The sequence below is a fragment of the Asterias rubens genome, chromosome 2, assembly GCF_902459465.1.
Source record: "Asterias rubens chromosome 2, eAstRub1.3, whole genome shotgun sequence".
Classification (NCBI taxonomy): Eukaryota; Metazoa; Echinodermata; class Asteroidea; order Forcipulatida; family Asteriidae; genus Asterias; species Asterias rubens.
Window position 1 is genome coordinate 14,395,863 of NC_047063.1, and position 51,285 is coordinate 14,447,147.

Sequence of the window (51,285 nt, forward strand, 5' to 3'; positions counted from 1 at the left end):
ATATAACAAACCTGTGAAAATTTGAGCTCGATTGGTCGTCGGAGTTGCGAGATAACTATGAAAGAAGAAACACCCTTGTCACACAAAGTTGTGTGCTTTCACAGATGCTTGATTTTGAGACCTCAAATTTATATACTATCAACCTACTATCAACCTCTCCCCATTACTCATTACCAAGTGAGGTTTCATGCTGATAATTATTTTGAGTAACTATCATTAGTGTCCACTACCTTAAAAGTTAAATTGTGGTCATGTCTCTTCAATTCCAATCAAGTGTACCGTCACTCGAAAGATATTCTACAAACAAATTCCCTGTGAATGATGGCTCTACTGCTCGTCCTATGGAGGTTTAGATCGTCCTTCTTGTGCTGCACTAGTGCATGCTTCTATAGAGGGGAGCCCCAGGTTGGAAGAAATGAAGTGCAACGCACCTTTTGTCCAAGTTCCCCCCTCAAAATGTCGGGGAGAGTAGCAAGTGAGATGTGCCTGCAAAGCCAGTGTAGCTTGGAGTCAACTCAGCCGGCCAACCTACATAACATAGCTTGACATCCATCCACTCAATCCACATAACCTGGAGCTCAGTCAGTAGGCCTGACTTGTAGTGTTATCTTCTGCTGGTTGTCCAGCACCTCGCGAAGCTTGTTCTCTGTCATGGTTAGTCTCTGCTCAAGGATGTTGACCGTCTGCAAACAACAAGATTTAATGTTATCAGCCAGTAAAAATGAAAGCATCCTGCTGTTGTTATTGTTGTTGCTGAGGCCTTCAATGTCTTGGGAGTACAAACATTCTTAGATAATGAGACCTTGCTGCAGAGTTCCAGATTAGGGAAGAGAGTGAGAAGACAAACCCCTTCCCGGACACTCTAAAGGCCACGTCACACCAGGCAATTTACAGGCAACAACTTCCAGACAATCTCCAAGAATAAATTGTTGCAGAACCCACATCTTAAACATGGGATTCAAACTGCTTCTAGCTACCGGGCAATCTCGGTGGTCTAGTTGGTATGACACTGCTCTAGAATGGCAAAGGTCGTGGGTTCGGTGCTAACACACATAGGTGTATATGGGTAACACCAAAATGAATAATCTCAAAGAGGAAAAATTATTCCCATGTTTATTTCCACAACATTTTCTTGGGGACAGAAAGTGAAATTGTGTAGGAGAAAACGCACACACCACGTTGTACTACCTGTTACCGAGTGTTCCTTTTGCATGCAGTGCAGTTGGTTGCCCCCAAGTTGCTTGCAAATTATGCTCTGTGTTTACAAGACCTTTACTGTTTCTCTGAATTACTCAGATTTAACAAACCTGTGCCCAATTTCATAGAGCTGCTTAATCAGTAAATACTGCTTAACAATTGCTAAGCAGTAATGAGCAGGATAACAGTCACAAGTGGTGTTAAACATGTCAGTTTGGCTGGTAACCTTCTGGGAAGAATAATTTGTCTGTGCTTAGGATCTTGATGTGCTTAAAGACACTGGTCACCTTTGGTAATTGGTGTATCTCAATGCACAAAATAACAAATTTTAACTCAATTGGTCGTTGAAGTTGCGAGTAGAGGGACGAAAAAATACCCTTGTCACACAAAGTTGTGTGCTTTCAGATACTTAATTTTGAGGTCTCTAAATCAAATTTAAATATTTTAATTGAAAATTACTTCTTTCTCGAAAACTACGCTACTTCAGAGGGAGCCATTTCTAACAATATTTGCTTGTTCCCAAATAAGTTTTTATGCCTACAATTATTTTGAGTACCTACCAATAGTGTCCATTGTCCACTGCCTTTAAAAGAGAAGTGCCTCCTCGCCCGAATTTTATTTTGTATGTGTTTCTCCCTAAAATGTTAACCTAGTTTCAGCACTGACTTCATGACTAAGCGACTTTTGAGCTACCAGCCAACTTATGTAATGAGATCCTATAGCCAAGGATAGTATTCAGTTACAATAATCAGTCATATTACGTATTGACAAACTTTGTGGTTGGTGTTTATAGAAAGTTGTAATCTTGTCAACTTCAATATTTCACAATAATGGAAATTTTTCGATGACGAACCCAATAACGATACGTGTGTGAAATAATAAAAACCACGCAGTTAATACACGCAAACATGATTTGATTAGTTTGGAGGCATATTTGCAACCCTAAACCAACGTCACTGTGGTAAGGAAATGGCGCACCACAGTCCTGCAGTCTGTGGTAATTCAAGACACAAACATTTTTTAATTGGATAAAATGAGTGTTTGCAGCTTGTTGGTAGCAAATACTTTTTTTCACAACATCACTCTATCTGGAGCTTCTAGAGAAAAGTTTTAAATATAGATCAATGTAGTTTGATTTCAAACACCGGGGACTTTATTGATAAATAGTATTTGAAAAAAGCTTTCCTTTGGAGCCAATGTACCAACTAAACCTTGTTTTCTGTGGTTTAATTTCGCTCGTCCCCAGCGCCTTGCTTTAACCAAAGGCGCTGGGATGGGCAAACGTATCACGCACTGTCATTGGTTTAATAATGCGCAGTCCCATCATGCATCACACTCACACTGCACCATATTTCTATGCACTGTACGCAGAACAAGAATCTGAACAAGAATCTGTGCAGACGATTAGCCCATCCCAGCGGTCCTGGATAGACTGGCCGCTTGGGCCAAGCGAATGGTTAAACCTGCTAGGCTCGATTTTCACCAAAACAATTTGATATATTTCAAAAATGCGATCACATTTTGAAATGAAATGTTAATAGAGTAGTTTTATTGTATACATCTTCATTATATATAAACAGCCAAACAGTTCCTACAACCAAAGGTATACTTTGCCTTTAAGGCAGAATGATTTGAGCATTGAAGTTTGAAATGCTGGAGGAACCAGGAGGAGCCTAGTCGAACCTCCCAACGCATCACAGCTAATGAGGAAAGACATTTATAACTGTCCATTAATAGAGACAGAAACATTAAAAACCGACTTCCCGGGTTTATCTTTTTAAGTTCTTCTCAACATATCCTGCAAGTTAGCGGATCATTAGCGTGACATTAGTCACTGGAAGGAAGTAGAATCTTGCTTGCCACTTGACTGACAACTACTTCTACTCACCGCTATAAAAACACCGCACAAAACCCGAGCTTAATTAAGAACACACGCCGAGAATGAGCACGGAATTCCATTTGAAATCAAGAGGAATTCGGTAATTAAAAGTTACCGATACATCAATTAACGTAAGCGGATGGAAGTAATGACCAGCCAAGGCTGGGAAATCTTGTGGAAGCGACGGCTTAGAGAGGGACAGCAGAATGATTTAGTCATTGATGGGAGGGACAGATGGAGGAGACTGGGGGGGGGGGTCTAGGGAGAGGAAGGGTGGTCCGACGGATGGAGAGAGTAAATAACATGAAGAAGAACCGTGAACAAAATGCGTAGGCGAGGCCCTTAAATGGTTGAGATTGATTGAAAAACGGATAAATGCAAGCAGGGGACAAATTATGATAATTGCCCAGCTTAGGAGGGGGAAATGCCTTATATGGGTTTGATTGGTTTTAAAGACATTCATACTGTAGGTGAGAATCCACCCCCATCGCTTTCCACCACCGAGATGAACCACGCTCTATTTGATTGAGAGAGGGATGAGTAGGAGTAAAAGGTGACATTGTATGCAAAGTGGAGGGATGAAAAGCTCTCTTTAAGACTGGTCAGTCAGAGTGCACCAACACTTTGCATAGAAGTGAGGGGTCCAAAGGGACCACACCCTGTTTAGGTGTGACTAATTAATAGGAGAGGGGTGTGATAGAGTAAAGAGCCTACACTTTATACATTTCATAGGTGAGTACTTGAAAGGAACCATATACTCTTTTGGTGGGACCAATAGAGAGGAAGGGATGTGTAAGAGTAGAGGGGAGAGTTGTGTTATTGGGAGTCTGAATGCCGAGAGATCACTGAAATAGGTAGACAGAGTAAAGCCCTTTTCACACAAGGAAATTAAGCAGGGGGTCCTTAAGAACACATTGTTGTTTAATCCACATTGTGTGACAGGTATCTCTGCTTAAGAGTGTTGAAGAAGTGAGAAGGATAAAAACAAGGTTGAGGGACGAAAAAGAAATGTAGCACATCACAGACACTATCTATAAAATAAAGAAACTAGACCACCCAGTTGTTTAAACCCCAGACAACATATACCCATTGAGCAATAAACTAAAGACATGTAGCACATCACAGACGCTATCTATAAAAATGAAGAAACTAGACCATCCAGTTGTTTAAACCCCAGACAACATACACCCATTGAGCAATAAACTAAAGACATGTAGCACATCACAGACGCTATCTATAAAAATGAAGAAACTAGACCATCCAGTTGTTTGAACCCCAGACAACATACACCCATTGAGCAATAAACTAGATTATTGCTCCTGATACACCAAGCCTCCTTTGGGGATGTCTTAAAAGTGGGAGAATTCCACCCAGAAATTAAGCATCTTCCAGAATCAGAAAGAATACATAACCAACGAATTGTTGCTCATGCTATACTACAGGAACACATCTTCAGCACCTGCCATCACTGCGCACATTTTTTTTTTGCACGATGTACTTAAGTACACAAATTCCTCAGGAGAGGCTGAATGCATTACTGATTACTGGGCGTGCAAACTACCCACTCAGATTTACACATTGTCCTGGAGGCAGTCGGCGCTAATCTCACCGGCTGTTTTAAAAGCCAGCTGGAACCCTGGGACGAGCGTAATCCAAGCGTGCAAGCAAGATGACTTTCTGACATTTGCGAGAAAAGAGGACTAGCATCACCGTTGGCGATTGGATAGATTGAAGATGCAACCAAGACGAAGAAGACTTGAAGAGAAAGAGAGAAGAGAAAAAAAAGCCAGCCAACCCTGGTGCATGTGCAAATACTGGTTGATCCGGCCTACACTAATGACGTACTACAGCAACCACTGACAGAGGAATGAATCCCAACCATAATTGGACTGGGTCTAGGGTTCCTTCAGGCCTTGTGCAAAAAAGCTCTCATTAGCTGCAAGGAAATGCGTGTGAAAAGGCTGAGTGTGTGCACTAAAAGATGGCAATAATAGATGGAGAAAAAAAGGCCGGCCGCCTCCTTGTTTTTCATCAGGTGCTGCTGCCGGCCTTGACTGTATTAATTAGCAGTGTCCTGCAGTCAAGATCTGGATGACCATCTTTGGCGTAATTCACACTTGCCTGCTTCTATCAAGAGTGATGAGTTACGGGTATCACTATCAGTGGCTCCCAGAAGAGGGTTAAGAAGTGTGTGTGTGGTTGGATGGCAATCTAGCACTGTATGACAAACTGGAACATGTGTGTCCTAATTCAGAGTCTATTGGTTTGAAGTGGCTGAATTTTTAATAATATTTTTTTTTTACTATTAATAAAAAAGGGTCCTGGGTTCGAATCCCAACCGAGTAATATGCCTGTGACAGGACTTGGGAAAGTACCGAGTATACAGAGCTAACACACATCGGGTTATGGGTAAAAACCCAAAAAATATATTCTTATCCCTGATGCAAATTTAACATCTATTATACTATTAATAAGGTACACTAACCAAACATTTAATGGCTCTGTGAATGACAGGTGAATATCGGTTGAGAGCACAGGACTTTAGCTTCGGTGTTTCTGATCAGCAGAGGGTGGGTTCAAGCCCCGGTTGTGACACTTGTGTCCTTAAGCAAGATGCTTTACCACAATTGCTATGGATGGGATATGAAACTGTGCTAGAATAGGTACATGTAGTGCCCATAAATACCCAAGAACACTTAAGAGTTAGGGGTTATCCCCCTTGTGTTTCTGGATCAAGGATCCTTGTTTACAGGTTTCCTCAGTCTAATCTTCCGAGATGCAAAGTTTACTTATGATGCATTCCTCGGTTTCATTACCAATAACTTATTGCTTGTACGAACTCTCAAGATAAGTTGTTGTCTTAAAAGAATGCAATGTGGTAGAAAACTTCTCATCATCACACTAGGTATTGTACAATTGCCAAGCTGAGCTAAAGCACACTATGAATGTGCCTGAAATCCCTGACACCAAAAACCATAATCAATGATGACCTATTAAGTTTATTTAATTTTCATAGTACACATACGTAAACATGTTCAGTACCTTTTTTTTCATGAAGAAGTTTACAAGTAAACAATTCTTGTTTGTTTACAGTAGTTCAAGTAAGTATTGCGAAAGCGTAAAGCCATAAATGGTCAATAACAAGTTTTGGTGATGTATTTGAGCTTAACCTTTAATATGCATCTATAGTTACATCACTGTTTCGCAGAACAAGAAAACAGCAAAACTGACAAGCCATTGTTTTGCTTTTATGAAACATTCACTCGTTTGTTGTATAGTTGTATGACATGTGTATGAAAACATCCGTGACATTACTCTTCCAAAACCGACCAATATTTTACACTTTTTTGAAATTGCAATGAGCTTCACAGAATAGTTGCCCGTATTTCAATGTAACGTCCTTTTACAGATTAGACTTTATGGAATTTTGCATGTGTTTTTGTTCGTTAAATTGTATGGCTAATTGATGGGTCTCGTTCAATATTTGTTAAACTACTTCCTCATTTTGTTCACAAGTTTATATCCATTTTTCCTGGTAAAAATTACAGAGACAAAACAAAACACTCTGTCGAACCGGTTGCAGTCCTGACCAAAAAGGACAAAGGATATTCCTTACATTTGTGCACCACTCAACCATAGAAGCTTACAAAAAGACACAATGCTCCCTTGTTTTGCCTAACAAAAGTGCTAGTGCGCACAGCCTTTTTCAACTTACATTATTTCATGAGGAGGGTCTATTACATGTATGTTGAAATCCTTTGACTTGAAACTTATTAATTTAACCCCTTTAAGTTTTTGCTAAAATTTTGAATTCTCTTTGATAAAATAAACGGATTTTATACAGTAAAGAGTTTACACTTGAAAGGGCACAGCAATTCCTGTCTCGAAAGGATCTAGTATTAATGAAAATTATCTTGGAACTTTGTGTAAAGGGCACCACAACAAAAGCACAGGGCACCACAGCAATTGCCATGGATTAATTTGAGGCCAGGGAAAACATTCTTCAATTATCAGAAACACTGTAACGCTACATTTACAACGTTTTAATGAGAATGTAGTGACATTTTCCCTTGGATCAACAGAGTGAGTATAGGATAAGGCTAAATGGTGGGCAGTGTATAATGAGGTAGAAATATGGTCTTTTGATGCACATTTTTCCCACTTGAAAAATCAAGGCCTCAAAATAACCCCATGGCACCGACAACAATTGCCATTGTGTTGTGCCCTGTCCTTTCACTGTGGTGCCCTTTGCAAAGTTCAAATACAAATTCACATTTCTTCATAGAAGTGCCCCTTACCGGAGGAAAATTGCTGGGCCCCTTCAAGAACGAAATTAAAGGCATGAAAATTATATAAACATTTGTTCTAATTTACTCTCAGTGCATTAACCTACAATGTATTTTCATGGACTTTTTTAAGCATTTAGGTTTGACATGTATGGCTGAATGCCACAACTTTTTGAAAGTATTTTTCACATCTGTTCTTCAGCGTGTCGCAGCGAAGTGGTTTAGTGCATTAGCCTCAATTTCTATTGGCTAAGTCATGAGGGTGCGGGTTAGAATCCCGGTCATGACAATTGTGTCCGTGAGCAAGGCACTTAACTATAATTGCTTCTCTTCACCCCGAGGTAAATGGGTTCAGGGCAAAGATGGACTGAATTAGCTTGGTGGGCTACATATATACTTGGCAGCAGAGGCTGTATACTCACTAGGGCATTGAGATGCTCCAGTGACCAGGAGTAATAAAGCACAATGATAATTTCTTGGGAGTTGCATTATAATAAGAGCTGATATTTATAGCATTATGAATTTTCCTTTTAAGCATCAAATGCAGGGAAGTGATAGCCTGTTGAAAAACCCCCCACAAAAAACACTCAACTCTGAGCGCAAAGCGCAAAAGCCCTACACTGCCACCTGGGGCGTTATTATAAGGTTATATCTCCATTTCTTTTAGAATGGGGATGGGGGAGGGGGGGATAGACAATTAAAAACAAAATTTCTTTTGAAAAAAGAGAGGAAAAGAAATTCTGTTTTCAAACGGAGGAGTCACATCCCTGATCCAATGAGCATTGCAACCGTTTAAATGGCTAAGACCGTGTACGAACTAGCGGCTACAGCTACGGCTACAGCTAGATTACCGCGACACCATGCATTGAGGTATAGGACGTCCTTAGCAGCACCCTTAGGAACAGCTGAAGCCGTAGCTGTAGACGCCAATCGTGATACAGCCTTATATTCCCCACATAGCCAATAAGTGGTATCATTGATCACTCATTCACAGACTACATGTTACATTTTTACCCCATCCATCACTTAAAGGCAGCGGACACTATCGGTAATTGTCAAAGACCAGTCTTCTCACTTGGTGTATCTCAACATATACATAAAATAACAAACCTGTGAAAATTTGAGCTCAATTGGTCGTCGAAGTTGCAAGATAATAAAGAAAGAAAAGACAACCTTGTCACACGAAGTTATGTGCCTTTAGATGCAAGTTGATTTCGAGACCTCATCTAAATTGAGGTCTCGAAATCAAATTCGTGGAAAATTACTTCTTTCTCGGAAACTACGTTTACGATAATAATTATTTTGAGTAATTACCAATAGTGACCAGTGCCTTTAATCGTTCTTTATCCTCTTTGTCAGAATGAAAGAATTCAGAAGGATTGAGGGCTATCAGTCCAAATCACAATTACTTATCACTAGGCCAGGCATTCCAAACTTATTCAAGTCCAACCATGTTAGTGTGGAGTGACTTAGGAGAGGAGGATAATGGAGGATTGAGGTCACCTGTAGGCAAGTGGGGCTAGGGAGTAAGGGTCAATCAAATATGTGTGCAAAATTCTTGTAAATGGAAAAATAAAACTAACGATAGCAATTAAAAAAGGTTAATTGTTTCTACAAGTTCTCTACGGACTACTTACACGTTACCAAATATGTTTGCATTACCAATTAGTTAAATAAAGTATGCAATATCCTTCAGCATGCCCTATAACACTATGGTTCATTGTATTTATACACTTCTCAATGACTCCGGGTATTAACCATTGTTGAAGGGTATGAATGTCTTTGAAACGGAAAGGAATAAATGTTTGATGAAGCGTTCATTATTTACACAGGGCTAAGTTTGTGCCGAAACTCGAATGCGCTACATTTTTCATGGAATTACTAATGAGATACCTTGTTTTCTCAAAAAGATCAACAATTTTCATGAGCATATTTTTTGTTTTTGCCCTTACTGTAAGATGTGTTTTAAACACTGTACATGTACGCTGTGAAAAAAAGCCACATGCACCAAATCGTTGCAGTACCAACTGTTAAAATATAGGATTCAAATTCAAGGTGATTGCGCTGATTATGTTGGGTGAATTTGCAGTATTTTTTTACCAAGTGGTAGCATTATCTAAACCAAATTTACTCGATGCAAATTTTTTTCCCCCTTTGTTCTTATTGCTATTATTATTTACTTGGCCATTGATACAAGAAAACAACATACTGGCAGTAACAGGGAAAATGATACAACCATCACCTTTAAATAGCTTTAACACATAAGGAAATGCTTTCGAGGCAATGAACGCAGGAATAAATAAGTCAGTATATTATACAAGTACATAACTGGACGACTACCACATGTTTCAGTTGTTGCCGTTACGACATGCATCACTAGTTTAATACCATGTTCAATGTGGACCACTGGAGCATAAAACATTCTACAGAAACCTAACCATTACACTTATCCATTGTCGACTGAACACACTTGAATGCACCACTACATTGAGAATGCCACCAATACTGTGGTGGCACCACCAGCATTCTCCCTTTACCATGTTTACAGTGGTCCGCTGGCCAAATAAGGCAAGTTATCTTATGAGTTTGAGCTCTGGTACCACAACTGTACATCAAATGCTGTCACAAAGTGTCTTCATCTGAGCCCAAATAGTAACTAAACAGTTCTGCTTTCTAGACTAAGGTTAACAACAACAATATCACGTCACATGTACCTTTCATGATTGTTATACCTCGGTAACATATTGTGAAGTTTGATTGGTTGAGAACCAATCACATGATGTGCAACAAAAAACGCATGTACCATGGCTGCACAGGGAGGACGGCGGGTATCATGAGTATTGTTAACCGGTGTACACTACCTTGATCGTTCCCAGCGTTTGTCGATTTCCAGCGCTTTTTACAAAACGGCCACGGGTTCGAGCGAAAAGTGAGGAATTGTTTCTTATTTGAACAACTGTTCGTCTGCTTCTTAAAGATGCTATGTCAGATTTTTGGCCGATTTGACCCAAAAATATTTTGATGGGGGTCGAGAAAGTTACTAGCTTTCATTTGAGCCATTGCTCGAAAAAGTCTGCCAATTATTAGTAGCAGTGAAATAAAGTGCTCAAAATTAGTTTTTGTCAGGATCCCGACAATATATCACATGACCAATTCTTATGTGTTTTATAAGAAACGTTTTAAATTTTGGTCATGGTTCCTGACCATTAAAAGTAAAAGTTAAACTTTTTTTTCGTTAGGTGGGTGATACTCTTTGAAACACCATTCACTCAAAGAAAATCTATTTTTTAATGTTTTGGGCAAAAAATCTGACATAGCATCGTAATAATGTTTGAGGATGACAACAGAACTTTGAGAAGAGGAATAATAATGTTACCAAGGTTAACAAAACAATTGTTGCACGCTGTGACTGGGGTCCATGGGTTTTGTACACCCTTTGGGGGAAAATGGCACCCAAAGCGAAGCAAAACCCACTGGTACAAAACGCCATGGATCCCGTCACAGCTTGCAACAATTGTATACTGGTGTCCTGCTTATTGTTGCTTAGCAGGAAACTTGTAAGCATCATTGTCTGCTTGAGCAATGAGCAGGTCCTACTAGGCCAAGGCAATTGGCCCATTGACTCAATTTACCTGAGGTCACCATCCCAAATAATCTTGATTGCATCATTATAGGAGTCAATGTCCCTGTGTATGATGCCATTTTTAGGTGATGCTGTGTTTACATGTACACGTTAAACAGTAATTTTTACATGCAACTTGACTCCCAAAACGGCCAGCGCGGCAAAAAAAATATATATAGATGCAAGAGGTCCATCATCTGGTAGCATTTCTAGCTGCCTGTGAATTGAAGGCCAAACACATGCCTGGAATAACACGCAGGCCACAGGAGGCCATGGTCTTGGCCTTGGTGCCCCTTCGAAAATATCCCATTGACTGTAAGATTTTCCAATGGAAGTACCCTTTGCAAAATTAAAAATGGTTATGCCCTGTCAAGAAATGAAATACCAGGCCTGCAACAGCTGAGAGAGAAGCTATCGACAAATCTCCAGGATACATACAGGCTACCTCTTAGACAACCAATCTACCCAAACATGATTCCAGACCTTCTCCAGGAGAGCTTACAAGGCATAGACAGCACAACCATGTAATACTTACGTACAGGCTACCTCTTAGACAACCAATCTACCCAAACATGTTTCCAGACCTTCTCCTTCCTGCACCACTGATCTATTCATTTTGTTTTGCATTGCCAGACTATTTTGTCCGGTGGCAACTCAAGCGATTCCAGTGACATTAATTTTGTTTTGAGCGCAGCCCTGACTCATTTTAAACCCAGCAGAAAGCCACCCAACATTAAAACTCACCTGGGTCAGAACATCCAGCTGCCCAACAAAATTCTCCAAGGTCTTGGAAAGGGCAGGCGGCATCTCTTTGACTTCTAAAGGCGCAGTGCTGGGATAGTGCGCCCTCAGGGTGGGGCCATCATCCAGGTCTCGTCTTGCAATGTCCGCCGAGGTCATATCAAGTCCCTGGAACCCTCTGGATGAGCTCACTGAGCCATTGACCAGAGCATTATGCTGCAAGGTAACAAAATAATAAAAAAATAAACCACTTTAGGATTTAGACATCAGGGGTTTCAAGGTTCTTAGAAAATAGAACAAAAGTTTGTGAATTTTTCAGTAAAAAGAAAGAAAGAATGTTTTTATAAAACTCCTACATATAGCTTTCACAATACAGTATAACATGAAATCAATGTAAAAAGGCTCATGAAGACTTTTTAGCCTAGTTCACATGAAAGCCGGCCAACACCAAGAAGGGAATTCTGCTCGGGCTAAAAGTGAAGATTCCCTGCGAGGATGAACAAAGTTGAATGCATTTCTAGGACGAGGTGTGAACTGCAACCTTGTTCTACATTAAGTACATTCGTGTTTGCATCAAACAAAATAAGTATGACAGATTTTGTAGTGCACTAAAAATATCACATTAAAACAACTTTAAGAGCTACTGCACTTCACGAAGCTGCAACAACGGGCAATCATTCAAATTTTGTTTTATTACTACTTCTTTTTAACAAGCATGACATGAAATGTGGTTACTGTGTTCTGGCCGCACTTTAGCATATCAGACGTAAGTACTGTTGTCTGGGTCATTGGGATGATCGAATCCTGGTCAAGACACTACATCAACTATCTTTTTTTTGTAATTGTAACTTCATACTCATAATGATCAAAAGTTCATTAAATGAAAAATGCCTAGATATAAATGGAAAAATATACCCAAAACAACAAATATGTTATAGTACTTAGAAAATGGAACAAAAACAATTACTAAAGAAGCTAGTTCCCCCCCCCCCCCCCCAAGTGGGTGAGCACAGAAAGTGTTTTCAAATACCGCCCTGAAGGAGTTAAGCAGCATTATGATACTGGGTCCAGGTCTTATGATACACGCAACAAACATATATGTTTGTTGCTTGTATCATAAGACCTGGACCCAGTATCATAATGCTGCTTAACTCCTTCAGGGCGGTATTTGAAAACACTTTCTGTGCTCACCGACTTGGGGGGGGGGGGTGGGGGGAACTAGCTTCTTGGTCTTTAGGGTTTCAAATTCCAATTATGAGGGGACATTTGTGGTTTCATAAAACCTGAGATCCGAAAGGACTTCATCCAATTAAATGTTAACAATGAACCCCCACAAAAAGCCATACTTTGGTCTGAGTGGTCAATCATCTTTTACTTACAAGTATTAGATGTAAGGTATAGACCGCAAGGGCACACAACAAATCTGCCCACAACTGTGCTATAGAGTGGGTCTACGGAGTGTCAAAACCTATACTAGCCTTCTTGAGGACCCTTGTGACATTATGCCACGGCAAGCTCCACTTTCAGGGGTCACTTTTTACTGAACATCAAAGTGGAATAGTACATGGACACAAACAACGCCTGCAGGGTAATCTAACACACCTTACAATGCCTTAAGGGCTACAACCATTTGAACTGTGGCATATAAACATTTGTAGCAAGTTGCTTATTGATCATAAATATCAAAATCAGCATATGAAAATATCAAAAGGTGGCGTACAGCGAAAGGCCACAGAACAACACACTAGTGGGCAGTGGCACATGTTTAGTGGCTCATAGCATACGCCGTCCACATGTGCAGGCAATGAGAATCAGAGTTATTATTCACACATATTGCTTTGGGCTGCAAGTGATGATAGCATAATAATACCGAAAGGCTTTATCAGTGGCACTCCAATACACTTGTATTGCTACAGTACTGACCACAAGGGGCTTCAAAGTCAGCCTAAAGATGTATTTCTGTTGACCTAACAGGGGTCCTTGGCATCGTGAGTGAAAGACCAGGGGATCTGAACTCAGTGTTATGTGAAGGTCAATTCGGACAATCAATCCCCTTTGCATTGACCCTTCCATCATGGTGTGTATGGTAAAGACTTCACCCACTGCCCACACATTGCATCACTGAGTCCACGCTGAAGTGGTTTATCACCTTCGGGTTATGTTCAGAGTTTCTTTTCAGATGCAAGGAGGTCACCCTCGGGAGTGGAATACGGCAATGAGCAGCTCCCACGCTCTGCTGCCATACATTTACAATATATCAACACTTTCTACAATGAATTGAAGAATACTTTCCTTACTAAACTAAACTCGTGTGAGACTTTGCTGCTCTCTTCCTTTGTGTGGGAGTATTAAAGTTACACTGTGAAGGGCCTGCTACAATCACATCCAGGGCGTTCACAGTGTTATGTGGGAGACAAGATGAGATTTGATGTTCATGTAAAAAAATAATTTAATCAAATTCTTGCAGGCCTAAATTCCCCCGTTTTTACCCAGAACCTCCCAGATATTACAATTCAGGGGATTTGCAGACTCTGTTCATCACCAGAAATATGAAACTACAAAATTGGACACAACATGGACTATTTCTTTCTCTCTTACACTAGATGCCTGCTTTACTTTGATAAGTTCCGGAGAAACCAAACACCCGGGGAGGCGGGAAAACTTCTAAAATGACAAAATCTTTTAAAATGATTTGTAGTACAGAGGGGTACAGCTTTAAAGGCCACAAAGCAACACGCTCATGGGTAGTGGCACATGTCTACTTGCTCATATCATATGATATCGCTACACATTTTTAAAACAAATTTAACACACGCATGCCAATTTCAACACTGAAAATGGTTCCTTTTATGGGACAAACTTTCTTGGATTATTTGCCTTTTCTAAAATATAAATTACATTTTGGGAAAAGGCTGCACCCGAGGTACATCCTCCGGAAACGTTTTCTCCCCTAAATTATTTCATCTACATCCTGAACACTACCAAAAAAAACAACTCTGGAGGGAAACCCTTGCTAAGTTTTTTTTTTGCACAATGTCCATGACTAGGCAATCTACGTTTGACGGAACTGTCAAACACTACTTAGCAGATGACTGATATTGGCATTTAACGCTTTCAGGGGTTAACAAATAGGATGTGGTCGTGTAGCTCGGTATCAAGTAAACTGCCCCATGACATCTGATGAAGACTGGTTACCGGTGTATTTCCCTCACGCATCTACCAAATGTGACACACGCAATCCCTGGTGCTACGCAATCAAGGAAACCAGTTTTAAATTGACTGGTTCCTCCCAATCCACCAGAGACTACTCGTTTCCATTCAGAGCTCATTTCCTCGGACGAGTAGGCTCATGTTCACCTTAGGGGCTAAGGGGTGGCACTTCCGTCTATTTCCAGACCTTACACGGGTAAAGCTAGAGGGGGGTCCTCGTTGCAATTATGTTACAAAGACGCGAGATAAAAGGAGTTTTCGCCCAGCGAGTTTTGTCAAATTAGATTATAGTGTTGACTCATGGGAACTGGGATAGGCTCAAAAGGACACGCATAAACCTATATTTAAATCCCTGCAAATGGAATACTTCCCCTGTCAAATGATCTCACTCACACACAAAAAGGCTTTCTGGTTGTTGGGAATCAGATAATTTATATTAAGCATGAGATTTCAAACCGATTGAGACTTAGGGAGACCTATACCAAATTCCTAAAAAGGATGCATGGCTGTGAGCCAGGTTGCACAAAGTCAGCGATTCAGAACTGAGCAGAGTAGATGAGCCAATCTATAATCCAAGAGGGCCAAGCTATGACCCACTAACCTACAACAAATCCAAGCATCTTGCCAACTTGTTACAAACCACAATAATGACAGTTTCCAAACCCCTCAAACACTCGGGGCCTATGACTTTATCATAAAAAGTCACTTGATATAGATTGGTCTTACTACAGTAATGATGCACAACAACAGATGAGGGTCGTGCATTTTAGGGCCTTGTCACTTGAGGCAACTTTTGTAGGCAATTTGAGGGCAACCAGCCTCAGTGCAAGCTACAGGACCCCTTTGGTAGCACATGAGTAATTTTAAAAACATTGTCTTGCAATACCAAAGAATAATATGTGAACATTGAAATGTGAATGGATTCTCTTCTTGGAGATTATCTGGAACTGTCCTCTAAATTGCCTTGTGTGACATGACCCTAAGGTACATGCCCTACGCTTTTGGAATAATCTCCCTTACATCAAATCCGTTCTGCCTGGTCACAAGAAATGTTCAAGAAACATCCTAAAACTTTCCTATAAGGTTTATCGCGATTCAGAACCGCAATGCGTTGTGGGATGGCATATGGGGCAGTTTGCTATGCGATTTACGTTGTCATGCACGACTAGCGCACGCATCGCCTATATCTTTGTGTGGGTTCATCAGCGCCCTCTCTTGATATTTTGCTATTCGCGATAAACCTTATTCAATGGATGGTTGATTGCTCAGGACCAACTCTTCCCTTCCATGGCAAAACAGCCGAACTCAACATTTTTTTGAGAAAAGCAACTAGAGAGATGAGCTGTTTTGCCATAAAAACCCAGGACGAAGTGTAAAAAGAAGCTGAGATATGATACCTTACATTCACATCAAATACATAACATGCCTTTGAAACTTTGAAATTGAAAAATGAAACATCCTCAATTTACCAAGAAACTTATATAAAAAACGACATAATATTTTGAGTTTGCCATGGAAGGGCCAATTTGTTCTATCCAATGTTTGTTGTGCGTTTAACAAGTTTCCGCGTAACGTACTGTTCTCTTGTAAAGCGCTGATCCCCTGGACCTGACGTCTTGATAACTTTACATAAATGTTTGATTGCATCTCGTGCAATTCCTTTGGGGTTTCCTCTAAATAGAAAGGAAATTGTTAATTTAGCCTCCTGTTTACTTCCTGTTTTTACTGTTTATAATTACGTCCTGTTTGGAAACACCTGAGCTAGTATTGAACACTAATCACTTATTTATGAAGACATACCTGCCCAGCTCCAAAACATTTTACCTTGAGCTAATCCCTAATTAAATCCATGCTCCTGCTATTGGTACTGGGGGCGTTAAGGTAGTAAGAAGGTAAATTTAAGGAGGGTAAATTTAAACTTTATTTTTGTACAATGAGGTATAAACAAGGCAGGAAAACGCTGTGCCAAATTTAGGTGAAAAGAAGGTCTCAATACAAAATATTTAAAAAATAATTTGAAGCGTTTTGTGAATTTTAAATTCTTACATACATTTTTTTTTAAATGTGCTTGAAACCTTGAAATGCTTGAATGCTTGGAAACTTGACATTTTTCATGAAGTGTTTGATTGATTTGGGGAACTTTGGTTTCACACATACATTATTTTTGCATGGGCATAATCCTAGTTTGGTTTCATCGCATGATTATCCATATTTAACCACAAAATAAGTCAAGTCACGCAGATTATAAATATTCATCAGTGGATCAATCAATCAAACTGTTGCTTTCATTAGAAAGCTTGTGGGTAAGAGATTCTATATGCGGAACGACAAAATACTAAAAGTTAACTTTGCAGTAAGCCAGGTAAAGAGCCTGATGGAAGCCAGGTTAAAGGATTTGGGTACCTTTTTAAAATGTCCATAGATTTACATTAAAGTTACAGGGTTTGAAGATAATGATAGTGGAAAGCTTCCCTTCAAATATTACTAACTAAGGTTGGGTAGTTTTTGAGAAATTAGTAAAACAATGTCATGAAAATACGTTTGTAAAATTATTAAAATAATTTTCGTCTCATGAGACGAAAATTATTATCATGACATTGTTTTACTAATTTCTCAAAAACTACAGCACCTCAGCACGTAATATTTTCAGGGAAGCTTTCTACTATCATTATCTTCAAACTGTGTAAGTCTAGTGTAAATCTGTGGACGTTGTGTTTTTCGTCCTACAAAATTTACATAGACCCTTTAAGCAGTAATAAATTTCAATCAGCAATTATAAACCAACAAAGAAGCCTCCTTCTAATGGCAACTGTGTATTGTTTGTATTGTAATTAACCTTTAAAACCACGTAATTGCGTCAGCTTCTAATGGCAGAAAACTTTTGTGTGATACATTTTATGAACATCAGCAGTGAACTGAATGTCTGTCATAAAAATTCAAACAATATGAATGTCTAGAACCCAAAACAACATGTTCAGGTTGTAACTAAAAATGGACAATAAACAAAAACTTCATCTATTACAGGATACACTAATCACTTACGAGAAATTGACAAAGTATATTTTTATATGTACACATATTTTGTCAGAAAATAAAGAGGGGGAGGGTGAGTGGGGGCGGGATGATTTTGTAACTTTGAAAAGAAACTTATGCCAAAAACACAAGACCACACCGGTATTGACCCCTTGCACGCACGTCACACGCGGCGACTGTGCCACGCTCACCATTTTGAGGGTCAATAGGTTTTAGTGTAACGACGCGTCACCTAAAATGTGCACTTCACTGATTAGTGCACAGTGACATTGCCCACCAATATGACGCATCCAAGATTATTCTGATGACGACGTCACGTGAATTTAGTCAATAGTATAATGGAAACAGGATGAAACAGTTTTTTAATCTGATTCTATACCTGGAACAGTTGGTGCAGAATTAGTAAATATATTTCAAACCCCCTTAAAGGCAGTGGACACTATTGGTAATTGTCAAAGTAGCCTTAGCAGTTGGTGTATCTCAACATATTCATAAAATAACAAACCCGTGAAAATTTGAGCTCAATCGGTCATCGAACTTGCGAGATAATAATGAAAGAAAAACACCCTTGTCACACAAAGTTGTGTGCGTTTAGATGGTTGATTTCGAGACCTGAAGTTCTTAAACTGAGGTCTCGAAATCAAATTTGTGGAAAATTACTTCTTTCTCGAAAACTATGGCACTTCAGAGGGAGCCGTTTCTCACAATGTTTTATACCATCAACCTCTCCCCATTTTATGCTAATAATTATTTTGAGTAATTACCGATAATGTCCACACATGAATAAAAGTGCAAAATGATCCCCTTGATTGTGTTTTGGGTCATACTCTCCTTGATTTCTTTGTAGATTTTACTGTGGAGCCTGTGGCACACTGTACTACTTACTTTTTGTTCCGTGAATAAAGCTGGTCCAAGGTTGGTGACATTGGGCGTTGGGGCAGCCATGTTCTTGGGCTCACTGTTCACATTAATGTCCTGTGCTCCTGATCTTGCGCCGTGTCTGTGGTGTGGAGATCGGGGATGAATATCGTGGATGTGCGGGGGCGCACTACTCTGAGAACGTACTCGGTGGGATTGAAGCACCTCGTTGTAGTCGATCTGATCAAAGTTTGTCTTCCAGACCATCACCTGGAACATACCAAATGGAATGACCAATGGTAATCCTACAGCTTAATACTTGTGTTCACTTATGGTTGCCAGCAGGTTGCGTTACAGCACCTTGCAACCTCTCATAATTTAAAATAGCATAGCTGCCATAAAATATTAAGTGGAGTAAAATGTTTAGTACGGCACCAATTTGGAGACAATATCCACAAAACTGCAGGGTATGTAGCTCAAAATGTTTACTGGACCAACAATATTTTATGTACACACTATATTGAGAAGACCTATCTTCTGAAGAACATTTATCAGACAAAACACAAGACTGCCGATTTTGTCTGGTCTGTTATTTCAAGCCCTGTTATAAGTGCTACATACTTAATGTGTTTTATTGATACAATTCTTAATACATGTAGTTAAAGTTATTTGAAACTTGTACCTGCTCGTCAGCTCCACCTGATGAAAAGTGCTCCCCTGTTCTGGAGAATGCAACAGCAGTGGCCGGACCCTGAAATGACAACAAGAAAACAGACACCCACTTCATCAAATCTATCTATAAAGCTACATTGATGCATCCATCAAATCTTATTCATACCGAGATCAGTAACCATTCACAGAGAAACTAGCTTTAGGACGAACGGACACATGGTAGATATTACAACAAGGTTAGTTTGCTGAACATGCATTCAGCCTCACACTTAAAGGAGCGTTACAGAATTGGTAAGAAACAAAAGTCGTGAAGATCACAGATTTACATCAAACTTACACGGTCTAAGATGATGATAGCAGAAAACATCCCTTGAAATATTTCTGTCTGAAATTTCATATTTGATGAGAAATAAATAATCTAGTTTATCGCACAGTGAGCAATTTATTCATTTTTGTTTTGGCATTGATGTACTGCAAAATTTGTAAAATTGTTTTCACTATTTTCTCGTGACCCAGATGGCCAATCGATCTTGAACTTCTACAGGTTTGTCAGTTTATGTATATGGTGGATTACATCAAGTGCTTACACTGCCAGCAACTTTTTTGCTAGCAAAACCAATTCTGTAATGTTCCTTAAATGAAACAACTCTGTTTTCCTATCACTGATGAAGGGTAGATCTAAGAGGAACTTAAAAAATGATGGAACATTTCAAAGGAAACAGGTCTGGACCGTGCAGTACATTTTGCCTTTGTTGCTAAATAATGGTAAACCAAGATTATGCACCTTCATGAATGACACTCCTGTTGCTGAGTTATCAATTTAGGTGGAGTAAGTTAAGAATGCTTTGATGAGATGAAGCAACTCATATACAACACCTTGAAAGGGTTTGAGGTGAGGTGGTGCATATTGCCGCCAGACCATGCCAGAAACACAAAGGTGAACCCCTTCTCTTTACTATTTCTTAAAAAAAAAAAAAAAATGTAATGCAAGTTCGCCCCAAACAAGGCTAAAAGCTACTCTAGGTAAGGGGCTACGAGAAGAAAATGATTTAACATGGAATTAACTCAGAAGAGCTGGAGGCAGGAATTGATATTCTCCTAAAACAGTTACTATTGGGTGATTTACGGGTATTACAAATCACACAGGCCCAAGGGCTTTACGTCCCATCTGAAGGACCAAGGGGGACACAATGTCAAGAACAGGATTCTAACCCACACTCTGCTGACCAGATACATCACAGCTTGATTAATGAAACTAAAAGCCTTCAAAGGTAAAATCCAAGACTGGTGGGAAAGTATCTACTGTGTTACAAATTTCAAGATTGTATGGCAACAAACACATGGGCCACAATAAACAACTGCCCCATGCATTTAAAATAACACAAAGGCAGAGTAGACCTTGGCCCTGGGTGCAATATCAAATACCTCTGGGCCCTACATAGTCTTTAAAGGGAAGGTACACGTTTGGTAATTGTCAAAGACCAGTCTTCTCACTTGGTGTATCCCAACATAAGCATAAAATAACAAGCCTGTGAAAATTTGAGCTAAATTGGTCATCGAAGTTGCGAGAAAATGATGAAAGAAAAAACACCCTTGTTGGAGGAATTTGTGTGCTTTCAGATATGAATAAAAGACTTCTGGCTAGAAGTAGAAGTCTTTTATTAGTTTAGTGAGAAACTACCTCTTTCTAAAAATCTTTGCTACTTCAGAGGGAGCCATTTCTCACAATGTTTTATACTATCAACAGCTCTCCAATGCTCATTACCAAGTCAGTTTTTAAGTTAATATTTGTTTTGAGTAATTACCAAAGTGTACCTTCCCTTTAAAACCTAACATCTTCAGTTCAGTTCAGTTCAGTTCAGTTTTATTTCCACTCAATCATTTCAGATGACAAGATATAACATAGAGTAGTAAAGATACACAATAGATTAAGTGGTGGAGGACTCCCAAAAGCAAGCTTGTAGGGTGGAGTCCCCCAGGGATGTGAGTAAATACAAACGTAGTTTGTTTTCAGAACAATGCCTGGGAAATTTAAAGCAGAGAAAAAGTAAAAAAAGTGGTAAAAGCTGTATCAAAAATAATATATAACAAAAGCAGTTAACTATAGTAATATATACTTAAGGGAAAATAATACTATTCAATCATGGTAATTATCTAAGAGAACACATTTGAGTTTTCTCTTGAACATGTAGGTACCCTTGCATTTTTTTAAAGAGTCATCAAGGGAATTCCAGTACTTCGGGCCTTGGAAAGAGACACAATTCATATTTGGGAAACAATTTTGATTCAAGTATAAGCCAAACATTGTACATGAAATCAGGCCAAGTTATGGTGTGGATACAGGATGTGATCCTTTGATTAATTCAATTAGATCACAAGGTGGCAGCAGACAACCAAGACCAAATTTCAAAGAGCTGCTTATTCAGACACTCTTGATTGAAATATTTTCTGCGGAGTGAAAATGAGCAGAAAACCAGTCACAGATGGTGACATGTGACATGGTAATTTGGCTGGCAATCTTATTCTGTTTAAAAGCAAAATTTAGTTGTGCTATTTAAGACACTGGACACTATTGGTGATTGTCAAAGACCAGTCTTCTCACTTGGTGTATCTCAACATATGCATAAAATACGAACCTGTGAAAATTTGAGCTCAATTGGTCGTCGAAATTGTGAGATAACTATAAAATCGGGACCCAAAATCTAACTCTGAGGTCTCAAAATCAAATTCGTGGAAAATTACTTCTTTCTCAAAAACTACGTCACTGCAGAGGGAGCTGTTTCTCACAATGTTTTACACTATCAACCTCTCCTATCAACCTCTCCCAATTGCACATTACCAAGTAAGTCAGCTGCCTTTAAGCTACATGCTATTCTTAAGCAGAACTATGAGATTGGGTTTAATTCCACTGTTCATGTAGTTGATTTCTGAGCATGCCCACATGTCCAAGAGCAATGGATCTTATACCTAGTAAGTCTGCTGCCACCTATAGTCCAAGGGCTACAGTGATTTACTCAGCCTAAGGGAATTTATAGAATCAACTGTGTAAATTATCAGCTGATCTCAACGACACTCGGCATCCCTTTATTATTTTTTGTTTATGCAAATTTAATTCTATTTTATTTATTATGACCAACATGAAGTTGCACTCATATTATGCATCATAAAAAAAAATTTAAAAAATGCACCGATCAGAAAACAAGAAACATATTACATGTAAGTACAACTTCAACCCAATTATAGCTACAGCAGCAGGTTGGTATTCATTTTGTTTACCATTTTTAGAACTGTCTCCAGTGTTGTGGTTTTTTCCCTTCTTGCTTAGAGACACATTTTAGTAACATGTTTCTTAGCTTTACTGTTATCTCAATTAATGAAAAGGCAGAAGCTTCCAAGACATAACAAATTGGGGACATTGTTATCATGACAACGAACAAACCACTTGGAAGACTTTCATTATTAAGAAGTTGGAGTGAAAGCGCTGAAAATTTCTGTTGAAAACATTCCGCTCATCTAGCTGTTTACAGGCAGTGGATACTATTGATAATTACTCAAAATAATTATCATAAAACCTTTCTTGATTGCGAGTAATGGGGAGAGGTTGATAGTATAAAACATTGTGAGAAACAGCTACCTCTGAAGTGACGTAGTTTTCGAGAAAGAAGTAATTCTCACCGAATTTGACTTAGAGCCCTCAGATTTAGAATTTGAGGTCTCGAAATCAAGCATCTGAAAGCACACAACTTCGTGTGACCATGGTGCGACAAGGGTGTTTTTTTCTTTCATATTATCTCGCAACTTCGGCCAATTGAGCTCAAATTTTTACAGGTTTGTTATTTTATGCATATGTTGAGATACACCAACTGTGAAGACTAGTTTGTGACAATTACCAATAGTGTCCAGTGTCTTTAAGGGGAGCAGTTTACAGCTATTCTCTCAGTTCTTAAAATAAAGGAATGCCCAAGTGTTATGATTTACCTGATGGCCATGTAAGGTGTAGAACAACCTCCCTTCTAACAAGTCTAGAATCTTTAACGTTGAATCATTGGAAGCTGTGATGAGGTAGTTACCACTGGGATGGAAGGAAAGACTGTTCACTGCTGCAGTATGGGCTAAAAAACAAAATAAAACAAACAGTCAACAACAGAAACAGGCAAGTTTCAAAAAGGGTATAATCTTGGTTTATCTACAAAACAATTTCAACATCCAAAACAGTAAAGCCTGGTTCGTACTTACTTCCTGCGAATGCTTCATGCAAAGCGGATTTCCTTGCATCACAATTGGAAAGGGAGCGCGTATCGATTTTTGCATCACAAAAAAATATTTGTACTATGACCGATGGCAACATCTACATGGACTGTCCAAACACTTAATCACTGGACTTTCTTAACAACAATTCTTGAAAGTCGCTGAAAACAATAACAATGACCCTGGGTGGGGAGGGTTATTTGTAATTAAACAGTTATCCACACACACTGCCGGGCTAGATCCATCTATCTATGTTCTTTAAGGCAATTCAATCAAGTATGCAACTTTTGTAATTGTACAATGGATAAATGACCAAGCACACAAGGAATCTTAAAATAAGACGAAAAGATGTAATAACAAATAGTTTTTGCAACACTCGCAGCCATTCACCTTGGTAGTGCTGTAGCAGTTTGTTCATTCGGATGTCCCATACTTTAACAGTGCTGTCAGTCCCTGCAGCAGCTACGCATGTACCACTGGGATGGAATGCTACATCATGGACAAAGCTGTAGTATCAAAGCAAAATAAACAGTGCAGTTATCAATCAACAAACCACTGGTTGTTTCAGGCTACTGCAAAGTAGATGTACATCAAATCAGACCTAGGGCCTTTAAAAGTTTAAATCCCATCTGAGTTCTGACAGTGGCCTCATTTTGATTTGATCATCAAAGAGTCTCGGATCCAAAACTTACCCTCCATGCTCAAAGAACGTGTGGATACAGTCTTTACTCGTGCGGTCCCAGATCTTGACTGTCTTGTCATCACTACCCGAGACGATAAGACGACCGTCGGGCGACCACTTAGCACAACGGACCCAGTTCATGTGCTGGTTGAGGGAAAACTGGAATCGTTGCCGATGAACCGCCCACACCTATCAAAAAGAGACATGACACCAAACTAATGTTTAGTAATCTCCCTAGATAAGTTGCTCTGTAAAGGAGCAATGGTGAAAACAACTCAACGCTTCATTCAATATGCTATGATCGTTTTTAGGAGAAACACTGTTTCAAAGTCACAATGCATCGAAATTACACGGTTTTCCCTTTTACGTCATGAGCTAACACGGCACGCCATTTTGTGGAGTCAAATTCACAAAAATGGTCGACCAAGTTGGTTCGAAAATAAAAGGAAAATTTCGAGGCATAATTGTGTGGATCATTATATTCTACTTTAAAAACATCTTTCCAACCATATGCATTTCATCACAAACAGTTTTTAAAGACTTTTTATAGACCAACTTGCCATATCCAAGGCAGACCCTTAAAGCATTGACCCAATTCACCTGACGTCATCGTCAGAATAAATTTGGATGCCTAATTTTGGTGTTCAAAGTCACTGTGCGTTATTCAGTGAAGTGCGCATTTTAGGCAATGCTGCGTTTACACAAAAACCTATTGACCACCGAAAAGGTGAGCGTGGCACAGTCGCCGCGTGTGATATGCGTGCAAGGGGTCAATAGTAAATTGAAAAAGATTAAAAGTATTTTAATAGTTTAAAATTCTTGTTTTCAAAGTGTCCTTGCCTACATACCTTGACTGTTTTGTCATCTGAGGATGTCAAAAGGTACTGTCCATCGTTTGAAAATTCAACACTTCGAACAGTCGCTGTGTGTGCCTTGAAAACGGTAGACTCCCCTTTACTGTATAAGATGGAGACAATAGTTTAGAAAGAAAATAACAACATGCTATGTCTATCCTCATTTGAGGACAAGGATAGAAGTCAGACTTATTAACTGTCGGAAGTGTCGTGGCCGAGCGATTAAGAGCACCGAATTCAAACGTTGGTGTTTCTGATCAGCAGAGTGTGGGTTCGAGTCCCCAGCTGTGACACTTGTGCAAGACTCTTAACCATTGCTTTGTCCTTCGGATGGGACATAAAGCCGTTGGTCCCATTGCATGTAAAAGAACCCAATGCACTTATCGAAAAGAGAAGGAGTTCGCCCCGGTGTTCCTGGCTGTAGACCAATGAGCAGGATTTCTTTATTTGTGGAAAAAATACTGTCTGATTTTCTTCACCAGGCCGTCATAAAAAGTCTGAACTCAGCCAAAAGTCTGAACGATATCATCCCTGTTATATACTCAGAGTACCTTGTTTGGTAGATAAGTGTGCTATAGAAGACGTCGATATTATTATTATAACTCATAATTTACAGAGGAGAGTCAATGTTGACAAAAAGGTCTGAAGAAGCTCTGATCCAATTGTTAAGAAATGTGTTGAAAGGATGGCATTGGCACCTTTCGGCAACCCCATGAGTAACAGATTTCAACAAGCTTCTAGGAACAGTATTCTCAGCGCTAAAGATTAAAAAGAGCAGAATTATATCTTAATATCTGAAGAAAATGGCAGCTATTTTTCGCAACAGGCAGACATAACAAAGTCTGACTTCAGATAAAAGTGAGAGGAATATAGCGCTTCTGCGTCCCATACACGACAAGGCTGAAGGCCGAGTTGAATCTGAGACGAAGACGCACTACATTTTCTGTGTTCTCGAGAGCGGGTGTGATAACAAATTGTTCCTCAAGCAAACTTGAAAAGCTGCATGCTTTAAATTTAACTTAAAAAAACGCAAAACAAAGATATAGAAGAGTTTGCGGTAACACCATGTAATAATCTCTAAATGAGTTGGGGTGGTTCTGAAAAGAACCGTTGGTTTAACTCGACGTTTCGATCAGTATGCTCTGACAAGGAGTTTGAACAGTGCAATATGCAGGGTGTGATATGGCCATGCAATATAGGTTTACATCACACGTCTTGTTGCTATGGGTCAACCAATCAGAATCAAGAATTCAAGTTTGCTTGAAAATCAGCATATAAATCATCTCAATGAATAAACCTCCAGCCGTCGATTTCACAAAACTCTTCCTAACTTAAGACTAATCTTAGGACTTACGACGAGTCCCAACCCTGCACTGTAGCATGCAGACCTTAAGATTAATCGTAAGTTACTCATCCTAACTCGAGATAAGACGAGTCCTAACTCTTTGTGAAATAGACCCCTGTTTGTTTTTGTTGAATACTCACACACTAGGAATCCATAATCTGACTGATTTGTCCCTTGAGGCTGAGGCTACCAAATGGCCAGAGGGAGAGAAGCTCACTGACAGAACAGCATCCTAACAATGGGGAAACAAGTACAGGCGCAATGTGCCAAATTAACGGGAAAGCTCATTGCTGTAATGCAATTCAGAGCAGGTTACTTTTGTTGCACTGCAGGCAAAGCCTAACAGACAACTCAAGTGAGCACTTCCACCACATGTAGTAACTTCATATAATAGATGTTAAATTTGCATCGAGGATACAGAATATTAATTTTGGTTTTTACCCATACTGCCATACACCGATCGTGTGTTAGCACTGTATACCGACAAGTAACTTCATGTTAAAAACAGTGCAGATTTCAAACTGATGTAGTGCACAATGCCGTGCAACTTTCAAAATCTAATACGCCAGGATTCATCAATTTCTGGCATTTTAAAACAACATGATATTCAGGAAAAACTTTAAAAAAAAATTATCACAGTGTTTAACACAGGTTCAACAAGAGATTCTGTCCCCCCACCCTCCCCCCTTTGGCGAACTGTGTACAAATTTTCTTCTGATAGTGCCCTCTTTGAATCATCCTCCTCCAGCCCCAAAGAGGACAGAATATCCGGGGGCCACATTTCCCTATGACACCGATACTCCACAAGTCCGTCATGCAGTGTGCTTACTTTGTAGTGTGCAATGAGTGACAAAATGAAAATACACATGTAGCAAGCAATGCACAACATTTCTACGGATACACAGTGCGCAAGCTGGGTTCATAGAATTATGAGCTTTGCTTAGAGTACACATGTATGTATATGGTAATTTTTACACATTGCGCACTGTGCATTGCCCACTGTGCATTGCGCACTGCGCATTACAAACACACGGGTTTTTGGCCATACAAAGCTTGTTCTAACATACCTTGTGCCCGACGAATCTGTAGGCCCTCATCTGCGGCTTGAAGTTCCAGACCATCAGGCAAGAATCCATAGACCCGGAGGCTGAAATAGGTTTGAAGAATATCAAGTTCTAGCCATTATGGTAAGCAGTTGGTGATGAAAATAAGGCAAATTCATTGTGAACACACACACAGGCTCCCAAACCTTGTTGATAATATGAAATATTTATACATAACTTTTATACTTTACTGGTAAACAGTTTTATGAAATTGGCTCCAGGTAAAACACCATGTGTCGGACAGTAGGTCCCATCGCTTGCTTTATTTGGCAGCAATTCCTGATTTACTAATTAGATATGCTGAATTGAGTAAAATACAGTTCTAAATTGGTGCTGCACTGTCATACTACATGGCCAGATTTTTTGCACAAAAGATGCTGTTTTAAAACATACAAAATCTTTTGAATATTTCACTGACAAGCACAGAACACATACTTTGTAAAGTGTCAAATTGTTTGCACATGGCTGCAAGATAATGTCGGGATCCAAACAATAATGGAAGACTTTTAGGTCGATAGCAGGCATCGCACTCACCTGTCACTTTCCATTGTTCTCGGCGCTGAAAACAATGGAAAATGACCGGTATGTGAGATGCCGATATCATCATCTAAAAAAGTCTCCATTAAACTTTAGTTTTTAATTATAAACCACAACTTATCATTGGGAGAGTTTTTCATGCAATGCCTTAATTGAAAACTTACCTCAAATCTTTATTTTTCAAATCTATCAAGATAGACCTAACTGTATTAGGTATAGGCATTATAAGTATTTGCCCAGAAAAAGGGGCAGTTCTCCACAAATTAAAAAATGTGTACTAAGATACATAAAGACAAAAAAGGCATTGGCTTTTGTTGTAACTACATTATAAAAACCAATAAATTGCACAGAGGCTTTTTCCAAACCTCGCTTGCGCTTTGTGTCCGACTGTGTCCGTTCTGTTTGATATCGGAAACACCGTGCAATATACACTGCTCAACAACTTATGAAGGAGCCCAAAGTGAAGCTAGAGCCTAAGCTGGAAAAAGTTTGGAAAAAAAGTCCCTGGACTTACCCAACTGCTTCATGTTTGGATTGAAGTCCACACAAGTGACAGTGTCTTTATGACCCTTAAAATGCCTCTCCAACGATGGATCCTCCTGTATTGAAATTAAGTAAGAGAAATCATTATTAGCTTTTTAAAATAGATTAAAAAAGATCTTGAATGTATTAACTATTTCCTAATCAAGGATGCAGATAGAAAGAGTCAACCTGAGTCAAGCCATAACAGGTTGTTTGTTTTTGGTTATCTTCAATCAGACTTTTCTTACAGTTTGTCAAGTCGCCAATTCAAATAAACAGCCCTTTAATTAATCTAATTTTCTATGTTAGTTTTAACCATCTCTTGCAAACTAGTTATTATCTTGCCCAAGCTGTGGGCAGAGCCATTGATTTATTCGCACCCTCGCTCCGCCCATAGCAAGGCCGACTGGCTGATGGCGTTTTTATATGACTGTCATGATTGAGATAATTCCAAAATGGCCGCACTCCATCAGTACACAGCAAGGAAGTTGTTGGTAGGAAGTTGACAAATTTGAATTGAAACATCTTTTTGAAATGTTCTTTATTTAAACATCCAGAACAACCAGTGCAAGCTAAGTAAGAGGTGAGAGTGAACACATTTAAATGGTTTAAACTGCCAACTCACCAAAAGGAATGCACCTTAATTTTTTTATCGATAAGCTGACAAAAATGGATCCTGACATGTTGTCAAGAATTCATTTCAGACTTGGCCACAAAAGTGATGCTACACGTATGATTCTCATAACCAAAAGGCTTGTTTACCACAGCTAAACCATCGTTCAATCAGCTCAAGCCACTTTACAGAAGACTTGTCCGAACAGATGACTCGTTGTCTCGTGTTGACTTGTTCAACCCTCAGCTCAGCTGGGCCCAATTCCATGGCTCTCCTAACTACTGAATTCTGCACTACGCTCAACATTTCTGCATTTAGCGTAGAATGCCTAGTATTAGTAACGTGGAGTAAACACACGCTCAAGCCAGAACTCCGCGCTAACCGGCAAATAGTCAAATATGCTTGACGTAGTCATAAGTGCAGAATTCCCTGCTTCCACAAGAGCCATGAAATTGGGCCCCGGTTTGACCTTCCAATGTGTAAAGCCCAGTTCAAACTTTAAGCGGAAGCAAAAGTCCATAGCACTTTTTAGCAGTAATCATGGATGTGGAACAGTATCGTAGCGTCATACGTTATCAACCCTCATATGTTTTCGGTCCCCAACTTTGATTCCCGTTTACCGCAAGATTGTGCAAGCTGCACCGGTGACAGAAGCTTTGCAGTTTACTCACGGTCTGTATTGTTATCAGGCTTAATCATGCTGAGAATAAAGTTTCCTGTCTTTGGTTATGCTCAAACATTTATAAAATGATTGATTTTTGGTACTAATCACTAGTGCATTATTATGCCAACATTCAAATGAGTCAAAGAAACATCATCCAGCCTTGAAAGTTCAAAACAAAATTACTATCTGCTAGATTGAGTTTCATTCTGCTTTAGTCACTTGATGGATCACGTGAGGTGGTTACTATTTGGGATTCTATGGTGTGCCAATATGGGGAAAATATTAAAATATTTTAAGTGAAAATGACAAAAAATTTTTAAAAAAATTTACTGCATACTGTAATAAATTCCGATAAGTGTAATAAATATTAAGTCTACATTAAAGAGAAAATATCATAGATTTGTTTCTTATCTCCTGAAACCAAACATTACTGGTCTGAAATGGGGGAAAACGGATTGTTATGATGTGTGTGTGTTTCAGGGGGGTGGGGTGTTTTACTTTCATGCCTTATGATATCTCTGGATTCTAATATAGTAGCCAAAATGCCTTAGGACAAAAATGTAATTAAATTTGTTAAGTAGTAATTGAATAATATTTTTGATTTATTTTGCACGCCATACTAGCTTCAATAAAATACCAACCAATGAAAGGTGTGAAAACATATGACGTTGCTCCAATGTCGTGCATGCATAAGCACTGTTAATGGTGGACTGTCTCGCGCAACGTAAAACCAAAAATTAAAAAATTTCAACACACCATGAAGAAAGTGTTATTGTTAAAAAATTGGATAGATGATTTGAATTTTTTTTTTTAGTTTTTGATTGTGAACAATTTTCCTGTTATCCTACTAACAACACATGACACCAGGATACAGACTATACTACATACAGACGCGGTAGGGCAGAAAGGAAAGCCTGTCAAGTACAGATTGTCCCCAGGAAAGCTCTTATATGGACAATGATGGGCAGAAGGGGTGCTACTTCTAGAAACTATAAGGCTCCCCCGTGAGGGAGCCTTATACTTTATAGTTTCTAGAAGTAAAGCGGTGCAAGATCTGGAATTGAATATAATTTTTTTTTAAGGCATTAAGAAGGCTCAATCTCGAAATTGGGCGCTAAATCTGCTGATCCATGACTTGAACTTTGCTCAATCTTGTGATAAGGCAATGAGATTGAGCAAAATTCGGGAGAATGCGCAGAACATAACAATTCAATTCAACTGGTTCACTCACTTTTTCCCAAGTCCCAACCAAGAGAAGTTGAGGAATTGAGCTACCATACTTGAGTTATTTGAAATAATGTACGTTAAACATATACTTACCAATACGCTTGCCATGGTGACTGATAAAGACAGTTTTGAAAAATCAAAGCAAACAAACAAGCGGACAAAATTTGTTGCTGTTGTTAACTTTTCGTCGTGCGGTGATGTTTGCGAGCGAGCTGCCACTTTCAAATTGCCGTGCGCCCTCTTTTTAGTCGTACATGCTCAACAAGGACACAATAAAAAGAAGTACTTGGTGTTTACCTTCCCACCTTCCCCGCACCTACCTTTGTTTATTTTCTTTACTTTTTGTTTAAGTTAATGACATGTAACAACAAAAGTTTATTTAAAAAAAATTGTCAGAGAAGTTTTTTTTTAGCGAGAGAGGTTCTTGACCCCATTTAACTTTAACTTCAACTACACGTCTGAAAACACAATAAGTTGATCAAAATCAAAATGTCTGCGCCCATGAGATGTTGTTTCGACATGTGGTGTGGGGCTTGTTCTGAGATTTGTAATTAAAATATAATTGTAATGCAAAGGCAAGTGTATCTAATCACTTAACCATAATGACGCTGTTTCAGAGAACTGTTAGTAAAGGCAGCGCCGAATACTTCTACTTGAAAGTGGCAATGTGAGTAATTAAATGAAACTTTAAGATATTTTATAAATTAAACAAGTTTATTTAATTTTAAAAAGTCAAGCATGTCATTGTCATTTGTCAACAAGTAATTTAAAACTAGTTAGTTTTTGTTTGTTTACTTCTTTACGTAGTCTGTTAGTTTAGTTAGTAAGCTAAAAGTTAGTTTTTCTTATGTCAGTTTTAGTAACTTCATTTTTCAATTTGAAGTTTAACTTTTAGCGTCATTTATCATACTTATACTATCTAACTGCATCAACAATCAAGCACCCTTGGCCTTACGTCCTCACTTAAGGATTCTGCCGAGTATCAACGGAAATGTAAACGTAAACTAAATAGGCACAACTTTTAAAGGATGATTGTAACTTTGTTCTGATTTGAGGACCAGAAAGGGCTCTGGTCACCGCAACAAATAACTAGCACTTTAGATGCTTTTGTTTTGATTTATGTTGGTTACATTTATTAAATAACTGAACTGAACTGAACTGTATCAAAGTTACAAGCTGTACTTGATCAGTGTACTTCTAGAAACTATAAGGCTCCCCCGTGAGCTCACGGGGGAGCCTTATAGTTTCTAGAAGTAGCCCTAGTGGTAAGAGTAAGACGCCGGGTTTCTGTGACTGACACAGAGACTGGAAAGTGCTACTAACCACTAACTAAGACTAACTAGAGGGCTATATATTCAATGTATAGACCAATCCGACGAAACAAAATTGGAAGCGCCCTCTATTGAAAATTACCAACTGCTGTGTCTTTTTGTGCACAATCTTGGCATTGAAGACATCACAGCAAATGGTGCGCGGTGCTCAACACTTGCGCGCCTGGTGTGCATCAGATTGGTCTATTGGCCCAAGATGAAAGAATAGGGCAAGTTATGCATGATACATGATACAAAAATAAAGCATCTGATGGTGAAGTTTAATAATAATAATAATAATAATAATAATAATAATAAGACTTGTTATGCGCACGTATCCACCCTGCTGGGTGTTCAAGGTGCAGAACTTCCTATCAAACTCGGTTGACAAGCAAGTTAAGAAAGATGCAAGTTCAGTGCTGAGATCTTTTTGTTAAAGTATACTTTTTTTCTCTTTCAAAAATAACAGAGAATTTGTTGACTCAGGAATCAGCACAGACAGTTTGACGTTCAAGTTAGTCGTGACAAAGGCTCTGAAAGAGTTATTTGGTGATGCTGGTGCTGCCATTCCTGTGGATGTTCTTGGTTTCTGGGACCAGACAATGGAGGCCATATTACGGGTACCAGGAAGGTAAACAGGGTGTTCCCTTAACTTTTTTTAAACATTAGCCAGTGGGACCAGTGATCTTGTTGTTTCTAAAAGTAGTCTGTAAACTTTTTCACTCGTCCATGTTTCATATAAAAGTGGAACTTTGCAAAATTATGCGGATTGAAAGGCAAAACTATTAAGAAAAACAATTAAATACTCTGGATGGTAATTGTCAAAAACCAGTCTTCTCACTTGATGTATCTCAACATATATGCACAAAATAACAATCCTATGAAAATCAAAACTGGATTGGTCATCAAAGTTGCGAGAATAATAATGAAAGAAAAAACACCCTTGTCACACGAATTTGTGCACTTCAGATGCTTGATTTTAGGACCTCAAATCTAATTCTGAGGTCTTGAAATCAAATTCAAATATTTGTGTGGGTCATAAACAAAGTATGAACTTGCCTATAAGTGGCTCATATGTACTCTTTTGCATTTTAAAATGATCTACCACAACCCTAGAGCAACCAACCATATACAATGTTTGGTTTTGTTGTTTTTGATTCTTGTAGATCCGTTGTGAAACTATGGAGTGCCTTGACTCTTCTTAGTGAGTGTGGTGGAGAGGAATGTGCCATCAGAGTTAAGCAGGTATGTAATATGCATGATATTTGTCCTACTTAAATCTAAATTCCAATTTTTGGCCCCTAGAAATGTCTGCAACACTGATATTGAAATAGCCTGAGAAGTCTGTAAAAGCCTCGTAGGTCAGAGTTTGTACTCAATCAACAATATTGTCCTACTTTACTCCAAGAGCCAAATGTCATGCCTGTATGTAAGATTGAAGAACCAAAACAGAACCACATATCAATTTGGTCAGGTTTCTTTTTGAGGTTGTCCAAAGTTATTACCACTTTAAAATTTCTAGTAATAATCGACAAGAAAAACTGACTGGGTAAATTTTAAAATAATTTTGTGTGGAACAAAGGAAAACTAACTAGAGTGCAAACTCTAGATTAGCAAAAATGAAAAAATTAATCTAATTTTAACCCAAAAGAAGCCAGACTAGACTAGCCCTCCCAATCTTAGGGCTTTTTCTAAACATCAAATTCAGTTAAGTTTTTGGGCTCTGTTTGATGTAGCCTTTAGTCAAGGCACACGCGGCACCCCCAGATGTCAAGCCCGCCCCCCAGATATCACGCACGAAAAAAGACCATGCAGCACGAGCGCCTTTAGCAACTCGTTTTGGTGCCTTTTGTTTTTGCCACAGATTTCGGTGGGAGAAATGTAATGCATAACGCATGAGCGTTATGAGTTGTTGGCCAATAAGAAGACACAATTGCCATAAATCACAAGCTGCATGCAAGCCCCATTACACACACACATAATCGTCACGTAAAAAGTCACGTGCTGAGGGCAGCACACAGAAGGTGCATATATGAATAACTGATTAGATAACCTCGTTGCTAAAGGCGCTTCGCGGCTTCGCCGCTCGCGCTGGTCTTTTTTCGTGCGTGACATCTGAGGGTGACGCCGCAGCTTCCGCCTTAATGAAAGGCTATGTTTGATGTTGAAAAACAACTGTGCAAAGTAGACACTGCTCCAGATTCGATGACGGAGCCAGAGCCCAAGCTGAGGTTTGGAGAAAGTTTGGTAACAATGGTTTGAACAGGAGGCATCAGATGTCTACAGTACAACCGCTGGGGAAACATTGACAACTTAAATAAGGTCTCATTAGATCATTAGTAAACCTCATCAGTTTATTTATTTTAAAAAAATAAAGTACAAGAATCATAAAATCCAAGAGAAAGTTTTCAACAATCTTGGTTAACAAAAGCTGACATGTAATGTTATAAAAATTGAGTTGTTTCACATTTTCACTGAAGTTCAGTAATTATGAAACACGTATGTTTTAAAGGAACACGTTGCCTTGGATCTGTCGAGTTGGTCTTTGAAAAGTGTGTGTAACCGTTTGTTATAAAATGCATATGGGTAGAAAGATGTTGTCAAAGTAAAATACCATGATCCACACAAACAGGCCTCGAAATTGGACGGTTTTCCTCCTAACCTCGTCGACTAACATGGTCGGCCATTTATGGGAGTAAAACTTTTGACTCCAATAAATGGCGGACCGGGTTAGTTCGCAAAGTAAAAGGAAAACCACGAAATTTCAAGGTAAATTCGTGTGGATCATTGTACTCTACTTTTAAAACGGTTACAAAAGCTTTTTATAGACCAACTCATCCGATCCAAGGCAACGTGTTCCCTTAAAAAGGGTCTGTATACATTTGGTTATGACTCTGAACATTAATGGTAATAACAACTTTATGAAGTACAACGGCTTTGGATAGCATTTTGAGAAACTGTTCACTTTGAAGTACTGCGATTATGAAAAAATATATATCACTTCTTATCCCCCCAATTTGAATCCGAGATCCGTCAATGACAGTAACTTTCTGAAATTGTGTCATCAAATTGCAGATGATTCTTCCTGCATGGACATAACCGCTCCAGATTCTCGGCAATATCTCAAAAAAAGTCTACTGCATTTTGAAATGAACTACAAACGTATTTAGATTGAAACAAACAGTATGGGTTTCAATTACCAAACATATACAATCCCTTTAAAAATGTTCACCTTTTAAGTTGCATATAAAATGACAGAGAACTAGATGTGTGAGGTAGTTCCACAAACAAATTTAATTATTGTATGAAACAAAAATGATTGACATTCACAGGTATCACCACATCTGATGTCATTAGCTGTGAATAGCAGACAGTTTTATCAGAATCTACCAAGCTGATACCCTGAACAGGTAAAATGCGTAAACCCTTCGTATAATAAAAATAGTTCTTCTATGGCGCATTTCACATTAAAGGTATCAATGCGCTTTACATTAGTGCCCTGGTCATTAGACCAATAAAATTCCTCAGCTTTCTCAGCTCCCTGGGGAGTAAACAGGCCTGGGCAACCACAGCGCTCCAAAGGCTTTGGCAAACACAATACCGACCACTACCCTCGAAGGTACACATTTATACCCAGGGGTGAAGAGAAGCAATACTAGTAAAGCATCTTGCTCAAGGACACAAGTGCCATGACCGGGATTCAAACCCACACTCTGATGACTTAACCACCAGAACTTGAATTTGATGCTCTAAACCACTCAGCCATTACACCCTACATCATGTTATTGATGAGTACGTCATTTATTATTTTACAAGACTCAAAATTTAACTGGACCACCGACCCCCCCAGGCCAATGATTTTAGTGTCGTGCCAATTAACTCACAACAGGACAAGTTCTGCGGTCTTGTGCTTTTCAATTCAACATTATTTGTTTTGATCAAAAGTTGAGCTTGAGTCTGATAAACGTCTTTCAATTAGTATGTTGAGTGCCAAAAAGTACTCTCTCATAACACAAAGGAGATAAATATTCACAAAGTCCTTGTTCAAATCAAAACAGTTCATACTTAATGTGTTCTGATTTTGAATCTGGTCTTTTCGGCTCTATTTCCCTTTAAAAGGTAAACTTATTGACCTTTTAAACAAACAAATAATGTAAGAATAGACAAGTTTGCCAGAAATATACAATGCTAACAACTTTACAATAACATGTTCAGCTATTAGTCCAAGGAAAATGTACTCCCATCCAAATACTGATAACAGTCCATGGTGTTTCACTTGACCGTGATGTCTGTGGCTTTCACAGCTACATGTAGCGACTTTTTTTCAGACTGTACTCTTTTCAAATTCTTGTTTTCAAATTGATAATGAGTTTCTCTGATCTAGCACATTAAAAAGACATAAAATTTACTGCTTTGATTTTACATTTAACTTAATGTCTTTTGAACAAAAATAATGCTGTATTGGCAATTATATATAATATTAAATAACAACACAGCAACCTCTGGAACAGATAAAATAAACATATTTTAAAATCAATACTGAAAATTGTTGTTTTACAACGTCAAGTCTTACATCACACACCAAAAATCAACATGCCTATACGGTTACCAATAGATAAGAACAAAATGACTGCTTTATGAGATACCACTTATGTCTCCATACTGTTTTAGTAAAGAAAGTGACGGTAATAACATTGGAAAATGGACTGCAGTTGCCCTTCAAAGGCCTTTTCAAACACAATTTCAACCTCTTTCCTTACAGATTCCCAATGTATGCTCTTGGTGAAGCACATCTTGCTCAAGGACACATTTTTCATGACCGTGATTCAAACCAGTACCCAGATGACTTGACCACCAGAACTTGTGACCGGTGCACCAGACCACTTGGCCATGACACTCGATGTAAAAAAAAAAAAAATGTCTTCCAGACCTCCAGCCCTCAGTATCCTTCATTTCGGCAAAGAGGATATAGAAGGATTTGTGAGGGAAATAGGTAAAGCTTACACTTGATCCTATCCTTGGTGGCGCCGCTGTATGTTTTATAACAGGCAGTATAAAAATATAAAATAGTATTAAAAAAACACTTAGAACACCTGAAATCAAGGATGATGAGACTGTAATTTAAATAAGACACTTTACAATAAACCAACAGGCATAGTAAAGGCACTGGACACTATTGGTAATTGCTCAAAATTATTGTCAGCATAAAACCTTACTTGGTAAAGAGCAACAGAGAGCTGTTGATAGTATAAAACATTGTGAGTAATGGTTCCCCCTGAAGAAACGTAGTTTTTGAGAAAAATGTTTTAACTGAGGTTAAGAGCACACAACTTGTGCGACACAATGTTTTTCTTCCATTATTCTCTTGCAACTTCGACAACCAATTGAGTTCAAATTTTCACAGGTTTGTTATTTTATGCATATGTTGAGATACACCAAGTGAAAAGACTGGTCTTCGACAATTACCAATCAAAGGTGTCCAGTGCCTTTAAAACCCACTTATGAAATTGTCAAACTATTAATTTGTTTGTAGTAAACTTACAATTGATGAAGTTTTGAACTTCTTTGGTCATTACTCATTCGTATACTGTACATAAATATGTTTATTAAAAAATATAGATTTTACAGCAGGCAGTATTTCAGAATGTGATATTTCTTATGTCAAGGACTGCAGATCTGTGTGGTCTTCAAAAAGTTTTACATTTTTTGTTTTAAATTAGTTCACCAACATTGGAACATTTGTATAAAAACCAACAACAAAACAGATATTCAAATATGTGTTGCTGTGATTTGTTTAACTTTTTTTCCAAAATGACAGTCCACTTAATCTGAGAGTAAACCTACAAGTTGAATGTTAACTGTTTGCTACAAATTTTTAAGTAAACCTTTTTGATATAAATGTTTCTGTAAACAAACAGCTCAACTTAACTTGGGCCATAAAGATGTAAACTTACTGACCTTAAAAAAATTCAAGAGCTGCCAGGAATTTTTATTATGGAATAATGAGATAAATGCACCTTTTGAAAGTTTTACAACATGTGTTAAAAATATAAGATGTAAACCAAATTATGACATACATATGCTTTACACCATGGAAAAATACAACGTGTTTCACATAACCTTAAAATAAACAAAAACAACTTAAAATTGTACTCTTTTTTAAGCATATTATTGCCAATCAAAAATAAATATTTATGCACAAATTTTTTTATACAAAAAGTTAAATTGATGGAAATCAGGTGCTGGATATAATGAATATACCCTTTGCATAACACGACACGCTACAGGAACGATGAGCATACGCGCTTATTATTACACACAAAGAACAGCCATCGTCCAATCATTCGCTCCTTTGACACCAGTGAGGGCGCTTTTTGAGAGTGTGATGTCACATGCAAGAGGTCTATTGCATTTTAAGCCATGCATTAGGGTTTTCCTTGTATGAGTTTCTTGTCCAATACAACATAAATCTTTAGCAAAGTACATGTACAGCAAGAAATCTTACTCAGAACTCCCTTTAAGTTTATGCAGCCATACATATTGTTTTGGCAGCATGGAAAACATTTTACAATTCAATAATCTATCAAATCTGTTTCAAAGACTAGTTCTAATCATAATATGTTAATTTTTACAAGGGATTGGTTTTGGTCATAATGCAGGAATCTGCACTTTAAGTTGCATATAAAATCATATGTGCATTATTACAAAGGAAGAGTACATGTACATAGTATGAAGATAATCTGGGCAGTAGAATCTGTTTTTAAGCATTGCTTTCAAAGTTTAAATCTGAGAGCAAAATATGGTCCACATTATAAAACAAACACTGTGTGGACTTACACATGTCCTCACAGTGTTAATCACATAACGAAGGAATGTCCACATAGTGTATGCAACACAAAGCTCTGTGGTGAAGTCAAAGTGCTCCGATTGGCATAGTTTGTTAAGTACGTGATTAAGGACGATTTTTGTTGCCATTGTGGGAATACATGAGAAAGCCCAATGTGAGAGTTTGGAACAAAAGGTGGCAGTAGACTTACATGGGGCCATTTTCATAGAGCTGCTTACCAGGAAATATTACTTGACATTTACCTGCCACAAATGATACATATTACATGGTTGGTGACTTTATTCTGGTAAGCATATTGTGTTGTGCTTAGCTACTATTTGTGCTTAAGCATGCTTTATGCAAGCTTAACTTTACTAGTAGTGCTCAATAGTGTGGCAGAGTGAAGATTTGTTTGTACTAAACTGAAGTGGTTATAAATGCATTTGCCTCAAAATAGCACTTTATAGTGAAGTATTTGCAGATCATGCGTAGGCAGTTAATTTTGCTCATTTTACAGTCCCTGTCTGATTCAAAGTAGGGATGAGCAAAGCAAAGGAAGATTCAAAGCACTGTCCAAGTAGAGCCTTTTGGCCAAGACAAAAGGGTGGAAAGAGATCAAAAGTAGTTGGAAGAGACACAAACACTTACATGTCCTGGTTTGCTTGCTGACTGTTTCCTTAAACAGCTTACTCTTATTCAGAATCTTTATGGACATGTACAGGATGGTTACACTTTACGCAGCCTTTCTTTATTGGATTAAGCTTTGAAACCGGCCCCTTTGCATTACAGTTGTGACATGGATACTTCTTGAGTTCACAAACATTGTAAGCTTGAACACCATGCTCAATATTGAATCCGATGTAGAACTCCACCTCTGTGTTCAGGTAGTGCTTCCCAAACAGTCCACACTCTTTTGGCACAAACGCTGCACTGAGCGAACTCCCAGAGTGTCTGCCTTCACTTGGACTCGCGGAGTGCCTGACTTCAGTGCTATCTGTTGTAATGCAGATCCTGCCCAAGAGGGGCATCTTACTTTCTGTGATAACCCCTGTGAATACTTGTAGCTTGGCATGAGCTCTCTCATCTTGCCAAAAGCGTTTCTCTGAATTCCACACACCCAGAGAACTTCTGTGGACTAAACAATCAATACTACATCCATCTACCTTCAACCCAAGCCACTCCCAAGTAAAGGTTCTGTAAGATTCATTCAATTTTGACCTCACTTTCCTCAGTTTGTTAAGGATGCTGTTTGCCTCGGTGAAGTACTTCTTACTGTGTGTGAAAAGGGCAAGCGTAACGTTGAGAATAAAGCTGTAGTATAATGCTGTGGGGGATGGGCGGATAGATAAACTGCAGCAGTTTGTTACGTGATGAAGAACCTTTCCTGCAAGTGGGTATACAGTAGACCGTTTGATGTTACGTATCACAAGCATCCAGTCACGCAGGTCAGCACTTATATCGAGACGGATGTTTTTCTTGTACGCATCCCCGAACATTCGTTCATACAGCTCAGTTATGCTATCCACATCTTCTTTTGAAGTAATGTTATTAATAGCCTCGGCTGACCCACGAGCCAGTGGCTTATCTTTTTGGTGTTTCAGTTTATAAACGGCTATTTTACTTCTGATGCTGTCTACACTGTCGGTTCCCTGCCAGTAATTCAAAGCTGTCTCTGCATCATCAAATATTGCGTGAAACCAGTTCCTACAATAATTAAAATCGTCAGTGACTGGCTTGTCATCTGGGTCTGATGTTATCAGATCCTGGTACTCTCCTAGAAGACTATGTGCTTTGTTAAAGCACTTCTCCAAAAGGTTGATCATGTTTTCCGGTTTTCCTTGTGATTCAAGAAATCCATAGTACCCATCTGGTTTGAAGCGTGTCTGTATGAAATCGGCAACATGCAGGTACACCTTGATTTCTCCCAAAAAGCCATAACTTATATCCATGCCTTTTTTCCGGTACTGTCTACAGCTGGTGAAGTTGTTAATTGCAGAACATGCTTTCTTACACAATTCCTGAATGAGGCCTTCTTTGTAAGGATTGCACTTGTACTGTTTGCCACTGCCATGTTTTCCACCACCAATGAGTTGTTTTATTTCTTCATGGTAGAGAATGCCAAAGTTATGATATATTGTGCACAGATTGGCGTCTTGGGAAAATTCACTTTCATTTACTTGGTCACCTCTATTCTGAGAGTACTTTTCCTCTTTGGTCTTGATTTCTCTCAGCCTGAGATCTTTTGCTGTAGTCAGATGCTTTTCTGCGTGAGAAAAGTTTTGTATCCAGATATGTAATCTTCCCAAGTGAGAAAAGAAAGTGGGATTTGTAGGGAAACACTTCACAAGGTGCTCCATTATGTCCAGTTGGTCAGAGGAGGGGAGATCAAAAAGTAGTCTGGAGAGACTTTCTCGTTTATGGGCAGCCTGTCCAACTTCTTTGTAATCACGATGGATGAACATAACCTGCAAGATGCCCATTATGGACAAGTGTAGATGGGTCGTGCTGGCATATGTCAAAAATTTCATTGCAAAGTCCTTAAGGTTCCTTAGGGCACGACTGCTTAGCCTACGTGTACCATCTTTGTCATTAGCAGGGGTAAAACCAGGGGTCAGAATCTGCTCAAGAATTTCCTGGGCTACAGCATAATGGGTAATTCTCCATGTGCAGCTTTGTTTGTCCTCAATGACAAACTGCTTTCCACTGTGCGTCAAGTCTTCATCGGCTTTGACTATTTCAGTTCTGTTTTTGCCAAACAGGTCTGAAAAGAACTGGCACGGGACTTTCTGATGCCCATAAAAGTATGCTAAAGCCAAGTAGCCAACTGCTTTCTGCCAATTACTTAGATGGCCGTCTCTTGGCAACTCAAGGAATCCGGCAACATATGATCGGAGTCCAGTGTACCCTTCATGATAGACAGTGAGACCAAATTCATATACAAAGTGTCTCTTTCCATCTTTGACATCCTGGGCCATTCTTCTCAACTCTGACTGTGTTCCCCCAGAGCACAACTGCGAAGAGAAAACAGCCCGGAAGCGTTCTGCCTCTACACTGTCAACCTCACCTTTGAGCCAAAACCTTTCGCCTTGCTGTGTTTTGTTCCCTATCTCCATTGTGTATCGATGGACACTCAGAATGATGATAGGGATTTTCTTGCTGCTTCTCTGAAACAACTCTTTGACGAGTCTAGACTCTTGTCCATCAACGAGGAGAATAACTGGTAGATTAGTACTTTCAAACAAGAACTCTAGTCGAGGACAAAGTTCAGATGGGTCAATGGCATCTGCAAAGGCATATGCACAAGGATACCGTGTATGGAATTCCCACAGCATCTGTCGACTTAACGTTGTTCCTCCTGCGCCAGGTTCATGGTAAACTTTTACACAAGCTGAAACATCTTTTGTGAGTTGTTTTGTTAGGTAGTCTTTGAGCTTGGTGGACAGCGTCCGATTTGCATCACAAGTACCAAGATGTTTATCTTCCCAGCTTAATGTTCCCCCTTTCATAAAGCTCTCTCCATGTTTGATGCCGTCTTGTGTGATGGTAAGATCGTCATAAGACTTGCAGAGTACTTCAAGGTGTTGCTGGAGCCACTGTGCTTTATACTTGTCAACACTTGTATTTTGAGTACTACCCGGTAGCTGGAGACCGAGGACTTGCTGTTTCTTACCATATCTAGGGTCCTCATGCAGCCCACAGCACAATCTGTCCAGGGGCAACTCAATAACCCTTGGAATATCCAAGTTGTTACAGATGTCAAAAATCAAACCACGGTTTTCTTTATCCTCTGGATATTGTGGCATACATATCAGGTATTGGATACCATCGTTGTCAATGTTGAGTAAAGTACGGTGTAGATGCTTAATGCACTCCTTGTTTCCGTACCAAAGGACAACCACCGTCAGTGGCTTCTTCTCACAACCCTTGTTAAGAAGCTGAAAATAACCATCCAGCCCCTTTTTCACCCGTGTATTCCATGTTCGAGCATTTCCTTCAACAAGACTGTCCTCTCTCTTTCTCAGGCCTCTGACAAATAGCCACAAAGAACAGGCTTCAGACATAGCATGTGGTGGAGGATCGCTCCAGGTCTTAAGAGATAACCTTACTTGGTCCTCAGACTCACAGACGGCAAGCAAGCCACTTTCTCGGCTGTCAGGATCAAAATCCCAGACTTGGTCCCATGGGAAATCAGCTAAATCTGCCAAATGAGGTGTTTCATCTGAGCAACGGCTTACTATTAATAAGTAGCTGCGTCTTTCATAGTTCTCCACATCCAACTGCTTCATAAAATCTTCAAAGTCTTCACTTCTTTCACTCATGCTACAATAAGGTGCACCAGCAGTATTAACAGGTGAGCTCAAGAACCATCTATAGATAGAGGATTGATCATATCGAGTGGCACATTGTGTTGTATTCCCCTTTCTGAATAGGATGTCATTTTGAGACCATTTATCCCCCGTCAAACAATTCTCTTTAGCATAGCACACTTTATCAGAGCCCCCACCATCTGCTACAGATATTACTCCAAACACCTTATCTGAACTTTCAACCTCGGAATAGACAAAAGATGGCTTGACAGAGAAACTGGATTCCTTAAACTTATCTTGAAAATTGCCATCAAATAAGGGTTGTGTTATACCAACTAACCTATGTGGGGGAGATAGTTGAGCTTCTACGCCTACAACAATATGTGCAGGACCCTTTCGTGGTGTATTCCATAAGGCCACAACATCCTTGGTAAATAAATTTGAACCAGCTTCTTTAGAATACATGTACTCTTCCTCTGTCCTAAATATAATCGTACTTCCCTCACACTTTACGATTAGATCTTTCAACTGAGCTTCTTCTATCTCCTGATTGAAAGCATTCGATCCTGGAAGTTCACCGTCACTCGACCTGGGATGATCTCCGTGTTTTTTCGCTCTCGGGCTCTGGGCTAGAACCCATTGGCTTGTAGGTGTGTACATTGACCGCTCAGATGCAGTCTCATACCTGTCCCAATTCTCCAACTCGGATTCACTCTCAGAAAACTGTGGATTCAGAGCCGGATGTACTGCTTGCACATCTTCACCTCCTTCACACGTGTCAGCTTCCACCTCTTGAACGCATTTCTTGTGACTTGGGTCTTCTATTAATTTCAACGATCTACTTTTATTCCTTACAAATGACTCGACTCTTCCGACACCAATGTCCTTAAATGATAAACCCATTTTACCATACTTGCCACTGTAGCGTTCTGTCAACTCTGTCAGCTCCATCTTAAATTTGAGATTTGCAGAGCTTGGATTAATAATGGAAACCAACAAGGCATCTGCAACACTAACTTTATCAACCGTGTGGACACCTGCAAAAAGGGACAAAGGTTAACTGTAACTTCATTTTGTGAGCCTTCAATTTAGTTTTTTTTTATTTGTTATCTTTGTTATTTGCATTTCATAGTTCATACATTGTTTGCCGAATACCATTTCATTGGGATAGCTTGTTTAGAAAATTTCAACAAAGCATTTGCAAACAGTCGTATTTCCATGGCTCAAATTTGTACCAAATAAAAAATGTTACCAAATCATATATGTTCACATCGCTGTTTTTAAAAGGGAAAGTATACAATTGGTTATTACTCTTGACATTTATGGCAATTAAAACGCTTTTTGAGAAACATTTCACTTCAAAGTAATGTGGTTATGTAAAAAGATATCAGTTGCCCCTTGTTCAACCTCACTTTGAATAAAACAGTTTTCTCTCTTGGACTTAAAAATGACGAAACAAAGAGAATCTTACCCTCTCGTTTTACTTGAAGCAATGGTTCCGGACTCCCTTCCAGTTCAATATTAAGAACTCCCTGAGCGTTAACCTCATACTCTAGCTTTGGAGGTACTTTAGGCTTTGCTCCAGCTGAAAATGAGAACAATGAGCATTTCATGATAGATTTTGTGAAATAATATCTCAGAACAAACATGTATTCACTTGTATATAATTGACGTCATTTCAACCACTTTTACATATATCTGCTTATTTCCATTTTTTCAAATAATCTTTATATTTTTAAATAATTGTATACCGCTATTTCTAGCCTTAACTGTTAACGTTTTTATATGGAGCTGGCCAACTGATATAATTGCCTATTGAGGATGATTAAAGTTTTTTTAATTGAATTGAATTGAATCGAGTTGAACAATGTTGACATAGCTATACAAAACCTTAACATAGAGCTTGTTAAAATACGTAACTGGCTTCTAGCAAATATAACTGTCAATCTATGATCTTAAAACAAACTGTATAATTTGTTGTGCCAGGCAAAGGAAATATGTGCGCCATGTACCCCTCTGTTTAAATCACATTGCTCTCAACCAACAAAGAGTTGAAGATAAATATTGATGAGAACTTGTCTTGGAAAAAACACATCTATTGACCCCTTGCACGCCTGTCACAGGCGGCGACTGTGCCACACTCACCATTTTGGTGGTCAATAGGTTTAACGCTGCATCGCCTAAAATGCTTACTTCACTGAATAACGCACAGTTACATTGCCCACCAGTATGGCGGTTCCAAGATTATTCCGATGATGACGTCAGGTGAATTGGGTCAATATATGTTTTAAGCACCAAAATCTCAAAAAATGTTGGTATTATTAACAGATTGAAATATTTTCTACCACAATTTCTTTTGTTAAGATTATACAATGCATTTATTCTTTCATATAATTTAAATTATACAATACTATCCTGGGGTCACAATGAGACGCTATGTACAAACCTTTACTATTGCAAAAGAAAGCATTTGAATTATCACAAAAGCCAACAATCTTTCTCATATTTGGCAAACTTAAGGTGCTCGAATTTATAAAGTCTGAACTTGGGTAAATTCATGTTCAAGAACAATAATATACAGCCTTTTATCCATCAGCCGCTCTTTAATGAAATGTTTACTTTAGCTTCATCGATACATTCTTACGGCAATCGTAAAGCATTGACGGGGGATTTGTACATGTATGTCAACTACTAGAATAGAACTTCCATTCATAAAAACTGTGATTGTGCAACGAGCAACAGAATATTGGAATAGTCTACTCATAAACCTAAAGCAATGTTGTTCTTTTTAATCGGTTATGTTTGTTTGGTCTCAGCTGTATGTACGTCAGTACGAAATAAATATTTCCTGTCAGAATATCTCTTACTCTTGCTGGGGACCTACTGTTCCATGTCCATTCCAACCCACAAAGCAACTAACATGGTAAATTGTTGTGCTCAAAGAAACAAGCATCAAGAATTGCCAACAGACATTTTATAACCAACAGGAGTGCGTTTGACAACCCCAACCAAGAAACATGTTTGAACTTCGGTCATTGGTTGAGCATTTCCCATGTTCAATTGAACTGCGGTGACGAGGCTGTTCCGACCAAACAGTAACAGACTTGTTGGATCCAATAGGCTTAGTTTTATCTAAAAACTCTCACAAAATTTCACTTGAAGCATAACAATTAAATAATGTGATACAATATTACAAACTGATAAGAGCAACTATAAATATAAATACTAATAGTAAACTTGCGGGTACAACCATGGGTAAAATCTCTTTTGAAGGAGTGGTGGCTCTGAAAAGAGCCGGTTTGGTCTTGACGTTTCAAACAGTATACTCGGTATACTGCACATCTTCTCCTGAAGACGAGCAGAGTATACTGTTCGAAACGTCGAGACAAAACCGGCTCTTTTTAGAGCCACCACTCCTTCAATAGAGATTTTACCCATATGGTTGTACCCGCAAGTTTACTATTAATATTTATATTTATAGTTGCTCTTATTCTCCACACCATGCAAAACTTCAAACACCATTTACAAACTGATAAAATGAGGGCTGCACATCTTAAGAACATAAATTTTCAAAAGAATCGGCATGAACTGTTTCTGTTTTACCGACCCATTTTACTCTCAGAAATTGTTTCAGTCAGTGAACTTGTTCCAGCCATCTTCGCCAAAACACACCCATAACTTGATTATTATGCCCTACACTGCGATACTGTGACATTGCACCAGATAATATTGGAATTTTTTTTCTTTTCCTTTTTACAGTGTACTATGAACAAAACAATAAACCTGCTTTTATTTGTCTGTAATGTATATTCCTGCGGACAGTAGTAGACGCTCGGCTACCCAAGGATCTGCAACAATATTCTTAATCTCGCAAATATTACATTCACTACAGACCAACTCGGTTAAACTATTTCCCATCACCACTATGTTTATAATAACAACAGTGGAAACAGTACAGCACAGTTACTATAATTGGAATCGTATTAAAACACAATACACTTTTCAATTTACAACAAGTGAACAGATACAACGTCACTAGATGGGACAGCACCAACATTTATTATCCAAAAAATTCAATCGTCAGCAGACAAGGCGCACCGCAAGATAAGACGCAACAACGTTTTTGGGGTAAAAAAGTCAGATAAGACGCGTCTTATCCGCAGGAAAATTCGGTACTTACTGTCTTTCTGTTTTGGTTTCTTCTTTGTAGCTCCACCAGTATTCACACTCTCCACCTCTTGATCACTGTCCTCCCAGCAGTGATGTTTCTTAAGGATTGCCTCCAGAGCTTCGTATTTAGCCTCATCATCTCCAGGCATGATGCCCTTCCACTTCACCAGTGCCTGATACTTCTGCTCTCTGCTGTCATTCTGATTATCCTTCTCAATCTCACCAATGAGAACCTCTACGTTCTTAATAAAGGGGCTGACAAGATCCCGGAAGATCGGTTTCCAATCCTTGACATGAACACCTCCTGCTAATTTCTGAAGAAACTGTGTGTTCAATGTTTTTGTCTGCGGCCCCACTAAATGTAAAATACAAAAAATAGTATATTTAAAACCCCTTAGGCCTTATAGAGGTCAATATCTACAAATATTCATTCTTTGCACAGATTCGCCATAATCGTAAAGAGCCTTGACAGATGCTATACAATACAAATTTGTGTGTGTATGTGTTTGGATGAAAGTGTCTTGAACAATGCAGAGTTCTCAAATGTTTCTTTTTACTACTGTCCCCAATTCAAGGCAACGAGCTGTCTGTGCAAAGGGCAAAGATCATGGTTTTAGTGTGGACAGTTGATATAATTTCCCCTTGCCAACATCAACTGTCCACACTGAAACCATGAAATTGAGCAAACGATTAATCTTAAACCTCAAGTCTTATCATATTTTAAGTACCTGATTGGTAAACATCACTACTAGATCTTCCTCCATGGGTGGATCCATCATCCGAACTTGCACTGCTTTCTGGTGACAGTAAAGGTGCACCTGTGAAAAATATTGAGTTTCCCATTAAATCCTCTAACATGGCACCTCTTTGGTCCGATCACACAAGGCAAAATTTTGGTGAGACACTGCTCTAGAAATGCAAGGGTCATGGGTTCAAATCCCACCCAAGTAATATGCCTGTGATATTTGTTTACAGGACTCTGGAAAGTACCGAGTATATACAGTGCTAACACACATCGGTGTTTGGGTAAACACCAAAATTAATAAGGCCCAATTTGTTGGCTACCTTGAGTAACCCAAAGGTCAAGTTGGTGTAGTGGTTTCTTATCTCACCTTCCACCTCTTTGACCCCAGTTTGATTCCCACCAGGGCAGTACTGGATTGGGTTTTCAGTCCACATCTGATTGCATGGGTTTTCCCTGGATTTTTTTTTTTGGTCTCCCCCACATCTAAAAACTAAAGCATCCTTCCTTTTGTCTTCTATCAATGGGTTTCTTGGCTCGTACATTGTATAGTGTTTGTAAACAGTATACAACTTAGAGGATTTGGGTACTTTTTCTAACACAAAACACCATGTCCACAGATTTACATTAAACTTACACATAGTACAGTTTGAAGACAATGATGGTAGAAAGCTTCCCTGAAAATATTACTTGCTGGGGTGCTGTAGTTCTTGAGAAATGAGTAAAACCATGTCACAATAATAACGGGTAAAGACACTTTCTTGCTAAAATACTTTTCGTCTCACCGAGACAAAAATTATTTTTGTGACTTGTTTTACTCATTTCTAAAAAACTACAGCACCTCAACAAGTAATATCTTCAAACTATGTGAGAATGTAATCTGTGGATATCGTGCTTTGTGTCCTACAAAAAAGTACCCAACCCTTTAAAAGTTGTACTTTATTTTGCTTCACCACCAGAGTTTATAAACAAACAAATAATACATGAACATCTTTTATTTGTTACCTTTATGTGGAGCCTTTTGACTTCTTCGAACTGTTGTCCACTTTTCCTCCCTACTGTGATTACTCATTGCTCTCAGTTTTGATGTTGTTGTAGTTCCTTGTTTTTGTTTCACTTAAGGCATGCCTGTGCAAGAAAGTGTGATTATAGACATACAGTTATTTTAGACTTGATTGCAACAATTACTCAGACAAAATGGGGGGGGGGGGTACATCTTAATAAAAAAAAAGATGGGGGGGGGGGCAATCAAAGAAAAACAAAGTACTACAACATGACTGAGGCCATTATACGGCCACCAACAATCCAGGTTTGCCAGGACTGACAAAAGTGCCTCTATTCTACAGTCACCAAAAAGTCCAACTTGAATTGAAAGAATGAACAAAACAGGCAAGCAATCAAACACCCCAAAACACAAATTTATTAGAAACAAACAAACAAACACACAAACAAACAAACAAACAAACAAACAAACATGCAAACTAAACAAGACCCAAAAATTAGGAACTAAAAAAAAAAAAACAACAACAAGACAGAAAAACACTATTTTTTACAAAACTGACAGAAAGAAAAGGATCTAAGGAAAAGTTTCCGTGTGGCGCCACCACTTTTTCATTCGATATGAAATAATAACGTATCTAATTTACCTCAATGAGATATCCCTTTTTGTAAAAATGAGTGAAAAAGTGGTGGCGCCATACGGAAAGTTATCCAAAGAAAGTATAAAGCAGACCACTTGACAAGTTATAGACCGAGTTTGAAAAGAGAAAATACAGCTGTTCTTGGACTTGGTTGAATTTTTCTTTGGACTTAAAATAGAAGTAGATAGTCTATACTACTGTATACTGGCAGTTTACTCACTCAAGGAAAAGGTAGCCTATGTAGGTAGGCCTTGCTCTATGATTATAATATTGCCTTCCAATGTCTTTTCTCTGGCTCTGTGTTGTGTGTACTGCCACTGTCAAGCTGTGACTGTCGGGCGGACTGCTGGAGTTGACTGGATCGGAGTGGAAGCAACAGGGGTTACACAGTGCATGTCAACCAACCCGACGTATTCGTAGGCCCCTACTAAGCTTAGCCCCTACGGATAATTTTCCGCGCGTCGTCACCAATCTATATTCTGCTGATGCTGTAATAAAACGGTTGCGACAGGTTGGTACAGTGGGCGGAGAAGGGGAGTTCCCAGATTGCCAAACAGTTTTATATTTCAAGTCTAAGCTCGCGGTTATTCTTTTGCATCTGCCACGAAAAACGCCCCCACGCGTCCTATGATCGTAGGCTAAATGACGGAAGTTTATTTAGAGGGCGCTGTGCCTGCGGCCATCGAACGAACTACTAAAAGCCACGATCAACATTGGAACCAAATCTAAGTTTGCCCAATCTTTCAAGCAAGACGGATTGACGCCAATGTAAACTATCAATTTGAAGAGTTATCATAGGCTACCTGCAAAAAGCCCCCCCCCCCAGTTATTAAAAACAGTCGATTTCACAAACAAATTCTTCCTGAGAAATAAAATGTGGAAGCCAAAATGACAGTATTTTTATTTAATAGTGGCATAATACCAAATTCAGATTTCCCTAAGTAAATTGAATTCCCCTTAGTAAATTGAATTCCCCTTTACTTTCAAAACATTTTTT

The 51,285-nt window shown here is 38.9% G+C and overlaps 3 protein-coding genes across 4 annotated transcripts; 1 reads left to right on the forward strand and 2 right to left on the reverse strand.

The window, feature by feature from the left end:
• Positions 1-203: 203 nt before the first annotated feature.
• Positions 204-31,509, reverse strand: LOC117307024 (POC1 centriolar protein homolog A-like). Its single transcript, XM_033791658.1, has 12 exons — positions 31,387-31,509; positions 28,782-28,866; positions 27,695-27,774; positions 26,768-26,859; positions 25,277-25,385; positions 24,439-24,617; positions 24,137-24,252; positions 23,477-23,610; positions 19,509-19,577; positions 18,854-19,096; positions 11,729-11,941; positions 204-683 (listed from the first exon to the last, which is right to left on the reverse strand). The coding sequence occupies exons 1-12, from the start codon at positions 31,399-31,401 to the stop codon at positions 579-581; spliced, it is 1,440 nt and encodes a 479-aa protein (XP_033647549.1). The 5' UTR covers positions 31,402-31,509; the 3' UTR covers positions 204-578.
• Positions 31,510-31,848: 339 nt separating this feature from the next.
• Positions 31,849-37,521, forward strand: LOC117307263 (ribonuclease P protein subunit p14-like). Of its 2 annotated transcripts, XM_033791968.1 has the most exons (5): positions 31,849-31,960; positions 33,073-33,234; positions 33,770-33,848; positions 35,936-36,013; positions 37,366-37,521. In XM_033791968.1, the coding sequence occupies exons 1-4, from the start codon at positions 31,896-31,898 to the stop codon at positions 35,999-36,001; spliced, it is 372 nt and encodes a 123-aa protein (XP_033647859.1). In that variant the 5' UTR covers positions 31,849-31,895; the 3' UTR covers positions 36,002-36,013; positions 37,366-37,521. The 2 variants fall into 2 exon arrangements, with proteins under 2 accessions (XP_033647859.1, XP_033647858.1); XM_033791967.1 differs by having other exon boundaries at positions 35,936-37,521.
• A 544-nt stretch (positions 37,522-38,065) lies between these two features.
• On the reverse strand, positions 38,066-50,699 carry LOC117306819. Its single transcript, XM_033791351.1, has 6 exons — positions 50,509-50,699; positions 49,654-49,776; positions 48,635-48,724; positions 47,917-48,261; positions 45,208-45,321; positions 38,066-44,773 (listed from the first exon to the last, which is right to left on the reverse strand). Exons 2-6 carry the CDS (start codon positions 49,718-49,720, stop codon positions 40,122-40,124), a joined length of 5,268 nt encoding a protein of 1,755 aa, XP_033647242.1. The 5' UTR covers positions 49,721-49,776; positions 50,509-50,699; the 3' UTR covers positions 38,066-40,121.
• Positions 50,700-51,285: the final 586 nt, after the last annotated feature.

Excerpts from the sequence above, each read along its gene's own strand:
- LOC117307263 (XM_033791967.1), top strand. The coding sequence starts at position 31,896 with ATGACGCTGTTTCAGAGAACTGTTAGTAAAGGCAGCGCCGAATACTTC. Across the intron at positions 31,961-33,072 it reads TTCTACTTGAAAGTGGCAAT|AGAATTTGTTGACTCAGGAA; the intron begins GTGAGTAATTAA and ends CAAAAATAACAG. Across the intron at positions 33,235-33,769 it reads ATATTACGGGTACCAGGAAG|ATCCGTTGTGAAACTATGGA; the intron begins GTAAACAGGGTG and ends TGATTCTTGTAG.
- LOC117306819 (XM_033791351.1), bottom strand. The coding sequence starts at position 49,720 with ATGAGTAATCACAGTAGGGAGGAAAAGTGGACAACAGTTCGAAGAAGT. Across the intron at positions 48,725-49,653 it reads TCAAAAGGCTCCACATAAAG|GTGCACCTTTACTGTCACCA; the intron begins GTAACAAATAAA and ends TATTTTTCACAG. Across the intron at positions 44,774-45,207 it reads GCTTCAAGTAAAACGAGAGG|GTGTCCACACGGTTGATAAA; the intron begins GTAAGATTCTCT and ends CCCTTTTTGCAG.
- LOC117307024 (XM_033791658.1), bottom strand. Across the intron at positions 24,253-24,438 it reads ACGTTCTTTGAGCATGGAGG|CTTTGTCCATGATGTAGCAT; the intron begins GTAAGTTTTGGA and ends TTGATACTACAG. Across the intron at positions 684-11,728 it reads AGCTGGATGTTCTGACCCAG|ACGGTCAACATCCTTGAGCA; the intron begins GTGAGTTTTAAT and ends TGTTGTTTGCAG.